Below are 69,139 nucleotides of genomic sequence, written 5' to 3' on the forward strand. Positions count from 1 at the left end.
CAGCAGACAGCAGAGGTGGACGAGTGCACCTGAGAGTGAGCCTTCCTGAGCACAGAGGGGTCTCCGACCCACGCAGGCCCCGTTATGGCTGAAGTCTGAGGGCGCGTTGCTCCTCTGCCAGACCCACCGCAAAACCTCCCTTGTCAGAATAAAATCACGGTCTTTACCCTGGGCCAGCAGGCCCGCTGTGATCTGGCCCCCACCATCTGCCATCACCTCCTACAAGCGCTTTGCCCCACCAGCCACACGGGCCTCCTGGCTGTTCCCGCCGCCCTAGGGCCTGTGCACGGCGTTCCCTTGGCCGGGAACACACCGTCCCATACACCAGCCGGCTGTTTCACCTCCCTCAGCCTTGCTCTGGTGTCACCTTCCCAGGAGGCCTTCCCCAACCACTCCAGCTGGAAAGGCAGGCCCACCCAGCGCTCCCCACCCCCTTTCTGTGCTCCTACCATCACCTAATTCTGGGATACTGTGGTTTTTATCATTTACCTGTCCACTAGGATGCACATTCCCAGCAGGCAGAGATTTCTTTTTTCCCTCTCTACCACGGTACTCACAAACGGTGCCTGGCAGACAACAGGTGCTCAGTAAATATTTGGCAAACGAGTGACCTGTGCCCCATGAGTGTAAATGTGGATAGCTGTGGCCCCTGGCCACGGGGCATAATAAAGAGCTCCTTTTGGATCTAGCTCCTGGGTGTCTCCCCCTAGAAAGGGGCAGACGCAATGACTCAGCCTGAAGGTGTGCTGTTTGATGATTACAGGAAACAAAACAAAAGGTGATTTGGAACACCAAGAAACAACTTGCAGAGGTAAACCTGGGGCAAGTATGAATTGGCAACATTGTAGAGAACAGCTAGTCCCTGATCCTCCGCGGGGGCTCCAGGGGTGCAGCCCGTCTGTGGGGTAAGCTGTCTGGACGATGAAGGCCAGTTTCCCAGGCCATCCCAGAGCCCTGTCACAGCGTGCACACCTCTGGCATCTGGCAGCCTTAAATACTCTCGCTTTCCCCGACCCACTTTCGAAATTTAGAAATTGCGTCTGGTTTCATCGTAAGCCAGTGAAGATCCGTGAAGTCAGAAAGCCAAGGACTCACCTTGACACACACGTTTCCCAGTGCATGTTAAAATTAATATAAGACTTGCAAAACATGTTTGTATCCATCTGTAATATCTGACCATGGGACACTTTTGGGATCTGCTACGGAAAAGGCTGGGGAAATTGGTTCTATTTTCAATGAGGATTGTAATTGTTTTTCATTTTAACAACGCCAACATCAAGGAATGCCTGCCAGGAAGATTCCAGTGGGTGAGTGGGAGTGGGGTGCTTGGGACCCCCATGTTACACTGGGGACTTTCGGGTTCCGTGCATGTGGCTGGACTGCAAGGTGGAGGCATAATCGTGTTTTTAAAGGTGCGGAAGCAGATGATCGAGCCAAAACTCAGAACACAGTGACCGAGAATTGCCAGGAGGCTGGAGGGAGCTAAGTGTTATGAGCTAAGTCACCGTGTGTAGTTTACTGCTGAAAAACCAAGACCTCGAGAGATAAACCTGTGGAACTTTATCAAGAAAGAGGTGTTGCGAACAGAAATGGTTAAAAATGGATAAATGAAACCCACGCAGGCCTCCAGGGCCCCGTCAGCATCCGCTCCCCTGGGCTACTTTTCTGTTGCCAGGCATGTGTATTACTAGGGCATGGTTTTTGTTTTCTGTTTTTAATTTCCAAATGCTGATCCCTGGGTGGAAGGCTCTGGGCCCAAGTCCAAGCAAAGCCTCAGCAAGTCAGGAGAACTAGAGCCGCGGGCCCAGCGGCTCCCACCGCCCATTTTCCAAGAACACGTCCACCCCGGCAGGATGTTCCGTCAGCCGCCCTGCTGTGCCCTAGACATTGGGTCCGGAAGCCCAGCGTCAGGGCCCTGTGCACCTGAGGGCTCTGTGGCCAGGGCTGCGTCAGTGTCCCAGGGGTCCCTCTCCGCACTGGACAGGTGGGGTCCCGGGCTCAGAGCGGGCTTTCCTCCAGCTCTGGACAGAACCCAGGGCTCCCGAGGTTCCGACTCCTCTCCCAGGGCCTCAGGCTCTCAGGACTCACCCCCAGGGCAGAGCTTTCCTGAAGCAGGGAGGCAAGAGCGAGGTGTGTTGGGCTTCCGACCAGGGGCACAGGGCTGCCAAGAGCAAGCCCTTTGAGGAAGGAAGTTGGGACGGATGGGAAGGAAGTGGGTGAAGCCAGAGGCCCGCACGGCCTCTGTGCAGGAGGAGACACCTCCTTCCCTCACCGGCAAGGCCCAGACGGAGGGCCGCACAGCCTGTGTCCTCCGGGGCCGGGCGGCCCAGGGCAGAGGCCGGACACCGGTGTGGGATTAGCTACGCGACCCGGGACGAGCCAGCCCCACCCGAGTCTGTTTCTTCATCTATAAAAGGGGGACTCTTGGTTGCAAGGGGCAGAAGCCCCAACTGAAGCCAGCCTGCGATAAAAGGACAACAAAATGTTGCACTCCAGGGCAGGGCTGACAGGGCATGAGGCAGGCTGAGGGGGGCAGCCTGGGCCTCACGCCTCCCCAGCCAGTTCCCTGTCTGTCCCTGACGCCTCGTCTCTGGCTCTGCACCGGCTCCCTAGTGTGGACACATAGGACCCTGGAAGGAGCCGGCGGTGTGTTCCCGCCCGGTGCCTCTCAGCAGAAAGGTTCCAAGTGCAGAGCACAGGGCCTGTCTGGATGTCACACGGGATGTGACAAAGAGCTGTTTCCTTGTGCAACGGTGGGCAGCTCACTACCTTGTATTTGCTTTCGTGCCTCATTCCCCACCCCCCACCCCCCACCCCCCGCCCCAACAGCTGTGCCCTAGGAATACAGAACTAACAGAGTCTTACAGCAGAAGCTTTGCTTTGGGGTCTGTTTCCTAGAGAACCTGGGATGAGATAGCTGCTCATAAGCTGTGTGACCTTGGATACTTGCTTAATCTCTCTGTGCTTCAATTCTCTCATCTGAAAAATGGAGTCATGGGTTACACTGAGTTAAACATACAGAAGGCACTGGGAGCTGGGGAAGCTTTCTTTTTTTATTTTTATTTTTTAAGTTTGTTTTTATTTATTTTGAGAGAGAACAAGAGTGAGCAGGGGCGGGGCAGAGAGAGAGAGAATCCCAAGTAGGCTCTTACACTGACAGCACAGAGCCCAACGTGGGGCTTGAACTCACAATCCTTCAGATCATGACCTGAGCGGAAATCAAGAGTCTGACGCTTAACCGACTGAGCCATCCAAGTGCCCGTGCCTCTAATTTTACAATTGAGGAAACTGAGGCCCAGAGAGAGGAAGTAACCTGGCCAACTCGAGGGAATGGGCAGAGACAAGGAGTATATTGGGGGAGGAGGCACACAGGTCCCATCCCCAGCCTAGCACAGAGCCCTCTGGAACAGAGCCCCTCAACATCAGGGAGCCAGGGGACAGGGCCTGGGGACCCTGTGGCTTCTGCCTGGGTCGGTTGTGTCTGTGGCCTCTCCAGGGGATGGCCGGGAACGGGGAGCATGGGCGCCCCCACCAAGGCCTCAAAGTCCTGGTGAGTGGCCCAGACAGCCAGGAGCCAGGGCTGAGGCAGCGGTAGGCCAGCACCGGTCACCATGGGGGCTGAACATCCAGGTGTGGAGTTTGCTCTCTGCCTAAACCCTGTGTCCTACTTAATGACAAACCTCTAAGACCAGGCAGTGGGGTGAAACAGAGGAGTGTCTTTAGCAGAGTCAGGCTGGGGTCCTCTCAGGTTCTAGCTGACCCTTTCCTATTCCAGGCCTGCTCCTTGATGTCCGGGTGGCACTAGCTGGGACCAAATGACACGCCCAGGTAAGCTCACACTCAGATGTGAGTGCCAGCAGCCTGGCCTCCCAAAACAGGAGAGGGGAGCAGGGTTACACTGGGGCCCCTCGTGCCCAGAGCATCCATATCCAAGGCTGGTGTGTGTCAGGACGGCCCCATCATCGTACGGATGGGGACACTTTGGGAGGATGAGACATGCCAGCGTCACAGCCGGCCGAACAGACCCAGGTGTCCAACCCAGGCCGGGGTGTGCAGAGCGGATGTGACCGAACTCAAGGGCTTTATCCCCCAGGGTGTGTCAAACTGAACACAACCCGAGGGTGTGTTGCAAGCAAAGAACTTTGTATTACTTGTTCCAAGTGAAGAGACAGGGAGATCGCTCTCAAAGCACCGGCTCCCCGTGGGGTCAGTGCAGGAAGCTCTCACCGGGGGGGCTGGGGGCAGGGGCAGGGAGCTTGAGTAAGCAGGTCGACTGTGGACACACGTCGGTGTGCATGCACACAGTGTGTACCCTGTAGGTCCGAAAGATGGTAGAAAACTCCACCCACAGCAGGGACACTGCCGGTTGTAATGAGCTAAAGGTAACGTCCAGCCGGGGGCTGTTGTGCCGGCCCTTAGCTCGTGCTCACACTGGGGGCCTGGCCCCGGCCTGGAGCTGTTGTTCTGCAAAACCAAACCCACTCCTCCCTTGCCTTTGTCACTTCCCTTCCCCGCTTCGCCTGCTGGTTTTCAGCCCTCTGATTCCAGTGACTTCCAGACGCAGCTTAGCGGGCACCCAGGGCTCCGCAAACGGTGGGTGGGGGCTCAGAGGAGGCCCACGGACCCAGGGGACGGGTCTTCCCTTCTCGAGCTCCAGGCGCCTGTGGAGCTCAGCACAGGGCACAGTCACAGTGGAATGAATGCCGCCCAGGCGTCTAAAACCCTTTTTTTTTTCTTTTTCCAACTGAGAATCTGATTGCCTCGATAGACTGGTTGGACTTCAAGAACTTCACTCTTTACGGAGGCTGTCCTGGGGCGGGACTGAGACAGACCTTGAACCCCCAGCCCTCAACACGGCGGAGTGGAGCCCCAGGGGGAGAGAGCCCTCATCGGAGCCTACTGGGGCCTCTGGAGCCACCTTCAGTCAGCCCTTTCTGAGGACCTGCGTTACCGAGGAGCCCCATCACCCCGGGACCGTCTCAGCATTCGGAATTGAGTCCTCTCGGGTTTTGCCACGGTTTGGAAAGAGCATTCGCTCCACAGGGCCGTGGGGGCCTGAAGAGTTGAGGTGAAGTTGCAGAAAGTGGGGAGAGCCCAGGTAGAGAGGCTGTCTCCCTCACCCCAGGCTTCCCACACTCACCTCCTCTGGGAAGCCTTCCCGGATGCCCCTGTGTTCTCCGAACTTTCCTGGCATCTTCCATGGAGACTTCCTCCCTGCCCCCTCTGCTCGTCTGGGGCCTGCTCTTCCTGGTGGCCCTGAGGCCTGGCCACACGCAGTGCAGGGATGAGGAGCACGGGTCTGCTTCTATGGGGTTCCGGCCCCGCTGGGAAGGGAGCCTTGGACGTCAGGAACAGTGGAGAAAGGACCAATGTGTAAATCAAGCTGCTGTTTTCCAGGCTCTATGCTAAAGCATGTTACGCACATTCTCCAATTTAACCCTCGTGTAACCTTCTAAAACTGCCATGATTACCATTATGTTATAGATGAGGACGCTAAGACACACAGACATTAAGCTGCTGAGGTCACACGGGCAGCACATGCCAGAGCCCTACTTTGAGCCCCAAAGGGCCACCTGTCAGAGCCATCCTCCACGTGTGCGGCTCAGGGGTGGAGGCAGGCGAGGGGTGGCTTCCTGGAGAAGGGGGGGGCATGCGGGCGGGGACAGGAGGGTGGGTGTGGACTGACCCCTAGTTCCCGCGTTTGAGGGTGTGATTGCAGGCTAAGGGTTTGGGGCAGAATTATGGCCCCCCAAATGTCCATGTCCTGACCCAACCTGTGACTACGTTAACTCCCACGTCAAAAGGGACTTGGCCAATTTGGTCAAGTTAAGGATCTCAAGATCATCCCGGATTATCCGGGTGGTCCCATGTGGTCCCAAGGGTCCTTATAGGAGGGAGACAGGAGGGTCCGAGTGAGGGGAGATGTGACAAGGGACAAAAGTCAGAGAGAGAGCGGAAGCCGTCACACCACCGATGGAGGAGAGGCCACGCGCCGAGGAACCCAAGTGGCTTCCGGGGAAGCTGGGAAAGGCAAGGAAAGGGGTTCCCTCTGGAGCCTCCAGGCGGAACGCAGCCCGGCCAACGCCTTGACTTTCGCCCCGCGGGGCCCGCTCTGGACTGCTGGCCTCCAGCGCTGGGAGAGAACACGTGTGTGTTCCAACGGCAGCGGCGGGAGCAGACACGGGGCTCGGGACAGCACCGCCTTCAGAAAGCCAGATTCAGTCCTACCTTCCGTCTTCTGGGCCCTGTGATGGGTCTCGGGGACACAGTGGCCAGGGGGACACCGCCCCGGGCCCGCTGAGCTAGGGGCCCCTCGAGCCGAGCAGGTTATCAGTAAGTGGCAGCCGACAGAGCCCGCTCCCTGGCTGCACGCAGGGCCTCTGTTTATCGGAAAGGGGCTTATCTGGACAGTGGGGCCGGGCTCTGCAGGGGCGAGGCGGTGCCCACTGCTGCCCACACGCACCGCAGGGGGTCCTCACCAGGCCGAGTGGGGGTCTCCACGGGCCTGCGGGGAGGCACGAGGGGTCAGCACCGGCGCCGACACACAAGTGCCCGAACACCGCCCGGCACGTCCGCGGCTACACTGGCCCCGAACTGGAAACGACCCTCAGGCCATCCACAGGGCGGCTCGGGGGCCGCCTTCTCGCTCCGTGGGGCAGTAGAACGGCCCCGAAAACATCTGCTAATTCTCATCAGGCTCACACCGAGCCAGAGAGAACCTCTTGCAGGACCCCGCTCATGCAGTGTTCACAAGGAGGAAACACCAATCTGCGTGTTGGACGTCAGGTGGGGCTGCCCGGCCGGGCGTGACTGGGGGCGCTGGGCTTCAGGAGAACTGGTGACAGTCTGCTGAGCGGTGTACTCACGGACAGTGTCTTTTCTGAGTGCGCCTTATATTGCGGTAAGAAGTTCATTTTTATTTTATTTTATTTTTTGTTTAATTTTATTTTTTAAATATGGTCATTTTTAAAAAACATTTATTTATTTTTGAGAGAGAGAGAGAGAGAGAGGGAGACAGAGGATCTGAAGCAGGCTCTGTGCTGTGAGCACAGAGCCTGATGTGGGGCTCGAACTCACAAACTGTGAGATCATGACCTGAGTTGACATCAAGGGTTGGCCGCTTAACTGACTGAGCCACCCAGGTACCCCAGAAGTTCACTTTTATTTTTATTTTTTATTTTTTGAATTTTAATTTTATTATTATTTTTTTTTTAATTTACATCCAAATTAGCATATAGTGCCACAATGATTTCAGGAGTAGATTCCTTAATGCCCCTTCCCCATTTAGCCCATCCCCCCTCCCACACCCTCTCCAGGAACCCTCAGTTTGTTCTCCATATTTAATGAGTCTCTTATGTTTTGCCCCCTTCCCTGTTTTTATATTATTTTTGTTTCCCTTCCCTTACGTTCACCTGTTTTGTGTCTCGTGAAGTCCTCATATGAGTGAAGTCATATGATTTTTGTCTTTCTCTAATTTCACTTAGCATAATACCCTCCAGCTCCATCCGCGTAGTTGCAAATGGCAAGATTTCATTCTTTTTGATTGCCGAGTAATACTCCATTGTATATACATACCACCTCTTCTTTATCCATTCATCCCTAGATGGACATCTGGGCTCTTTCCATACTTTGGCTATTGTCGATAGTGCTGCTATAAACACGGGGGTGCGTGTGTCCCTTCGAAACAGCACACCTGTATCCCGTGGATAAATGCCTAGTAGTGCGACTGCTGGGTCATAGGGTAGTTCTATTTTTAGTTTTTTGAGGAACCTCCATACTGTTTTCCAGAGTGGCTGCACCAGCTTGCACTCCCACCAACAATGCAAAAGGAATCCTCTTTCTCCGCATCCTCGCCAACATCTGTTGTTGCCTGAGTTGTTAATGTGAGCCATTCTGACAGGTGTGAGGTGGTATCTCACTGTGGTTTTGATTTGTATTTCCCTGACGATGAGTGATGTGGAGCATTTTCTCATGAGTCAGTTGGCCATCTGGATGTCTTCTTTGGCGAAGTGTCTGTTCATGTATTTTGCCCATTTCTTCACTGGATTATTTGTTTTTTGGGTGTTGACTTTGATAAGTTCTTTATACATTTTGGATACTAACCCTTTATCTGATATGTCATTTACAAATATCTTCTCCCATTCTGTCAGTTGCCTTTTAGTTTTGCTGATTGTTTCCTTCGCTGTGCAGAAGCTTTTTATTTTGATGAGGTCCCAGTAGCTCCTTTTTGCTTTTGTTTCCCTTGCCTCTGGAGACGTGTTGAGTAAGAAGTTGCTGTGGGCAAGATCAAAGAGGTTTTTGCCTGTTTTCTCCTGGAGGATTTTGATCGTTTCCAGTCTTACATTTAGGTCTTTCATCCTTTTTGAGTTTATTTTTGTGTATGGTGTAAGAAAGTGGTCCAGGTTCATTTTTCTGCCTGTCGCTGTCCAGTTTTCCCAGCACCATTTGCTGAGGAGACTATCTTTATTCCATTGGATATTCTTTCCTGTTTTGTCAAAGATTAGGTGGCCATACATTTGTGGGTCCATTTCTGGGTTCTCTATTCTGTTCCATTGATCTGAGTGTCTGTTCTTGTGCCAGTACCAAACTGTCTTGATGATTACAGCTTTGTAATACAGCTTGAAGTCTGGGATTGTGATGCCTCCTGCTTTGGTTTTCTTTTTCAAGATCGCTTTGGCTATTTGGGGTCTTTTCTGTTTCCATACACATTTTAGGATTATTTGTTCTAGCTCTGTGAAGAATGCTGGTGTTATTAAGTTCCTTTTTATTTTTATTTAAATATTTATTTATTTTTGAGAGAGCGAGCAAGCCCAAGGCGGGGAGGGGCAGAGAGAGGGGGAGAGAGAGAATCCCCAGCAGGTTTCGTACTGTCAGCACAGAGCCTGACACGGGGCTCGAACTCACAAACCCCAAGATCGTGACCTAAGCCAAGGTCCAACGCTTAACTAAGACACCCAGGCGCCCCAAGAAGTTTATTTTTAAAATCACTGAGCATACACTTTGTGATAAGCACTGGATGAAACTAATATAATGTTGTATGTTAACCACACTAGAATTTACAATAAAATAAAGTAAAATAAAATAAAAAATAACTGAGCATATGCCAGTGATTAGGGTATTTTTCTGGCTCTGCGATACAGAGGTCATTGTCTGGAACTCAGGACGCACAGGCTCTGACACGAACCTGCCTGCACTGAGATGCTACGTGACCCTGGGAAAACTGTGGCCCATTTTTGGGTCTCAACTTCATCCAAAAATTGGAAGGGTGTGCATGTGAGTTCTATGATTTTTGTAGAAACTAAGCAAAATGTTCGAACTGCAGCTAATCCGTATCCTCCCGGCCTTGGTTGGGGCTGGACGTGTTTTCCCGTGTCCTGTTGGTGGTCATGTGAAGATTTGGCTCCACTGCTAACCTTGGCCACAGAGACAGGTGTGTGGGCGTCTGGAGAGAAGGTGGTGGGCATTGGGATCCTTCAGATGGGCTGGAGTTTTGTGTGACCTTGGGTTAGCTACTTAACCTCTGTTTGTTTCCTCACTGGTGAAGTGAGTGTGATGGCATCCATTCCACTGGGCAGGTGCAAAGCTCAGGTAGATGCCATGCTTCCCCTACAGCTGGGGAGGACCCTCGGCCGGGTGGGGAGGATCCTAAGGATGACATCTGATCAGTCTGACAGTTTGTTGATCCAAACTAGACAAAGAGAGTAGAAGTGGCCGGGGCCCCTTGTAGGGCAGAGGCCGTGGCATGAGGGTCTCCCCTTGCCAGCCCACGAGCCCTGGAAGGAGCAGAGGAGACGGAAAGGTAGATGCTGGTGTCCTAGGGGCCTGCCTTCGCTCCCCGTGGGACGCTCCCAAGGCCTCGTGGACGTGCCAGTAACCGCAGGGCTGGAGACGCCTCCCTGAATTCTGCTCGGGTGGGGGCCGACTCTGTGGAGCAAACAGGACTCGGCGGGGGGACGGGGGTCGTGACACACGAGGGACAGCCATGAAGACTGCTGGCTGGGCGCTGCAGCACAGAGAATTTTCTACGGGCCTAGGGTTCCCAGTGCTGCAAGCCAGGGGGCTCTGAACTTGTGGCCTTCTGTGTGGAGGCTGGTGCTTCTCCCAGCCTGTGTCAGAGAATCCGAATCTGCTTATTTTTAATGACGTTTTCCTAATTATATTTTATATAGATGCTCATGCAAGAAAAAGAAAAAGAAAAAGAAACACGTAGAAAAGCAAAGTAAGAAAATAAAAATCACCCATAATTTCATCCTCTGGAGACAGGAGTTGTGCACACCCTTCAGATTTAGGTGCCTCGTGACCAGATATATTTTATTAGTTAGACTCTTTGGTGGCCGGTGGCAGAAGCTGACTCCGGCTATCTGTATTAATTAAAGCACACTTTGCTGGATCGGGAAAATTCCCAGACTGCCACAGCTTCACACAGTGCACATTTATTTTCTGCTGAGAGGCCCCACACAGCTGTTCCAGCAGGTGGAGGGTGTGGGGGCCGCCTGGTTTCACTCAGCCACCCAGACGCCCAGGCCGAAGGTGGTTCTGGGTCTCGGGTCCCCCGTCCACACGCAGCCACGGGCAGAGGAAGACAGCTGGTGCAGGAGGGGTCTCCGGGCGTGGCATCCAGACCATCCCTTTGCTCTCTGTTAGCCGAATTCGGACCCATGGCCACCTGCCAGGAGGCTGAGGCTCCAGCTTTGAGGGCCAGCGTCCCTCCAGGTGCCCTGGGAGCCATGGAGCGGGAGGCATAAAAGGGCATCCGTCTGTAGTCACGGAGACCGGCCACTGTAGCTGCCAAGAACCCTTCCCAGGCTCTGGGCCCCTCCCGCAGGGTTCAGCGTCTCAGACGAGAGCATTGGTGGTCAAGCCCGAATCCTACCACGTCCCTGGCCTTCCAGTAACCCCGGTGCAGGGGGGAAGGCTCTGCCCTCCGCCGGGGTCGCCCCACTCTCTCTCCAGGGAGAGACCACTCTCTGAAGGGCTACTGGGACAGGAGATCAGTGCTGGACACTCAAATAACCGTCTTTCATATTGTGCACTTCCCTGCTCTGTGTTGCTGGGCCTGGACCCTGTCCTTTGGCCGGTCCCACTCCCTGGGCCTCCCCCCACCATCCCAGAGGCCACAGCCGCCCCAGGGTTTCTACAGGATGGAGGGACGTCAAGGCCAATCTGGTCAGCGGAACTGCCCAGAGGCCTCATGGAAAGTAGCCACATGGAGTCCAAGGTGGCTCAGCTTGGGCCACGTGTCACCAAAGTTTCCGTGTTACGCCCCCACGTAAACAAGAGGACGTCCCCAGTCCTCCCGTTGCCACAGTGGTGACCAGCCCACAGAAAGCAGCGGGAGGGGAAGGGAAGGAGGGCCACAAAGGCAGAATTCACCTCTCGTTCCCAGTCTGGAGGTGAGTTGTCTTTGGGGGACCTCCCTCTGTGAGTTCCTGGGTCCCTGACATACCCCAGTTGGCATTTGAAAAAATAAGTATGTAACGAGATGCTCGACACAGTTGGTCCTCAGGGAAATGCCGACTGAAGCCTTGAGCCGTGACTCCCTTCACGAGATGTGACTCCAGTGGACAAGACCGGTGACAGCTGGTGTCGGGGAGGCCGCAGAGCCGCTGCAACTCCCGCACGCTCATGGCGGGGCTGCGCGATGGCCGCTGAACAATTATTCCGTGAGTGGCTGGTGTGAGCTCTTCTGTGACCCTGCGGCGCCCTCGCAGGCATTTGCTGATGAGCAGAGAAGCCCTGTGTTCACACGAAGATTGCACGCGGCTTTGTTCTGACAGGCGGGAGCCGGGAACAATGGCACGTCCCTCATCAGGATCAGGAACGAACAAACTGCCGTCTGCTCGCACGACAGAACACCTCTCGTCAACGCAAAGGAACCACTGCCCCCCACACAGCCACGGACAGACCTCAGAAACACGGTGAGCAAAAGCAGCCGGGCTGAAGGGACGCATTCGCGGGGGTCCACCAGACGTGGGTTCAAGGCAGGCAGACCCTCCCCGTGGGGACGGAGCTCAGGAGGAGCAAACTCGTGGGCGATGGAAATGCTCTCCGTCTTGACGTGGGTGGTGGTCACCTGGGTACATGTGCCAGGGGTCATCGAACCATCCGCTTGTGCTGTGCCTTTGACCGCATGTGATTTATACTCTAATGAAGTACCGTGAGAATCTGTGATCCCTTTCTGGTGAATGCTGGGCTTTTCTGACTGTGGTCCCACCTCGGCTACTGGGCGGGTCGGGGATCCACGGGCCCGGAGGCGGGTGGAGGGGGACCTCGGACCCAAGCTCAGGATGGGGTCACCCGGTCTCACTGGTCCTGCCTCCTCCGCGAGCCCTTGGCAGGTGAGCACGGGGCGGTCTCTGCTGCACGGTGACCTGTGGCCTCCCTGGTGGCCTCGCCACGCCCGCCCCCCCACCCCCCCACCCCCGTCCTCACTGGCAAAGAGTAACACAGCGCTGCTGTTTTAACCTGCATTGCTCTGGTCCGTAGTGACGGGGAACTTCTAAAGCGTGATCACTGACCATTTTCATTTCTCTGTTCAGGGCCTGACGTCTTCTAGGGCCCGTTCTGCAAACCGCTTGTCCGCTACCCAGAAAGGAAAGACAAACGTCTGCCAAGCAAGGGTTTCCGAAGGGATTTTTACTTTTCCCTGCGAGATTGTGCTCCTCTCTTCTGTGCTTCTCCTGGGAGGGGTCCCTTCTGCGGGTGTTTCTTTTGTAACGACGGTGACAACGGAATCAGATGACCGTCAGAGTAGGTAAAATCGGGTCAAATCCCTCAAATCCGACAGCCTCAAATCCAAGCTCCCTCACGGCTTCTATGCCTTTCCAGAGGGGGGGCATCCCGTGGCTTCCTCTGAGTGTTCTCAGGGTCCCCTTCCGGACCCACCCTGCCCTGCACACACCCGCGAGTGCACACACTCACATCCGTGTCCCTGCCCTGCACACACCCGCGAGTGCGCACACTCACCCACACCCGTGTCCCTGTGTTCAGCCGACGCAGGCTGGCAGGTGGAGGTGAGGAGACGGACAGCTGCCAGTCGCCTCGCCCGGCTCTCGTGTGTCCGCTCTCCCCTTCCCTTGGCCTCCACTCTCCTTTGTCCTCTGGGGCCTGCCGGGCCACATAGGTGCCGTCTGCAAAGAACCCTGTCCTTAGAGTCACAAACTCCTCTCTAAACTGCTGATCGATGTGTTTTTCCGACCGTGAGAACAACTCAAAGCTAGCTACCACACATTTTAGACGCTCCTTCGCCAGCACCCTGACGAAGTGCGGTGTCTCTGCTCCTGAACCGACTCCAGACTCGTTCCCTGGCCCTCCCGGGCTGGCCAGCCACACTGCGCTGTTCGGACAGAGCACACAAGGGTCCTGGCTGGACCCGGAGCCAAGCGGGGTGAGCCGGGTCCAGACCGTGGGGCAGCTTCAATGCCAAGGGAGGGTATGGATTTGATTATTCTATTCTGGGGCCCCCCAAAGCTTTCAGAGCAGGGCTGTGATTTGGACAGAACCAGGAATCTTCTGGAAATCTTGTCTGGCTGTTGCACAGGCAGCTGGCAGGAGAGGGACTCTAGGGTCTGGGCGACATTTCTGAGGGACAGCCGTCGGTGATGGGGAGGATTGACAGAGGAGGGGATGACAGCCCGGCTGTCTAGGGGGAAGCCAACTCCTCTCTCCGGGTCCGGAATAGTCTGTCATTTGCTTGGGACCATACTTGACCCAGGCCATTACTGCTGAGATGGGGCCGGCCAAGGCCACGGGAAGGTCCGAGGAAACTTGAAACCAGCATAGCATTAAGCAGACACACAAGCTACCCTCCAGCAGGGCTCCCAGCCGGGCCAGGGTCTCGCTCAGGACCGCTGGAGGAGGGAGGGGCATGGGCTTTTTGTATTTCCGGACGTGGTACTCGCAGCAAACACATTCATGGAGTTTTTTGCATCAAGTGACAACGGTCAGCATTTACTGCATGTTGTGGGCAGTCCAGTCCTGAGGGTTTTCTATCGTATAACTTACATATTCATGTGCATGCACTGGTGTGTGTGCGATCACACATATGCTCTTATGTACTCCTCACAGCCCCGTGAGGTGGGTACTTTCACAGAGAGACTGAGGCAGAGAAGCAAAGTAGCTCGCCCAAGGTCGCACAGCTGGGAAGGGCAGAACCAGCAGCATACCTGGTGGGACTGAGGGGTCTACTTCCCGGAAAGAACGAAACGAGGACACAGTGGGATAGCCCTCTGGCCCCAGCCCCACTGCTGACCCTGACGAGCTTGTCTAGGTCATCTTTTAAATGCACACCCCTCACGGGACACTCTGGGGAGCCATGGGTTTGCGCACTACCTTGCTCGAGGTGATGGTTTCCCATGTTTGTACGTGGATGGCACACTTTCATTTTTTTAATGTCTATTTATTTATTTTGAATTTTTAATGTTTATTTGTTTTTGAGAGAGACAGACAGGGAGACACAGAATCCGAAGCAGGCTCCAGACTCTGAGCTGTCAGCACGGAGCCCGACGTGGCGCTCGAACTCACGGACTGCGAGATTATGACCTGAGCTGAAGTCAGACGTTTAACCTACTGAGCCCCCCAGGTGCCCCCAAAAGACACGCTTTAAACATGGGCACCGCGCCGTATGTCAATGATACGTCAATAAAGCTGTTTAAAAAAACTGATAGTACTTACAGGAGATTTAAATCTTTGTAATATTTCTACAGTGACTCGCATTTACCTTATGTGACCCCATTACAATGTTTGAGCATGCTGCATAAAATTCATGATTCATTTCTGAATCTTAGCACTGCTTCGAGAACTTGGCTGTTGCCTCACAAGAGCAGAGTGCCTCCAGATTAAAGCTAAGAGCTGCAGTGGCTCAAGACACATTTTATAATCTGGCATTCCTGAAAATAGAAAAGTATGCGAAAGCACGGTTTATAACAAGATAGTGGTTCTCCTGAAATAAAGCAGAAAACAAACGTCTATGTGAACGTGTACCAATTTTTTTAAAGCGCGCTGTGTAAAGCCTGTTTGGCCTGCCCGCCCACCCAGAGCTCAACAGGACGCAGGCATGCCCGGGAGACGGCTTGGGTCTAGTTCCACGCCACCGCAGCGACGCGGCTTTCGCAATGATGCGTGTCAGTGTTTCGATTGCACTACACCATAGCCTATGAAGTGTGCGAGGGCATTGCGTATAAAGACCAACGTACACCCCTTGGGGCGCCTGGTGGCTCGGTCGGTTGAGCGTCTCTGACTCTCGATTTCGGCTCAGGTCATGATTTCACGGTTTGTGAGTTCGAGCCCCGCTTCAGGCTCTGCGCTGACAGCAAGGAGCCTGCTTGGGATTCTCCCTCTCTCCCTCTCTCTCTCTCTCTCTCTGCCCCTCCCCAGATCATTCTCTCTCTCTCTCAAAATAAAGAAACGTTAAAAAAAAACCAGAATGGGGGCGCCTGGGTGGCTCAGTCGGTTAAGTGTCCGACTTCAGCTCAGGTCACGATCTCGCGGTCCGCGAGTTCGAGCCCCGCGTCGGGCTCTGGGCTGATGGCTCAGAGCCTGGAGCCTGCTTTCGATTCTGTGTCTCCCTCTCTCTCTGCCCCTCCCCCGTTCATGCTCTGTCTCTCTCTGTCTCAAAAATAAATAAAATGTTAAAAAAAATTTTTTTTAAAAACCCAGAATGTACATACCTTCATCTAAAAATGCTTTGTTGCTAAGAGAAATGCTAATCAGGGGCGCCCAGGTGGCTCAGTCAGTTGAGCGTCCGACTTCGGCTCAGGTCATGATCTCATGGTCCATGAGTCCGAGCCCCGTGTCAGGCTCTGTGCTGACAGCTCGGAGCCTGGAGCCTGTTGGCTTAAAGTACCACCACTGAGGTTTGCTGCGTGAACCGTTTCTCTGTAGCAGGAGATGCTGACAGAATTTTACCCCCCAAACTTCTCTGGAAACAAGTTAGTTCTCTGAGGCCGCTTTCTCAACTCCGTTCCTGTGATATTCTTTCTTCACTGTCATTTCAACAACGGTCCTCAAGGCAACCTCACCGGGACTGGATTCCAGCTCAAGAAACCACGTTCCATGCTCATCTGTAAGAAGCTACGCGCCTGGGGGCACCTGAGTGGCTCAGTCGGTTAAGCATCCGACTTCCGCTCAGGTCATGATCTCGCGGTTGGTGGGTTCAAGCCCCGTGTCGGGCTCTGTGCCGACAGCTCAGAGCCTGGAGCCTGCCTAGGATTCTGTGTCTCCCTCTCTCTCTGCCCCTCCCCTGCTCATGCTCTCTCTCTCTGTCTCTCAATAATAAATAAACGCTAAAAAATTTTAAAAAAAAATAAAAAATAAATAAAAAGCAGCTACGTGCCTGTCCGAGTTTCATCCTGAGGTGCAGCAAGTCAGGCGCGTCCTCGGGCCCCACTTCTGCCCCTGGTTCCCCGGCTGCTTCCAGCACATCTGCACTGACTTCCTCCCCAAAGTGCTGAACCCCTCAGAGCCCTCCGTGAGGGCTGCGATCAGCTTCTGCCAAACTCCTGTTTGTGTTATTTTGTCTTCTTCCCGGGCACCAGCAATGGCATCTAGGAGGTGAACCCTTTCCAGAAGTTTTCCATTTGGTGTGCCCACGTCCTCAGAGGAATCACTGTCCCGGGCGGCTACAGCCTTGCGAAGTGCCTTTCTCGAGTAACAGGACTGGAAAGTCGAAGCGACTGCTTCAGCCACGGGCTGCGGGGTGGATGTCGTGTGAGCAGCACGACAACCACATCGGTCTCATCGCTCGCCTCCGGCAGAGCCCCTGGGCACCCCACGTCAGCAGTGAGCAGCCACATTCGGAAAGGGCTCCTTTTTTTCTGAGCAGGAGGTCTCAGCGGTGGGATTAAGACATTCAGTAGACCATGTTGTAAACGGACGTGCGGTCACCCAGCTTTCGTCGTTCCGTTACAGAGCTCAGGCCGGGCGGGCGAAGCATCGTCTCCCGGGCCCCAGGGGAGCCAGCGGGCGCTGGCCTCCATTTCAAGCCACCAGCTGCGTTAGCCCCTAACAAGAGAGTCAGCCTGTCCTTTGAGGCTTTGGAGCCGGGCACTGGCTTCTCGTCTCCAGCTATGACAGGTAGACGGCATCTTCTTCTGACAGAAGGTTGTTTCATCTACGCTGGAAATGTGACAGAGGAGCCACCTTCGGTCACGATCTTGGCTGGATCCCCCGGATCACTGCTTCACCTGTCGTGGGGACGGTGTCCGTCCTTGCACCTCAGGAACCAGCCTCTGCCGGCTTCAGACTGGTCCTCCTGTAGCTCCCGCCCTGTCTCGGCTTTCGCAGAGTCGAAGAGCCTCAGGCCTTGCTCTGGATGAGGCTTCAGCTGAAGGGAACATCGTGGCCGGCTGGACCTTCTGTCCAGACCACTCGAACTCTCTCTGCATCGGCAATAAGGCCGTTTCCCTTTCTTATCATCCATAGCCACCGGTGGAGCCCTTTCATTTCTGTCGAGAACTCTGCCTTTGCTGTCATGACGTGGTTCGCTGGCACGAAAGGCCCTTCCTCGCTAAACTTCACCTTTTCTAGATTTAAAGTAAGGGACGTGTGATGCTTGCCCTTTACTTGGACACTTAGAGGCCACTGTAGGGTTACTAACTGGCCCGATTTCAACACTGTTGCGTCTCAGGGAAGAGAGAGGTCTGCGGAGGGGGGAGAGGGCTGGGCAGCCGGCGGTGGGCACGGTCAGAGCACAGCCAACATTTATCGCTAAGTTTGCCGTCTCGCACGGCCCCGTTCCGGTGCCCCTAAGACGAGGACAATACTAACATCGAAGATCACCGGTCACACCTCACCGTGACAAATGGAATAGTAATGGAAATGTCTGCAATACTGGGAGAATTACCAGACTGTGGCACAGACACCGAGGGAGGTCCGGTGGGAGCAGTGGAGACGCGCTCAGCGCGGGGTCACCCCAGACCTTTGGTGTGGAAGAAGGCGGTATCTGCAGGGCGCAGCAGGGCGGGTGCAGGGTGTGCCCGCACGTCTCCTTCGTGGCTGTCACCAACCGTGTGGCTAGGGGCTGGTCTCCCTGCTGGCTGCTGTGAGCCCCACGCAGGCTAGAGTTGGGCTGTTCCCCGTGGGCCTCCCTCGGTGCCGGACAGACAGGCAGAGATGGTCGGTGGCCGCCTTCTCTGCAGCCGTGCGGCCTCACGGGACGCCGGTCTGATGGGAGGACCTCAGGACATCATCTGCAAAGCACAACAATACGCCAGGGAGACCGTTCCCTTACTTTCTTAGTTTTTTCTCCTGAAACAGACCCCCACGCCCCCACCCCGTTACTGGGGGCAGCAGCTGTGGGTGAGGCCGGAGTCCCAGGAGTACGTGGGCTCTTGGAAACTGTAACCCACAGAAACATCAGAAGCTTGGGTTTGGTCCGTTAAAGCGAGGCAGCGGTGGTTATTTCGATACGAATCCCCGGGGCTGGCACGCTGGCAAAATGGCCCACGCCGGGGGTTACCCAGAGGGTTAGAGCCGGGTGCTCAGGCGTGGCCGGTCCGTGGGCTCCTCCGGGGCAGGCACTCCCTTCATGCAGCTGGGTGCTGCTGCTGCCCCACACGGCTCTGGCTCACGGAGGTGCACGCCGCCCATCCATTTATTCATGGAAATCAATAAATTCCATCCCATGAGCCCGGCCATCTGCTGGGCACACACTCAGCACTTGACGCGTGCCCCCCCATCAATCTTTACAAGAACCCCACGAGGTTGGCGTTCTTGCCCCCCGTGCAGAAGGGGAAACCGAGGCTTGGAGAGAGGGCATCTGCCCAAAGTCACACAGCCAGAGAGAGGTAGGGAAGCAGATACTGAAACAGGGGCCTGGAGAACACCTGCTATTTTGGGGCCAACAAATTAACATCCTGCCGTTGGAGAGACGCCGTGGCCGCCCCTCGGGGCCCTGGCCCTGCAACCCCTGGGCTCCTGCCGCCTGGCCCCTCTGGCCTTCCGTGGTCTTGGCTCCTGTCCACACTCCTGCTTCTCTTCCCGCTCTCGCTCTCCAACAGTCACTTTTCCTCCCCCCACCTCAAGAGGTTTCTGCACCCTTCCCTCCCTCCGCACCCTTTCTCTGGGCCAGCCCGCCAACCCCCTGGCCTCTCAAATCGGCGCTGTCCAGCTCAGAGCCCTCCCAGCCACTGCTGTGTACCGCTGGTCGTCCCCCCAGAACGCAGCTCCCGCTCTAAGACTTTCAATGGCTCCCGGGGCCATCGGAGGAGGAGAAGACTCTTCCCCACGGGCAGGCTCCGGCACCCCTGTCCCCGCTTCCCGCCCAGTTCAGAGCCTCCCTCCACCGGTGGCACCGTGCTCTCTGCCTCTATTCTGCTGCCCCCCTCGGCGTGGCTCCCCTACCTGTCTGCTCATTTCTGGTGTGTGGTGCTCATCCCTCTCCACAAATTCCCTCCTGACCTCCCTCCCCGGGCACAGGTGGCTGTCCCTCTTCAGTAGACCCCGCGAAGAACCCGTTCCCGGTTGACTTTGGAAGAGCGGTTTCTGTGCCCGCTTGGACTCTTCTCCCACCTGGGCCACGAGGGGAGCCCGGCACTGTGAGTCGGGGGCAAGGCCCGTTCTGTGCCTCTCACTGTCGCCTCTCCATCTAAAAGTCTCCTTGGCTGTAAGAGGAGGTGTGGAATTGGATCCGTGTTTCCCAAATTTCAGTCAATCAAACGCCACCTGTAATCTCATAGATGTACAAGAAGTCCTTACTCTTTTTTTTTTTAATCTAAACGTAAAGGAAACTTTAAGTTGCTTACTGCGACTGGAAAACCAACGTCACTCACAACAGATGCTGTGATAAAAGTAACCGTGAAAATAAAAGCGTAACCGATAAATAAACGTGTAAATAAAAGTCTCAAATCCTCCCATGACTAACTACGGGAAACAACCTGCTATCTCATCAGAGGCTTTGTCAAAGGTAAACAAAGACCCTGTTTAAAGGAGAACGGATTTTAACATTTTAACGGCGTGGCAATAGGCAGAACTGACTGGTGCTCCAGAGGGAGGGAGGGGGCAGGGGCAGGGGCAGGGGCAGGCCCTTACAAAGGGCCAGTGTGGATGCACTCAGGCCGGCCGCATCTGCCAGCTGGCAGTTCCTGAAGTGAGGACCCTACTCGCCTCAGAGACTGGGAGACGCAGGCCCTGCCCTCAGGTGTTGGGGAGGGATAAACAGTAACAAGTTTGGGCAGCCTTGAGCTCTCTCACGCAGGCGCTTTGAGGGTCAGTGTCATCTCAGGGATACGGCCTTAGTGTTTACTCAAGTCTTTATAGGCCAAGGTTGAGGCCCAGCTGCGAAGAGGGCTCGGAGAGCTTGGGTAGAGTCCGTAAAGGAAAGAATCTTTGTCGGCCGATTTTGTGTAGACAAAAGGAAGAAGGAAAACAAAACGCATCAACGTGTTGAAACTACATACCAGGTGTTTTACAAAATTATGAGGCGGATACTTTTAAAACGATCCCCACCAAAAAATCAAGGAATTTAAGGCTCGGAAAGGTTGGCGCCCCTGCCCAAGATCACGCAGCCAGAAGTAACAAAGCTGGGATCTGAACTTAGGCCTCACGATTTCCAGCGGCTCTGGCCTCCCGCATATGGCCATCATGACGTGACCCTGGCTGGTCCAGGGTACGTGTCTGGGAGGCATGTGGCACTGGGCAGTGGCTCTCGGCTCTGCTGGCACACTGGAGTCACCTGGGGAGCCTTAAAAGTTCTGATGGAACTGGTCCGCAGTGCAGCCTGGACGCAGGGATCGTCAGAAGCTCCCACGTGATCCCTGTGAGAGCCGCTGGGAGCGAGACCCACTGTGCTCGAAGCCTTCACGGTTATCATCCCATTTGACCCCTGGAGAGCCCCGCGAGGAAGGCAGGCGAGCAGGTGGCAATGACCGTGGCCTGTGGATAAGCAAACCAGCTCAGAGAGAGGCTAAGCTTCACATCGCAAATAATATCTGCTGGGGGGCCAGGCCCCCTGACCTCCAGCTCTGCATTCTCCGTCCGAAGGTTACTGCTCTAAAGGGGACTAATTGAGAGGAAAAGGCAATGTCTCCCAAACCAGAGACGACAGTTTAATTTTGCTTGGATGTTAAAAGTCATTCCACTCCACCACCGAACACGTGGAGGAGGGCAGAGGGCCTGCCTCAGCCACAGGACCCCACACAAGACCAGGGGACCCCAGAGAGGAGAGCCCTCCCTGCCCCGACAGAGTGTTCCACAGTGGGAGCCAAGGCGGCTGGAGCAGGCCAGCAGTTCTCGGATAGCCCTCCTTCTGGGCCTGTTTCTGCCCGAGGGTGGCCATCTGGCTACCAGGCGCCTTCAGAGAGCTGGGCACAGCCTGGGCAGGTCAGACAGAGACTTGTTACCGTACCCTTCCACACAGGGCCCTGGGCCACCGAGCCCCCTGAGGGGCCGGACACAGGCTCCAGGGCCACCCCCACCCCCAACGTGCACAACTCTGGGTCCCTGAGCAGTCCGGCCTTAGTGGATGCAAGACACTGCCCTCTCTTGGGAGACCTGGAAACGTGGTTACTCACACCTGAGGGGCGTCACTGCCCACATCTGTGGGGTGTCACTGCTCGCCCTTGGAGGATTTCAGGAGTTCCCAGGTGTGCGCAGTGGGGAGGCCACGGTGCACAGCGGGGGCCAGCAAAGCAGCACCACACATACCCGTCAGGCCTCACGCTCGCCCCTGCCTTGCAAATGCCCCACGGGGGGCGGGGGGGGGTGCCGGCAGCCGTAGGGTCTCGGGAACTGCACCCCCCCCCCACGGCGGCGGACCCCAGTCCGCTCCAACCCCCTCAAAGACGCCGTAGCCGCTGCGCGCCCCCCTGCCCTTACCGCACAGAGGGCGGCCACACCCCTGGGCGCGGCAGGGCGCGGAGCCTCAGTCCCACCCCTCGGGGCACGGTTCCCGCCGGCGCGACCCCTCGGGCTGTCTGGTCTTCCGCAGGGCAAGGCGGCGGCCCCGGACGCCCAAGCCCCCTTCCCAGCCCCCAGACATGGCCCGGGGCGGCGATCAGAGCTGGCGTCCCAGGGAGTCGGACGGGCAGCCGGAGGAGCGGACCGCCCAGAACAGCAGGTGGGCCGGCGGGGTCTCGCGGGGTGGGGTGGGGTGGGGCAGGGCGAGCCCGGGGCGGGGGGGGCGTCGGGAGTCAGGTGTCCAGTCCAGCTCCGGGTGAGCGGGGGATCCGCAGCCGGAGGCTGGGTGACACAGACGTCGGGGGTCAGGGGCCGAACGAGCCGGGCGCGGGCGCTGAGCACCGGGTGAGTCGGACGTCGGGGATCCGGCGTCCAGCTCCAGGCGAGCCGAGGGCTTCGGGGGCGGGGCGAGCCGGGCGCGGTGGCAGAGCACCAGTGAGTCGGCCGTCGGGGGTCGGGGTCGGGGTCGGGGTCCCGGCCGCGCGCCCGCTGCCCCGCCCGCCCGGGCGCCGCCGGAACCTCCGCGAAGGTTCTGGGCCTTTGTGGCGTCACCGTCTCCTCGCGGAACCTTCCGCCGGCGCCGAATAAAACCCGCGGCGGAGGCGCCGGAGGCCGAGTGCGGCGGCCCCGGGCGGCGGGCGGCGGGAGCCCAGGGCGGCGGCGGCAGCGGCGGCGGGAGCCGGAGCGGGAGCCGGAGCGGGACGCGCGGGCGGGCGGCGGGTCGTCCGGGGGGCGCTGACCGGCCTCGCCCGCCCCGCCCCGCCCGCAGAGCCAAGATGGTGAAGGAGACCCAGTACTACGACATCCTGGGGGTGAAGCCCAGCGCGTCCCCGGAGGAGATCAAGAAGGCCTACCGGAAGCTGGCGCTCAAGTACCACCCGGACAAGAACCCGGATGAGGGCGAGAAGGTGCGGCGGGCTGGGGCCGGGCACTGGCGGCGGTCGTCGGCGGGGCCGGGTCGGGGTCCGGGGGCTGGGGTTGTGGTCTGGGGCTGGGGTCGGGGGCTGGGGGCCGGGGGCTGGGGGCCGGGGGTCGGGGGCCGGGGGCTGGGGCTGGGGCCGCGGTCGGGGCCCGGGGATAGGCGGCGGGGGTTCGAGCTGCGGCGGGCCTGGGCTTCCGTCGGGGTCGGGTCGGGTCGGGTGCAGGACTAAGGCTGCATCGAGGCTGGGGCCGGGGTCGGGGACAGGCGGTGGGGTCCCGGACTGGGGTTGGGGCCCAGAGGCTGGGGTCGGGGCGGGCATAGGTGGCTGGGGCCCGGGGTACGGCGGGGGTGGGGGCGGGCTCGGCGACAGGCCATGGGGGAGGGGCTGGGGTCCGGGACAGGTTGCTAGGGCCCTGGGCTGGGGTTGGGGACAGGCACCTGGCCACGGGCTGCGGGCTGCTGTGGAGGCTGGAGTCGGGGTTGGGGCTCAGGGGCTGCAGCTGGGGTCCTGCCGCGCATAGGGGGCGGGGGCCCAGGCTGTGGCTGGGCTGAGGTCAGGGTTGGTGGCAGGGAAGCCTGGTGGGCACACCGCTGGAGGGAAGTTCTGCAGAAGGGCAGCCAGCAACCCAGTGAACTGAGGCACACGGCACCAGAAGTTTGCACGCTCGCCAGGAGCAACTGGGTTGAACTGTTCCGTGCTGATCCCTTGACGCACAAACCCCAGGGGTGAGTTTCTCGCTAGGACCTGAGACAAACCCGGTGTCAGTCAGCTGAACCGCTGGCCAGATTTGGTCTGTGTGCCTCTCTCCTGTCAGGCATTGAATAATCACATCTATTAAGCAGGAACGGAGAGATCTCTGCCCAGATACATCATTTTGCGGGAATATTCCAGGTTTTCTGTGACAGATGACCCACAGTTGATTCCAAGTATCGATAATAGGCTGGAGAATTCTGTAATAGGCACCTGAATTCAACTGTTTGCTGTTCCTGGGAACAGAGCCGGCCTCCTTGGGCTCACTATGCACCTGACCAGGGACTGGAAGGACCACGCGTGGATCCTTGGGACAGTCTGTTGGCCTGTCCACTCCTCCCTCCGCTTTCTGCCACTTTCTTAGGAAACTTTGTGTCCGATGACGTTGGGGAGGTGGACTTTTGTAGTCGCTGGCAGCACGGGCTGTCACCCTTGAGGCCGCAGGCACCCATCCAGCACTTGGACCTGTGGCACCGTGGCTAGTGTGAGTGCCCGCCTGTGTTCCCTGCCCCGTGCAGGAGGAGGCTCCTTCAGGAAGGTTGGCCGGTGGCAACAGTGATAGAATATTTATATTTAGCCACATGTGCCGAATGTGGCTGTCACAAGCTTAACATGCTTTCCTGCAAGACCGTTTTGTCTTGTCACTCACTCGAATTCTTTCCTCTATATTTAGATGGCTTACTGTAGCTTTGAAAGTCACCGGCTTTCTGCACGGCGTTGGTGTCTCATAGACGTGCTCCCAAGTTTGCCGTGGCCCGTTTCTGAGACTCTCCCTTAATGAGAGCGTAGCCGGGCTTCTCACTCGATGTTTCAGAGGCTGGCTAGAGGCAGCCTGGGGGAAAGCCTCCTGACCCCAGTTTCAGGTCAGGTCTCCTGGCACTTTCCAGGAGTGAGTTCATGACCGTGTGCGCACAGCTGGACTGACTGTGCCATTGCTGTCCCGAAGCTGTTTTAAACTGGACCCGAGCTGTCCCACGTTCCCGTAGGCGTTGTCCTGTAGAAACCCGTCCCACAGCTTATTTTCAGGCACCACATGGGTGTCCCGTAAATGAGTCTCTTGATGGTGAAGTCTGGTACGTTCCTCTCTGTCTGGAGCAGGGGTTCCGTGATGTCCCCCGTCCCCGCCTTCCATGAGGGGGATACGGGGATACAACCCTTCAGTTTGGTTGTTGGCTGAAGCTCTGGTGGGCTGCCTCTGACCCAAAGTCCGAGTCACCGAGCTGGTCTCCTGCACCTGTGCTCGCCATTGCACAGTCACGGGCCCGGTGTCTGGCTGTGGGTGGATGGGGGGGGGGGGGGTGTGTGTGTGCATGCCCTGTAGGGGGCGGTTCCAGAGGGAAGGTTTTGCAGTGGAGGGGGCATCGGGCACTCCGTGAAAATTGGGTCGGAGATCACAGGGGGCGAGGAGACTGGATACAATTCATAGAAACTCTGTGCCATAGGGTTCCCTAGACTCACTCATTCTTCACCAGATGCTTCCTTCCTGGGCCTCTTGTGTGCTGGGCACACTGTGTAGACCTTGTGTTGTCTGCTCAAGTCTGTGTGCAGTTCTCACCTACTTGATTTGTCACAGGTAGAGTCTTTATTTTCTTCCCAGGTTTGTCGCTGTATTATTAATGTCTCTTGAAAAATAGATGAAGCCGGTCTTTCCGCCCTGCAGGGAGACCGCTAAGATGGCTGTTGGCCTTTGTTTTGGGCCCTGTTGTCCTGTGTTGCTAAGCACCGGGCGGCCGTGTTTGTCGTCAGGTGCCCTGTGGAGTCCGCAGTCCCCTCGTCCCGCCAGCTTTCCATGGGCCCTTCTGGCGGGACCAGTAAGCCAGTCCCTCTCGGGCAGAGCTGGGGGCGTCTGGACTGCTACCCTGATCAGCTTGAGATGCATCCCGTCTTTTGGCCCATTGCACCGTAAATTTTAGTTTGGATCGTAGATTTTCAAGTTGAAAAATCATAAAAGACAGCATAACAGTACAGGAAATACCAGAATGTAGAGAAAAACCACCTAGTACACGTCACCCTAACTGCCGTGACGGTGCCTCTTTGCAGGCAGCTCTTTCCGGGGGGATCAGACGTGGTCATCCTGGTACATTTTTTTCTCGCTACATGGTATTTTATCGAAAGTACTTTTCCAAGTTGAGACATCATTCCAGAGCCATTTTTTCCTCGCTGCACAGTAATCTCGTTAAGGTGGGTGGCGAATGATCGCAGACTGAAAGGTGAGCCGGTCGGAGCCCGAGTGTCCAGCGGTGAGGCGAACCTGAACTGGGGTCTAGAGTGTTGCAGCTCGGGGGGGGGGGGGGTGCGGTGACGGGCTGGTAGAAGTGGGAGCCCCCTCCCACGTGAGACACGGCCTCCCGGACAGGCCGTCGCTTCTGCTTCCTCAGACTAATCATGGGGTCAGTTAAGTCTGGGTGCCTTTCAGGCATCCAGGATATTTGGTGAGTGCTTCCTGTGGAAATTCTCAGGGAGCATACCTAGTCCCTGACACACAGGCCCAGGAACTCGGGTGGGGGGGGCGCCTGGTCTCCCTGCTGTCAGAGCTAACGTCCCGGGCACCCAATCCCCACACTCTGCTGTGCAGAGCGGTGGTCGTGACTGGTGCCTGCCGCTTTGCAGAAATGCGGAGAATTAACTTAGCAGAAGGTCTGGCTGCCTGGAGTAGGATCTGATGTCCCTTGAAGACTTAATTTTTAAAATTACCTAGTTACTAGCTGTCATTTGTTGATTAGGTACGTGTTAGATCTCTACCCGGCATCTGTAACACAAGAGGAAATGTAGTACTTCTATCAAGACTTACAGGCGTGTGTATTTTAAGTTTATTTAGAGAAGGTGCACACACACTCATGTGCAAGCAGGGCGGGGGCAGAGAGAGCGAGAGTCCCAGGCAGGCTGCGCGCTGTCAGCACAGAGCCCGACTCGGGGTCGAACCCACGAACCGTGAGATCGTGACTTGAGCCGAAATCGAGTCCGACACTCGACCGGCCGAGCCCCCCAGGCGCCCCCGTGTTTGTGGCTTCATAGCACGTTTTCTTTTCTGTGTGTTTTACGGAGGCAGCTGCCTTACGGGATTTTCACGTAGAGCCTTGTCTCAGACCGGGGAGTGCCCCTGGAGGGCCGGGACCCCGCGTCCCGTGTGCATTTCTGAAGCCCCACCAGAATCAAGCCGTGCATCTAACGAGTACCAAGTGCCTTCCACACGCCACGCGTCCCTCTGGGTCCCAGCAGGGGACGAAGCTGTCCCAGCTGCAGTGGGGGTTCGGTCGGAGGATACGTGCGGTCTGGCCTTGGCGCCCCGCGGCCCGGGCCGACTCACTGGGGCGCCGGCAGCCGGCATGAGCACGAGAGGCGGGACACGGGCGAGGTCGCGGCGGTCGCCTCTGCGGAGCGGGCCTGGGGTGTGGCGAGCACGGATGCCCTGGAGATACTTTATATTGTCCTAATTTTATGTTGAAAGCTTGCACACACGGACGGAAAGATGGAGGTAGGAGTGTGAACACGCGCGTTTCCTTCACCAGCTTCTCGCACTGTAAACGTGTCACTGTGTCTGCTCTCTTCACGGTTACCCGAAGCTGCAGCCAGCGTGAGCTCTCGGCCCAGAAACTTGGCAGGTCTCGCCGAGGAACACCCACATCCCCGCACGGATCAGCCGTACGCCTCTCCCCCGAGGAACAAATTCACATGTCTCCACTTGTCCCAGTGTCTTCTCTAGCCATCGTTCCCCAGTCCAGGATCACATTGCATTTAGTTTTCTAGAATGTCTTTCAGTTGGGGTTTTGTGACATTTTTTTTTAATAACCGGTTGCCAGTGACACAGTTTCGGCAGGAGGGTGACGTGTCGGGTATTTCGTCCACTTTGGGGCCTTGGACGTAAACATTGGGAGGCAGATGAGATGTGAGGAGAGAGGTTTTGGTGCTGGCGGGAGGCGAGATGGGGAGCCCGAGGGCAAGGTCAGGAGGACAGATGCATGGGGACAGCTGCGCGTGGGGACGGGTGCACGCACAGACGTCTGTAACTGAGTTTCGTGCTAGGGAAACAGGGAAGCTGCTTCTGAGCTGGGAGGCAGCTGCACCCGGGGGCCAGGGGGTCGGGGGCCGGGGTGCTATCTGGTGGTAGGTGGAGCCCCGGGCGGCCGAGGCTGGAGGAGCTCCCCTCGCTCTCCCGAGAGGCCCTGCCACCAGCCCCTCACTCGGTTGGCCCCGTTTCCCGGAGAAGCCAGGTTCCGGAGGGCGCAGGCTGCTGGCGTCGGGGGAGCAGGTGCAGAATGTGTCTGCCGTGAAGTCTGTGATGGTGGGTGTGCCTCACAAAGTCCTCAAACGTCCTCTCTCTCATTGTAATCTCTCTCTCTCTCTCTCTCTCTCTGTCTCTCTCGTTTCATCTTAAAGTTTAAGCTCATATCCCAGGCATATGAAGTGCTTTCGGATCCAAAGAAAAGGGACATTTATGACCAGGGTGGTGAACAGGCGATTAAGGAAGGAGGCTCGGGCAGCCCCAGCTTCTCGTCACCCATGGACATATTTGACATGTTCTTTGGTGGCGGGGGACGGATGGCAAGAGAGAGAAGAGGTAAATACTTGTTGAAGACGTTCGGCAAATTTTATAGTTTTCAGATCACACGTGTTAATGGAATCAAGACGGGTTATGCCTTAACAGGGCACACACGTCATGTTTGGGGGTCGCTAGCTTTAAATGGTTCACCCCTTAGCGGGTATCCAGGCACCTGGAATGTCTCAGCACGCGTACCACTGACCTGACACCCTCCAGACACGACCTGAAAGGGAGCAAGTGCCCTGGCGGCCAGGAAGGAGGTTCATTGTCCTCTGCTTCTCTGTCCTTGGGGGTCAGGCCTCTGAGTGCCCTGAGGGACATAATGGCACCTGCTGTCTCTGCCCCCTGTCCGGCCAGGGGCCCTGCGCTCTGTGTGGCTGGCACTCTGCAGTGTGGCCTTGTTTTCTCAGCCCGCTCCAATTTTTCAGGTGACACGATTCACCCCCTTCTCTCTGGAACGTGTTGTGGGTTAGCGGCTTCATCCCCGGGGGCTGCAGGAGGGACCGGCCTTGGCTGAGTGGCCCCAGGCTGCTGTTTCTGATTCTGGGATTTGCTTTTCCACCTCGTCCCTCCCACCAGGCTGTGTCCTCTGCCGCCTCTGTTAGCCGTGGTCTCGAATTGCCCCTTCCCCCTTCTGGTTCCCTGTCGATCTGCTTTGGACCCTGAAACCAGATAGATAGCCAAGCTTGTTAAAATCTTGGGTAAAATCGGAAGAAGCAAGCTCTGCCTTGGAGTTTAAGAGGGGTGGTTTGGGTCGGCAAGAGGCCCTGGGGGAATAAGGGGGTTTTGTTTTTACATTATGACAGACCCTGAGCTTCAGAAGCTTGGCTGTCAAGTCTTGAACACAGGGAGCCGAAAATCACGCGGAGGTTAGGAAAGTCTCCCCCCGTGGTCTGGGTGTGTAGCCGCTCATGTCAGTGACGTTATGGACACGATTAAAACCGTGGGTGCCCTCACTGCCCCGAGATGAACCACTTCACGCCCTGAATCAAGTTGTGTCTCAGAGTTGACGGCCAGGAAACGGCAGCTTGTCTTGGGGATTGTGAGGGTCCCACGGGCAGCAGGGGAGCGGGGGTCTTGTCTTGGGGAGCGTGAGGGTCCCACGGTGGGGGGGAGGTTCCGACCCTGTGAGTCACCATAGACTCCCACCCCAAAGATGCAGGGGAGAGTTCCCACTTGGCCACAGACGACAGAAGGGCTCAAAGAGTAGAGAGCATTACGCTCAGGGAAGAGTAGAATTCCAGTTAAAGTGCCTAGACTGCTGGTCCTGCCTCCCCTGTGCAGGAGGGGCCCTGTCGTGGGGAACAGCAGCGACCCCAGGCCGGGTCCCCCAGCGATCGCTCCGTCCTCAGGGGGTTGCTGAGAAAACAAAGACGGGAAGTCGTTTTGTCCACATCTATCAATCACTGGCCAGAATTGGTTCCGGCTGGCAGAGGCCCGGAGGGTGGGCCGGTGAGATGGGAGCACCGACAGAATGAGTGATGGGTGTGGCTCTGGGCTCTGGAGGTGCCCGCATCGGGGGTCCCGTGGGCACGTCTAATACCATATTCCCAGGTGTTCTTTCTCCCTCTCCTAAGGCAAGAATGTTGTACATCAGCTGTCTGTAACTCTCGAAGATTTATATAACGGAGTCACAAAGAAGCTGGCCCTCCAGAAAAACGTAATTTGTGAAAAATGTGAAGGTAAAAATTAACGTTTGAATGAGTCACATAGGTCTGATCCCTTAGAGGACGAAACAGTTCTGGTTTACAGTTCAGAGGAAAACACTTGATTTTTTCAAACATAAGGGTCAGATTGCAAACTGGTAGCCTAAGGGCCAAATCTGTGTTACTCTGCCCTGTACATTTTTTATATGGAGTGACTTTTTTTTTTAACATGTTAATTTAAAAAATTTAAAAGTTGGGTGCCTGGGTAGTTCAGTCAGCTAAGCATTCAAAGCTTGACGTCAGCCTGGGTCTTGATCTCGGGGTTGAGTCCAAGCCCTGAGCTGGGCTCCATGCTGAGTGTGGAGGCTAATTAAAAAAAAAAAAAAAAAAAAAAATTAAAGTCAAGATGATTCACCTAACTTAGGGGTCAGCAAACTTTTTCTGTAAAGGGCTAGATAGTAAGTGTTTCAGGCTTGTGGGCCGCATGGTCTCTGGGGACCATTCAACTCTCAGTGCGCCAGCAGCCGTTGGCATAAATGAGCAGACGTGCCCGTGTTCCAGTGAAGCTTTGTAAAACCAGGCAGCTGGGCATAGTTCACCGCATCTTGAGTTGTTTTTTTTATTTTTTAATGTTTATTTTTGAGAGCAAGAGAGCGGGAGCAGGGGAGGGGCAGAGAGAGGAGGAGACAGAGAGTCCGAAGCAGGCTCCAGGCTCCCGGCTGTCAGCACAGAGCCCGATACGGGGCTCGAACTCACGAACCGTGAGACCATGACCTGAGCTGAAGTCGGACGCTCAACCCACTGAGCCACCCAGGCGCCCCACGAACACAAGTTTTAAAAACAGGATTTTTCAAGAAAAATAGTATCTGGTGACCTCGGACGCACGTTGTCCTGAGTCGGCCGAGCTGGGGAGCCACCCCTCCAGTTCTCGCAGCCGGGTCCACTCGGCCACCTGTGGGCAGGGGCAGAAGAAGACACGGCTGAGGAAGCCCGAGGGATGAATTGGCTTGGTGTGGCCGGGACCGCGAACCTTTGCGACCCCACGTTTATGTCTGGATGCTACCCGCTCGGTTAGAATCGCCCAGACTTTCCCGCATTGCTCTCCGTGACTGTAAACAGTCCAGTCCCCCCGTGTCCCCCGTGCCCTGGTGCCCAGCTCTGCTTCCTGCCCCCCCCCCCCCCAGGTGTTGGCGGGAAGAAGGGCTCTGTGGAGAAGTGTCCCCTGTGCAAGGGCCGCGGGATGCAGGTGCACATCCAGCAGGTCGGGCCGGGCGTGGTGCAGCAGATCCAGACCGTGTGCGTCGAGTGCAAGGGCCAGGGCGAGCGCATCAGCCCCAGGGACCGCTGTGAGATCTGCGGTGGCGCCAAGGTGACCCGTGAGAAGAAGATCATCGAGGTACACGTTGAAAAAGGTGAGGCCGCCCAGCGCCGCTCGCCGGCTGGAGGCGCTTCTCGGTGCCGACCGCGGGCGCGTGCTGGCGTCGGGAAGGGAGGTCTGTGATGCTGCAGATACTCGAGGGGCCCCGGGTGTGCCCGGAACCCTCTTGCCCCCGCAACCCTCTTGCCCCCGCTCGTCCCCCCACGTCCCCCCGCCGTCCCCTTCACCTGCCTGTTTGCTTGCTGAGGTCTGCTCCCTCGAGACCAAAACAACCCCCTCTCTAGGGCTTTCCAGCGCTCTGAGAGTCACTGGACCTTGATTTTGGTCGGTTGTCCTCCCGCCGTCCTCTAGCGATTCCTTTAGAGTCACTGGGAGGATCCTGGCGAACGTGGGCCGCAGAGCTCGTGCGCGTGGGGCCGCTTGCTCCTTCTGCACGTGTCCCTCTGCTGCCTCGGATCCTCCTCGCCCCCGCCTTCCCCTGCCGTCTGTTGTGCCTGCGCCATCGTTAGAAGGCCTTTTTCATGGTTAGCGGTTCTCCGTGGATTATTCTGTGGATTCCTAATCCGGTGAATATATGCTACATGAGAGATGGGACCAAAGCGCACAACTCAATACCCAGACTGACAGATGTTCTTAAAGGACTTCTGTTTAAGCATCCTGAACCCTGTGTCCACGTGCACGCGGCCCCGGAGCCGCGCCCCACGCGTGCAGCGAGAAGGCCGCGTGTGCGCGGTGGTGGAGGGCATTCCCGCTGCGCCATGTGGTGGGGTGGGGGGCGTGATCCCAGCCACCGCTCTGGTTCCCTCCAAGTTGGGAGGTTTGATGAGTAAAACCCCGAGAGGGCTCTGTGCCACCTTCACAGCTGTGTAGGAAGCATGGTTTTTAAGAGAAGTGCTAATCAGTAAGGATGATGTCTCACAGGTATGAAAGACGGTCAAAAGATACTGTTTCATGGAGAAGGAGATCAGGAGCCTGAGCTGGAGCCTGGCGATGTCATAATTGTGCTTGATCAGAAGGATCATAGTGTCTTTCAGAGGCGAGGCCACGACTTGATCATGAAAATGAAAATTCAGCTTTCTGAAGCCCTCTGTGGCTTCAAGAAGATGATAAAAACGCTGGACGATCGCGTGCTCGTTATTACGTCCAAGGCAGGTAATGTTTCGGACGTGTGTCCGTCCCTGCTGTGCTGACTGCGTATGACATTGCTGGCCGCTAGCCTGGCTTCACGCTGGGGGTGGGGGACTTCCGTCACGCAAGTTAGCGTGACTTCATTTTCCCGAAGGTCAAAGTTCTCACCAACGACTTGGGAATTTTGTGAATTTTTAAAATACTCCCCTAGAAGGAAACAGTCGGGGGGAGGAGCCTCAAACAGGAATCTTGAGGTCCAGCACTGTAACTGGGACCTGCCAACTTAAGCTTTTAAAAATTAGTTTGGTAAGAAAACAGCTGATAACATGCTGTGGCTGGCTCATCACGTGTCCCCATAGCCGCCGCACTGTTGACTACACGTGGGAGACGTTTTAAAGTAGAAATTTCCCGAGAAAAAGACGTTGCCTGTCAGCTTAGCCACCGATGCTCCCACAGACCTGCCCGTCTGCACACACAGGGGGCCCTCCCAGGACCACGGGACCACGAGGGTCCTGCAGGGCCCGGGCCCCCAGCTCGCATACGGACAGCAGGCTCCTCTGGGCCACATCCGTGTGGGCAGCAGGGCGCCTCGCAGGAAGGGCCATGGGAGGATGGCAGGGGAGGGGCTGGGCCGGGGACCATCCGTGTCAGAGCACGTGTGCACAGGTGTGGCCAACACACCCAGGCTCCCTCCACCCCCTCTCGGGCCGTGAGCAGAGCGGCATCTGGGGTTTAGGGCTGCAGGGCCAGGCTGGGGCTGGGCTGGGACCTGCCTGTCCAAGGGCGGTGGCAGCCGGCACTGAGACCCTAAGGTGCGGCGTAGAGAGTGGACCCCAGAGCTCCCTGCCGGTCTCCCCTCTGCCGGCTCTCGCTCGCTTCCCTCTGTGGCCTTGTTCTGTTTCTGTCGCTTTCCTCCTCCTGCTCTGTCTGCGTCCCCCTTCTGTCATAGAAGCGTATGGAATTAGATAGCCAAGCCTTCATCAGAGTTTCTTCTTTCTGAACTTTGTGTTTGGAAACAATTTCAAACCAACCACAAGTCGTAAAAGTAAAAACAGTACAAGGACCCCCTACGTGATTTGCCCATTGTTAGCATTTGACCGTTTGATCGTTTGTGTTGTGTGTGTCTGCACATAATCAAGCCCCACGGCATAAGGTGACACTTGCGACTCCTCCCCAGGTCGCGTTCCCCCTGGCTTGGCTTGGCGGGGAGGCTGAGGCTCCCAGGGCCCCCGGCTAGCAGCGGTGAGCAGGTGCGGGTTCATGACCTGCTCACAGGGCCCCCAGCTGATGGCGGTGCTGCTGGGCTGGTGGCTGTGTCACCTCCGGGAAAGCTCGTCCTGGGCCACAGGGTCGGGGGTGGGTGACATGGAACCAGGCCCAGGGAAGACTCCCCCCACCCCCGCCACCTTGCTTAGTTACAAGGAAGGGCCGGGGCTCCGGAGAGCCATCTGCTAGAGACTTCTCTTATTTCTTTTTGCATGTTTCTTCTTTTCTGCGTCCTGTCCTTTTTTCTTTTACCGTCTCTCCTTGTTTGGGCTTATTTCTTGTGGCTTCGCTGCTTTCTCCTCCTCCTGTTGCCGGAGTGCAGACGCTAGGATCCGCGAGGAAGGTGCCCCGGGAGCGGCCCACTTGTCCTCTGTCTGCCTCCTCCCGTGTGTGGCTTCCCGGCCCCCAGTTAGAGGCGGAAGCGAGAGGGGAGGAGTGGAGACAGAAGAACTTGCCACCAGACAAGCCCACGGGAGGCCCCGCGCGGGAGGGCCCAGAGGGGTCTGTGACACGCTGCGCGCGGCCTCCTCGGGCTGCTGACAGCGTTTGGCGTCTCCTCCGCCCCCGTTACTCCTTGTTTGTGCATTTGTGTTACTGAGCTGAGGAGCTCGCTTCTGTGGGGACCCAGCTCCTTCCTTCCTTCGCGTCAGGCGGGAGACGCCGCGCGAGGCTCGGGGGGCCTCAACGCCCGCGGTGCCTTCTGGAAAAGTAGCCGTAAGACCCCAGAGGCAGGTGGGCGGGTCGGGCTGCGGACACAGGCGCCCCCTCAGACTTGGGTGTTCTGGCTCCCGCTTCACTTTTAAACTGACCCCTTATGACGGGGTGGGGGGGGTGCCACGAGGCTGTAGTGCCGCCTGGGTGCTAGGGCCCCCCCCCCCCCAAGGCCACCCCCATCTTCCTGCTTCCTAATGGAGCCTTTTGTGCGGCAGGGGAGGTGATAAAGCACGGGGACCTGAAGTGTGTGCACGACGAGGGGATGCCGATCTACAAAGCGCCCCCGGAGAAGGGGACTCTGATCATCCAGTTCTTGGTAAGTTCCCGCCTGTCCTCCGGGCCTGTCCTGGAGGTGTTGGGGGGTGGGGGGGGAGCCGGGCGGGAACCAGCGCCGCTCCCTCCGGCCTCCCCTCTACAGGTCACCTTCCCCGAGAAACACTGGCTGCCTCCCGACAAGCTCCCCCAGCTGGAGGCCCTCCTGCCCCCTCGACACAAGGTGAGGGTCACGGACGACATGGACCAGGTGGAGCTGAAGGAGTTCGACCCCAGCGAGCAGGGCTGGCGCCAGCACCGGGAGGCCTACGAGGACGACGACGACGGGCCGCGGGCCGGGGTGCAGTGCCAGACGGCGTGAGCGGCGCCCTGAGTGTAAAGTTGGCACAATGAAAACGGCATCACCTCCCGGCCCCGTGTGTGGCGTGTCCGTGTGTGTGTCCAGCATCCTCAGCTGCCGAGTGTCGTCTGGTTCTGTTGTTCTTTCGGTTGTAACTTAAGTTATAGCTTAATTTATATTTAAATGTTCTGAGTGTGAATTACCTCTGGTCTGCATATGGGATCTGTTCATTTCCATTTTCAGGAGACTTTTGAGATGCCGGTTGGCCGCACTGACACTTTGTGCTTCTGGGGGCCTTGCCCCGGTGCCGGCGCCCGGCCCCCCTCGCAGGGCAGGCACCAGGGGCCTCGTCTGGGGCTGCCCCTGTGACATCTCCAGATCTAGATTCTTGAGGGCCCTCAAGAACAAAGGCACGTCCGTGGGCTGGACTGGGCTCTCGGGCCAGGCTCACGCCGCGTGGGCTGTGGGGCCAGCGTGGTGGCTACTGTCCCGTGGCTGGAATGGGGTGCGAGTATGGCCGTCTCTCCTGGAAGCTTCCTGGCCTTGTGGGGTCCGTGTTCCAAATGAAACACCACCATAGCTGTTTGCTTGTGACCCCACACCTTGTTCTCTGTGGTTTTAATGATTTTTTGTTGACCGTCTTTGCTATGCTCCCACCAAAGTGCTTTCTGTAAAGAGAAGGAAGCCCTCCCGAGGGCCCCACATCCTCCGGCAGCAGCGGTGGGGGAAGCCTGGTGGGCCGGCCTGGGCACCACGGCCCGGTCGCCTCTTCCCAGACCCGGCTCCCTGCTCTTGTCGGCTGCGTGGCGGAGGGCTTCCTGCTCCCGTGATGCTGCTTTGGCGAGAAGCGCGTGGACGGGCTCTGCCGTGCCTGCGGCATGGGCCACCGCTGTAAATGCTGGCCTGCTCCGAGGGACAACAGCTATTGCTTCACTCCCAGCAGGCCGACCGCAGCTCATGTTTAGGGTTGCCTCAGGTTCTAGCTGTTCCTGGCCCGGTCCTTCCATGGCGGTCAGGAGAAACTGCTCCCTAAGCCGCTGGGCGGGCTAAAGCCGAGGCTGCTAGTATGTTCCACCCTCCTTGGTTCGGCAGAAGCGGAGTTCGCCGCAGACCCGGGGCCGCCCCCAGCAGGGTCGAAGGGCACAGGAGGCCTGCGGCAGTCAGGGCGAGTGGCTGGGGGGACCAGGCATTGCTGGCTGGGGGGCTGGGGGGCGGGGCGGGGGGCGGTGGGGGTGTTGGGCATAACTTGCTCAAAGGAGAGAGCGAGCCCCCCTCACCCCAGGCCTGCTTTGACCACTGGTCAGGACAGACCTAAAGCCTCCTTTTCCAACTCAGCCTGTGTGGAAATCCATTCACAAATGGACCACGGTTCCAGGGTGTTGTTTCTGTGCTGTGACTCCCCCTGCCGTCGAGAACTGCTGTTGATGGGGCACAACTACGTCCAGCCCCTTCCTTGGCGCGTCAGTGGGATCTGGAAGGTGTTGCTTAAAACGTACTCCACCTGTACACTTGTCACTTTACAATTAAAACTGAGCTGGTATGAGAGATGCTTCTGGTTTTTTAAATGATCTCGAGCTCAAACGAGGGGTGTTAAGTGCCTCACATGGAGATCTGATGGGTCGGCCTCCACTGTCCTGGAGCTTGTGATTGGAGTGAGAAGGGCAAGCGTCAGCTATGGGCGACGGCTGTGGAAAGGAGGGGGCAGCCATAAAAGCGCCCCCTGTGGGTGTGGGGGGCGGGGGCGCTACAGGCAGAGGAAACGTCAAGGGCTCTGTGGTTACAGGAGGGCGACCAACGTCGAGAGGCAGGAGAGGGAGGTGATGGGGGTTTGGGAAAAAGCCACGACTGGACTTACAGGCACACGAGGTTCTTAATAAACAGCAGCAAGCTTCAGAGTGCTAGCCATTTCCATGCCAACCAAGTTCAAGTGGCTGCTGAGAGAACCGAAGTGCTGGTCCTCCGGGGAAACCGAGGCAGGGCTGGAGCCCACAGACGCTGTCAAGGCAGCCTCTCTAAAGTTAACACAGTGCACAGTGCAGCAGCAGACGTTTTCAAAACACCAAGTAGATGCCCAGGAAGGTAGGACTCTGAACATTCTCACCCGGCCAAATATCCTAACCCTTCAGGACCCCGTTCTGAAACCGATCAGTTTTATCAAACCGCTTCTGTGTGACTCGGCACCCTGGAGGAGGGAGCCTGTGCCTCTAAACTGCAAGTTCATTAAGTGCCTGGGTCCCTTCATCTCTGGGGCAGTTACCTGCTTTCGCACGATGCCGACTTCCCCCCGCTCTCCTGCCGGCCGCAGGGTGCACAGAAGAAGTATGTTCAAGAACACCGGTGTCTGGGTCACGAACACTGTTAAAGTATGAACAGCATTTCCAATAAAACATGAAAAGATTTATATTGTATCTACAAAATTTAAGTTTCTGCTACAATAAATGCTCTATTTTGTTAAGCTAGGAAGGTAAGGAATGTCACGATCAATGTATACATTCTCTTTGCAGCATTAGTCTGGGAGACTGGTGTTCACACTGGGCAATCGTAGATGTGAATTTCCTGGTCGTCACCGACAGACACAATTTTTGAGCCATTTCCATTGTATTTTACTCCCCAGACCTGTAAATCCAATAAAAAGAAAAAACAAAGTTGTCATGTCTTTATTCTTTATGAACAAACATCCTCCTCTATTCTCATCGTACCAAATCTAGAAAAACACCCAAAGGACGGTGTTCCGTGTTTTCTGAACCAGCAAGAATGGGGCGTTTTCTTTAACGGGATTATCTGGCATTGTTCCTGTCATCATCATTCCCTCACCTCCCATACTCAGTCAGATCTCATTTCTAAACACAAATCTGTGTACCTACAAACCTTTCAAGATTCAGAACCCGAGGAAGGACCTAATGCCGTGAAGATGGAACCCACAGGGGATGGGCATGGGCTTGCGTTTGAAAGAAAAAGGCCCCAGGACCATCCCCAGGGCATGACCTCAGGGGCACCTCACCTAACGCTGTGCCCCCCGCCCCCCAGCCAGCGATTCTCCCCTGTGACTAGAGGCCTCAAGCTGGATAACTAGACGTCACGGGGCACTGATATTACTCGCTGCGTGTTCAAGTGCACAGTCACACCGCCTTCCTGACAAAACACGCGGCCGGAGTTCCCTCAGGTCAGCCTGTCCCTCTGACCCCAAGTGGGGCGGGGGGGGGGGGGGTCCAGCCGCAATCTCAGCGTTGCCACCGGGTGGGCTGATGGCCTCACTGCCACCCAAACACCACCTCCGAGACCACCCCACTCAGCCTCTCGCACGGGGAAACGCAGCCAGCCAGGGGGGTTTACTCCCACGGCAGAATGTTTAAATCCAGAAGTGAAGTATCAAGACTGAATTCCCTCAACTCTGTTAGCACTGATTTAAGATCAAACAGAAAAAAGCATGAACAATTATGTTAACTTTAAGCTGCATTCCAAAGGGGACACGGGGCGCCTGGCTGGCTCAGCTGGTGGAGCCTGTAACTCTTGATATTGGGGTTGTGAGTTCAAGCCTCAATGTTGGGCCTATATACAGATTATTTAAACAAATATAAAATTTAAAAAAAGAAAGCATCATCATAAAAACTACTATGTATTGAAAGTCAACTTTTTTACTGCCTTGGGCATTTTATTTTTTACACTAACCAGTTTCCCAAGACTTGCTAGTCTAAATGGCTGGGGCCGGCAGCACTGGCCTCATGGGGAGCCGGGTAGAATGCAGAGCCCCAGGCCCCACGCCAGACCTACTGAGTGGGCCTCTGCCTTCCACCGGAGCCTCCACTCACCTCCACACTGGCAGAGACAACAAGGCCCCCAGGAAAAGAGAGCCCCCTTTTCCTCATTTAAACACTGATGCAAAAGTTATATCGATAAAGCCAAACAACCCATAAGAAATTGTGGCTTTGAGTATGTTTAAAAAAAAAAAAAAAAAAAAAAAAGAAGGAAAGAACAAGAAAAGAAAAAGATCACATCGCTTCATCACTTCTGTGGGCAGCTCCAAAAACGACAAGTGCCGACTTGTGGGGAAGGCCCTTCCCGAGCTGCACGGCAGGCCACACCTGGAACAGCGCTCCCGGCGGGCCCCCGGACGGCTGTGTGGCTACCGCCACATTCTCACGCCTCTCGGCTCGCTAGGCTGCCAGCACATCGGCAGCACCCGCAGCCCAGACAGCACACAGGATGCTGGCTGGCTAGACACTGAGCAGGGAGCCCCAAGGCCCCGGCAGCAGGTCGGGGAAAGGGGGGGGCAGGTGCAGTGCTCAGGCAACGCCAGCGGACACGAAGGAACTGGGCCATACCTGATCCTGGTGATCAAAGAAGGTGTGAACGCAAGTCCTCGTTCCAACGTCCCAAACTTTCACACTTTTGTCAGATGAACTGTTTTAAAAAAGGGAACATTAGTATCAGAACAGTTTTCATCCCGGTTTTAAAGTCGGGAGCAATGTGACCGGAAATCCCACCCTCCTGTCACCTACACTCTGCCTACCTGTACTCAGTGGCCAGCCTGGGCCCCGGGTGTGGGGGGTGGGGGTCCCGGTGCCGGCATCTCCGCGGCTTCCCCCACGCACGGAGCAGCCATTTCCCTGAAGTTCTCGTCTGCCCCGCCCTCGTGCAAGTGCCCTCAGCAGGAGTCTCAGACACCTGTGTCTGTTTCCGGATTGAGGGGGCCTGTCACGGCCTCCAAATGGAGGCTCGCTCCTGCAGGAAGAGGCTTCCGTAGCCTCTGAGCACTGTTATTAAACTGTCTGTCTCAAATCTTTCACCTGTCCTGGACGTCCCGGGCTGGAATAACACTGGGCTCTCAAAGCACAACATTCTGCAAACAGACCTACGTATTTTAAGTTACGATCGGAATACAGGCATCCACTCCTAAAGTAACTATGTGCGGAAGCCTAGACTGAAAACAGTCCACCTTCGATCCCGCCAAGCACAACTGCCTTCACAGCTTCAAACAAAACCCAAAACCAGTGAGGAAACCCGTCTACAAAAAAGGGTCAGACCATCTTCAAATTTTAAGGTGATTCCTAAAAGACCATCTACATCTTCCCAGCATTTAAGGAAGTGCCAAGAATCGAAAGTACCTGGAAACAAAGTGAGTGTCGTCAGGACAAAAGGCGACATTCAGCACCCACGACGCGTGGCCACTCAGTGTTCCAGCCAAGTTGGCGTGTTGTCTGAAATGGGGAAGTTTCAATCAAAATGGAGAGGGAACAAGTCTGTATGGCGGCATTAGCACAAAATGTGTGAATTTCCCCCGACAGCAAAGAGTACTATTGAAGCTGAGAGCTTAAAAGCTCAAAATAAAGGAACCACATTCTAGCAGCTCAGCAAGATGACTCCGGAGACAGGACCTGAGGGCCGCCAGGGGCAGGCAGGCCACCTCGGACAGCAGCAGGCTCTGACCCCGACCGCACCGTTTCCACCATATCCAAGGGAGGTGTCCACATCCACTCCACAACAGACGTGGCCTGCATACGCCATTCTCTTGTAAAGTTTGTTTTTGACAGAAAAGCCCATGGGCAAGCAGAGGAGGAGCAGAGAGAAAGAGAGAGAGAGAATCCCAAGCAGACGCCACACTGAAAGCACCAGCCCCGAGTCCTAACAAGCCAGCACACTGGATAGAGGCGCCCCCTGAATCTAACAAGCCAGCACACTGGATAGAGGTGCCCCCCGAGTCTAACAAGCCAGCACACTGGACAGAGGCACGCCCCGCGTCCTAACACCCCCAGTCAGCTCGTCAGAAGCCACAGCCCCAAGATCAGCCTTGCTGACCATTTTTTGTCTTCCAAAAGCTGCTAGAAGTACTCCTACTGCCCAGCAGCTCCCGAAAAACCCTCACAGGCCCAGGTGTGGGCTCGCACACAGACGGTCAGGGTTGTGGAACAGACAGATGGCAGCAATCTTAGCACCCATTCATCGCTGGGGCACGGAGAAGTGTGACGTGTGCCTCCAGGGGATCAGGACACCACATTCGGAAGCCGTGAACCAGAGGCACACAGGTCTCAGTACTGAGTCAAAGTGTCAAGCACACAAACACCTCTCAGGGGAGACTTGTGGGGGGAACAGGATGGGGAAAAGCCCAGGAGAAAGGGGCCTTGCACAAGCTGACGGTGACAGACGGCCACGACCTGAAGAGAGCGATCACTCTCTCTTATGCCTCCTCACCCGCACATTACTCACCTGCCAGAAGAAATTTAAAGTCAGAGAGCCCCACAAGAGGCAGGACAGCTGAGAAAAGGCAAGAAAGACCCCACCCTGGCAGGCAGATGGTGCACATCTCCCTCCCGGACATTCCCAGTTCAAGGACCGGGGTGTGATGGGGGAGGAAGGCCTGAGGCTCTGCACACAAGCCCCCAAGGGACCCGGGAGAAGGGCTGCATACTCGACAGAACTCCTCCAAGCAGTGGGAGACAAGACGGACACTGGTACTGGGCGAGAAGCCCGAGTCTCCGTGGCAACTTACACATCATATATCTTGATGTAGCCGTCATCTGAGGCAGTGACGAGCAGCTGAGAATCCGGGGAGAAGGTCAAGGAGCGGATGGGCATAGCATGGCCTGAAATTCACAAAGGCCCCGTTAGTCTCCCCCCACGGGCTCCCCACTGACAGCGTCCCTTTTAACGACCACAAGTATCTGAGCCGCACTGACCAGGTGCTTTTCGTCAGAGAGGGAGGGGAATGACTGGATGCACCCCTCCTCCTAATGTTCTGGAAACATCCATGCAATCCAGGCCCCATCCTCCTGGAGCCACCTCTCCTCAGTTCCCTTCCTCACCAGCTGGACCTCAGCACACATGGCTTGGGAAAAACTCCTCTACTACAAATATGGACAAATAAGGAAACACACATTGCTTCTGATCTGTATGAACAAACAGGACGCGGTTTCCCTACCAAATCCTGTGTTGTAAACAATAAACTGAGGAGGTAACGTATGCATGTGCCTGCCAGGATGGGGTCCTTCTTGCCTTTTCTCAGCCATCCTGCCTCTTTTGGGGCTCTGTGACTTTAAATTTCTTCTGGCAGGTAAGTAGTGTGTGGGTGAGGAGGCATAGGAGAGAATTCAGAATTCAAACTAGTACAAAAGAGCACAGGGCAGAGGCGCGTTCAGCATCCGACTCCTGGTTTCAGCTCAGGTCACGATTTCACAGTTGGTGGGTTTGAGCCCCGTGTCGGGCTCTGTGCCGACAGCATGGAACCGGTTTTGGATTCTCTCTCTCTCAAAATAAATAAAGATGTAAAACAGCACAGGCTAGAAGCCTCTGTCCCATCCACCATGCTTGACAGGGCTCGCACCCACACCCTGAGGCCAGCAGAGCAGAGGGCAGGCAGGGCACTTTCACCCACCGTCAGATTCTTGACAAAACTGGTTTTTAATCACGACTTTCTGTAGAACCAAACAAGACAGAAACGAAATTCTCATACAGCTGAGATATACTAACACAAAAAGTGAGTAAGCCTGTTCACCAAAACAAGCGCTCAACAGGGGTACAACTCCGACCACACACTAAGACTTGGAGGCGTCTCGGACTTCCAACTGAGATAGTATAAAGCTCATTTGTCATTTAGTAGCATTTTAATAAAAGAACAATTCTTCCTCTGTGGTCGGATAACCCCGTTTGCACAAAAGAAAATGAGCCATACCTTCCAGCGTGTGCAGGAGTTTTCCAGTTGCAATATCGAAAATATTGATGATTCCGTCTATGGCTCCACTGGCCAGGTACTTCCCATCAGGACTCTGTGGAGAACACGCGGAGAGCACCTGAGACTCCGTGTTGTTAGGCCATGCCCAGCAAAGTCGGCAAATCCCCTGCTCGCCACACCCCACGCCCGCCAGACAGCTGCCTGCCCCCAGCACGGCCACAGGCCGGAGGCACAGACTGCAAACAGTGGGAGACCGAGAAGAGAGCAAGGTTTCCTTACATATGCAATACTAAGAATGAACTTTCCTCTGGTGTCCAAAGAATATTCCTTTTTCCCACTTTCCACACCAAAAATGTTCACTTTTCCCACATGAGTTCCTGTGGCCAGATACTGGGAATCAGGGGAAAAGGCCAAAGTCCAGGCATCCACTGAACAGAAAGAAAGAAAAAAAAAACACAATGAGGAAAGATGTGACCTTAATTTTAAAAACTTTTTTTAAAATGTTTTTATTTTTGAGACAGAGAGAGACAGAGCATGAGCAGGGGAGGGGCAGAGAGAGGGGGACACACAGAATCTGAAACGGGCTCCAGGCTCTGAGCTGTCAGCACAGAGCCCGACGTGAGGCTCGAACTCACGGACCGTGAGATCATGACCTGAGCTGAAGTCGGACGCTCAAGCGACTGAGCCACCCAGGCGCCCCAATTTTAAAAACTTTTAAAGTTTTACCAAAAGATACATTTTTAAAAGATTAGAAATCATGTCCTGATTCAAAAACCTATGTGTAAAGGTGTTAATTCTTTACCAACTTAGTACAGATCTACTTAAATTTTAATAAAAACAGGACGGACAAGTGTCAACAAGGATATCGAGAAACCCAAATCCTGATACACTGGTGTGACCACTCTGAAAAACATTTCAAGTTTTTGTTTTTAATTTTAATCACTGGGGGCTCATCCTAAGCTCACCCCTTCATCCCATCACCTATTTAACCCACCCTCCACCTCCCTCCCCTCTGGTGACCAGCAGTGTGTTCTCTATAGTTAAGAGTCTGTTTCTTGGCTTGTCTGTTCCCCACCGCCCCCCCCCCATCTGCTCATTTGTTTCTTAAATTCCACATACAAGTGAGATCACATGGTATTTATCCTCCTCTGACTCATTTCACTGAACATGATACTCTTCCTAGATCCATCCATGTCATTGCAAATGGCAAGATCTCATTCTTATGACTAATATTCCACTGTATATGTATCACATCATCTGTATCTATCCACCAGTCAGTGGACACTGGGGCTGCTTCCAGATCTTGGCTCTTGTACATAATACTGCTGTAAACATATGGGTACATCTATGCCTTTGAATCAGTGCTTTGTATCCTTCAGGTAAACACTTAGTAGTGCAATTGCTGGATCACAGGATAGTTCTATTTTTAACTTTCTGAGGAACCGCCACACTCTCCTCCACAGTGGCTGCACCAGCATCCCCACCAATGCAAGAGGTTCCCCTTTCTCCGTATCCTCGCCAACACTCGTTACTTCTTATGTTGATTTTAGCCGTTCTGACAGGTGTGCGGTAGTATCTATCGTGGTTCTGATTTGCATTTGCCCGATGACGAGTGACACTGAGGATCTTTCATGTGTCTGTTGGCATCCGGATGTCTTCTTTGGAAAAGTGTCTGTTCATGTCTTCTGCTCATTTTTATTTTTAAATTTTTTTTAAATCTTTATTTATTTCTGAGAGACAGAGAGAGACACAGTGTGAGCGAGGGAGGGGCAGAGACAGAGAGAAAGACACAGAATCTGAAGACAGGCTCCAGGCTCTGAGCTGTCAGTACAGAGCCCGACACGGGGCTCGAACGAACTCACAAGCCGTGAGATCATGACCTGAGCTGAAGTTGGATGCTCAACCGACTGAGCCACCCAGGCGCCCCCATGTCTTCTGCTCATTTTTAAACTGGATTATTTTTGGGGAGTGTTGGCTTGTATAAGTTCTTTATATATTTTGGATACTAACCCTTTATCTGATATGTCATTTGCAAATTTGTTCTCCCATTCCGGTGGCTGCCTTTTAGTTTTGTTGTTTCCTTCACTGTGCAGAAGCTTTATCTTGAGAAAGTCCCAGTAGTCTATTTTTGCTTTTGTTCCCCTTGCCTCAGGAGACGTATCTAGAAGGAAGCTGCTGCAGCCAATGGCAAAGATGTTACTGCCTGTATTCTCCTCTAGGATTACTATGGTTTCAGGCCTCACATTTAGGTCTTTAGTCCATTTTCAATTTATTCTTGTGTACGGCGTTAAGAGAGTGGCCCAATTTTCCCAACACCGTTTGTGGAAGAGATTGTTTCCCATTGGACATTCTCTCCTGCTTTGTTGAAGATTAGTTGACCATACAGTTGTGTCCATTTCTGGGTTTTCTATTGTGTTCTACTGATCTATGTGCCTATTTTTGTGCCAGAATCATACCGTCTTGGTGATTACAGCTTTGTAGTATAGCTTGAAATCTGGAATCGTGATGCCTCCAGCTTTGTTTTGCTTTTTCAAGATTACTTTGGCTATTTGGGGTCTTCTGTGGTACCACACACATTTTAGGATTGTTTGTTCTAGCTCTGTGAAGAATGCTGGTGGTATTTTGATAGAGAGTGCATTAAATGTGTAGACTGCTTTGGGTAGCATAGACATCTTAACAATGTTTGTTCTCTCAATGAGCATGGAATGAAACCCATTTCTTTGCTTCCTCTTCAATTTCTTTCATCAGTGTTTTATAGTTTTCACAGTACAGGCCTTTCACGTTTTTGGGTGGGTTTACTCACAGGTATCTTATTGTTTTTAGTGCAGTTGTAAATGGGATTGTTCTCTTAACAGTCTGACAATTATTTTTATTTTTAAAAAATGTTTATTTTTGAGAGCGAGAGAGCACAAGCAGGGAAGGGGCAGAGAGAGACGGAGACACAGAATTTGAAGCAGGCTCCAGGCTCTGAGCTGTCAGCACAGAGCCCGACGCGGGGCTCGAACTCACGAGCCGTGAGATTACGACCTGAGCTGAAGTCGGCCGCTTAACCGACTGAGCCACTAAGGTGCCCTCAGTTTGACAATTTCTTAAATGCAAACAAGTACCACAACATCTGGCAGTTGCACTCCTGGATATCCACCCGAGAGAAATGAAAACACGTGTCCACACAGACTTGGGCAGTGGTGTTCACAGCACCGCCCATAACGGTAAAAACCTGGAGAGAATCCAAATGTCCATCAAGTGCTGGGTGGGAGAACAAAATATTCTGCAACGTGGTAAGGGAACACTGTCCAAAAACAAAAAGGAGCTGCCGGCACACGCCACACCACGAATGAGCCCTGAAAACCTTACACCGCAGAAAGATGGTGTAGAAGACAACACCCCCCCCCCCCCCCTACATGGAAGTTCTCCAAAGGCAAAACTGCAGACACAGTGGGTCTGAGGCTGCCTGAGGCTGAGGCACACACGGACTGCACGTGGACCTGAGGGGACGTTCTGAGGCGCGCGAGTGTTTTAAAACTGAACTGCAGAGCCGGCTGCACGGTCCGAGATTTACAAAAACTCGGTGAACCGCACACTCACCGTGGGTTAACCTGATGCTGCAATCACAGCAGTGAAAGCTTGCCTCAAGAAAGCTGCGAATAAAGGAACACGTACTGCCATAAACACTCTTCTGTTGTGCCATGATAGGACAAAGCGTTTGCCAAAATTAACAAGGAATAAGGACTGGAAAGATACACTGCGTTTTTTAAAGATCGCCTGTTTTTTCAGTCACACCATACAACGGAGTTAAATTTCAAGAGCTCCGTTCAAATGTGACGCGTCACGGTGCTCCTCCCGCTGGACCCAAGGGTCTGCAGACTCACGCGCAGTCGGGGTGAACAACTTGCTTCACATCTCTCTCTGGGGACACACCATTGGTGGCATTTCAGCATTTCCTTTCTAGGCTCTCTGGGAACCTCTTCCGAGGCAATCCCAGAGCTCCAGGGGCCTCGGGGTCCGGGCCTGGAGGCCAGGGAGTCATCTAGTTGCCCGGCTCCTGTCTGTCCCCTGGCCCACGTGCACTCTTGTATAGGAACGTGCCCTAAGTCTGGCCACCCTCCCCTGACAGGACACAGCTTGTTAAAAGCACAGACAGACTCCCTCCCAAGTCGCTCTCCTCACGCCTGGGCTGGGCTCGAGAGGGCAGGCCCTTCCCAGCCCACGGGACGGAGGACAGGCTGCTGAGCTGGACTCCTGGCAGACAGGGGTCCCAGCACAGGTGGGTCAACAGTGTCTTCCAAGGGGTTTTAAAACAAAAATCCCTTGCAAATTTTAACACACTCAAAGGAGTGATCAATAATTTAGCTCTATCGCTTTTCTTACGAAATGTTTTAAAAAGGAAACTTCAGGGCACCTGGGTGGCTCAGTCAGTTAAGAGTCCGACTTCGGCTCAGGTCACGGTCTCATGGTCTGTGGCTTTGGCCCCGTGTCAGGCTGTGTGCTGACAGCTCAGAGCCTGGAACCTGCTTCAGATTCTGTGTCTCCCTCTCTCTCTGCCCCACCCACCCACTCACGCTCTCTCTCTCACTCAAAAATAAACATTAAAAAAATGTTTTTAAAAAATGCTCAATCAAGATCTGAAAAAGCTTTTGTAATCAACAGCTACTTTTTAATCTGTAAATGACTAGCATTTACTCTATAATAAGATTATGCTTTCTTGTTCCTATTATAATTAGCTGTTTACTGGAATAACAGTTTTTAGAGAATCTGATTTTTATTCCTTGCAGTTTAATAGAATAACATTTCTGAATTATTTTTACAATTCCCTATTAACTGGTTTACAATATGGAATTTTTAGTACAAAATATCCTTATGCTCACAACTGAAGGAATTCTTATTCCTTATTCCCGCACCCTAAGATTTATATCTGCATAACAGACATTTACTCTCGTAAGCCCCACCTCCCCAATGGGAGGGCAGCCCCCTGCCGTCCAGGCTGTCCTGCCGTGGGGGGGGGGGGGGGGGGGGGGGCGAGGCCCTGGCTGCTCCCACTCGTCTTCCCAAGCGCCAGTGTGCTGGGGGCAGCGTCTGTTGTCTTCAGCCTCACTTCCTTCCTCAGGATCAGTGATTTTCTTTCTTTCTTTTTCCGTGGTGGTCAGTCCACATCCCCCAGGCATATTTCCCAGACAGGTACAGCTTCGGGGCCACGTCCCCGTATTCATTGTCCGGACGACTCAGCTGCTCCTCTGTCACCCAAGGAACTGCCATTTGGTGGCCGGGTCCGGTTCTGTGCAGATTCCTGAACCAAGAGAAATCCAGCCCCTTGACGAGTCTCTGCACCCTGTTTCTTTCCTAACAGTAACCTTCCAACGGGCACGTGCCTCACACACGGACGAGGCGCCCGGCTGTCGACGGCACTGCTGGTCAGGGAAGGCCGGCTGCATGCAGACCCACCCTCTTCCCTGGAACCAATCCAGCACTCGTTTCTTCAACTGCAGCGTGCCCGTGACCACGACAGCCATGCGGTGACCTCAGCGTCCTAGGTCTGGGGAAGGCCTGGGTGCCCAAGGTGAAAAGGCAGCAAGAGATCTGCCTCTTTTTCCTCTCCCTGCTCTGTAACAGTCTTTGTAGATTTGGGGGCCAGTCTGGGACCCCAAGTCCTCCGTGAGTGACGTCGGCAGATAAGGACAGGGGCAAGACAACCACCTGGGGCGATCACAGTGTCCCCCATACGTAGCCTTTTCCAAATGCATATCCAGCCCACACACCCTGATAACTGTGCTTCAGTGGAAACAAAATAGGGTCTGGGCACGCATATCCTTTAAAAAGCTCCAGGGGTGAGCCTCACTGACCGGGGAGCCTTGCTTCTGAGGGAAAATACACGCAGTTTCCAGACAAGCTAGCCTCCTTACAAACCCTGGGACTACTATTCTTTCCAATATAAAGCCGGTCGTGGTTACTGAGCACAGCCAGTAGGGGGCAAACCTCCCCGGGGCTCCAACCAAGGGAGGTGTGCCAGGGAAACGGCTAAGCGTCTTCTCTGGGATCAAGGCAGGTGGCTCCCTGTGCTCTCTAGTGGCCATCACCCATTCTGGTGAACAGCCCCTGGTCACGAATGCCATACAGACATTTATAAGTTGAGGGGACAAGGGATCCTGAGATGTCGCACTGCTTGTGCCACATGACCCGGCCCACCGAAATCATTAATCAAGGCTGATGGACAAGACTATGCTGTCCTACGATGCTTTAGATAAAATGAATGTTATTCCAGAAGTTTCCTGTCCCTCAGATACAGATCATAGGAGAGACTGCCATGATACAGACCTGAGAGGACACACTACTGTGGACGAGAGACTGCTATCAGGCAGGGCACATGTCAAATTAGAGCACGGCAAACAGAACCCCTGGACCATCCGGATACAGGTCCACACCCCCAAATCTAAAGCTTCTAAACAACTGTTTTTGAAACAGGGTTAATACCAAAATTTATTTGGCAGTGAAATCTCACCTGCGCAGACACACACACTCATGTTTCGTTGCTAAGATATTAATGCTCCCTCCAACTCCACAAAAGGTATCACATAACCCATAGCCCACACACCCCCATTATCCTCTCCAAGCCAAAAAATTCTGAACCTGGGTGGCTCAGTCGGTTAATTCTTGATTTCGGCTCAGGTCACGATCTCACGGTCTGTAAGTTCAAGCCCTGCGTCAGGGTCTATGCTGACAGCTCAGACCCTGCTTGTGATCCTCTCTCTCTCTCTCTCTCTCTCTCTCTCTCTGCTCCTCCCACACCCCCTCTCTCAAAATAAATAAATAAACTTAAGAAAAAAAAGACAAATTAAAAAATCCTGAACTGTAAAACATACCTATCCCTAGAGGTTTTGAGAAGGAAGTGTGAATGTCTATTATCTTCCCTAAAAGCACAACTCTTACCAGGTCCTGCATCTATGGACTTTATCTGTTTGCCGTTTTCCAAGTCCCAGAGACGAATGTGAGCATCAAGAGAACTGGATGCAGCAATGGGCAGCGTGTGGCTGATGTCCACGGACACCACACCCAGTTGATGGCCCTCCAGACTCCACTGTAGGTCCAGCCTCTCATCACACCTTCAGCGGGGGACAGAGAAATGGGTTTCTTCACACACAACACGCTGTACCTGGCATCGGAAATTCTGGCCCCCGTGACTGTGCGCTACCAGCGGTCTGTGACAGGCAGAATCAGAGGGGACCTGAAGAGCCACGGGACACCAAATGCGGCCAAGTTTTAACTGTGGGACTTTTTTTTTTTTTTTTTTAAACTATAGGGCCTTAACGTTGAAGAAGAGGAAAACAAGTGAGGAAAAAATCAGCTGCCTTTTTATACCACCAACTGCTACCGCTTTGTAGCTCAGAAAACAATTAATACTTTCCTGATTGCAACTTGGGGGAGTCCAGAAGCAAAACCCTAAACCTCACTTTCCAAGGCTGTCAGGGGAAAGAGCGCTCACCATTTCCAGACCTTCACCAGGTCATCCAGGGATCCCGTGACCACTGTCTCAGAGTTTTCTTTCTTGTTTGTCCCCCAGGCGACTGACCAAATGGCATCATCATGGGCTAGAATGGAAAGCAGTTCGTTTCAAAGTCTTCATGCCACTTCTAAACTGTTCCGAAGCGGAAATACCGCTCCAACGATTCTGAGGTCCATCCACCTGCCCCCACAGGCAAAGTGCCCTCCCACCAGCTCCCATCAGAACCGCAAAGGCACACATGAGCAGCCGAGGTTCTGAAGAAGCCGCTTACCCCTAATCACAGGTTCACCTGGCGGGAGGGAGCACTGGAACGATCCGGGGCAGCCCGCGTGCATCAGCCCGGAGCGGCTATCACTCGGTTAAAACTAGTGAAACCGGTGGGAAACTTTCACCCCCAACCAAAGACCTACACTTGATTAAGCCTTATCTCTTAGAGATCTTTAGAAACCAACAGGCAGTTCAGCTGCAAACAGTACAGGTCCGGAAATAAATACCTCCATACCTGAGTTGCCTCTTGCCATCAAATGTCTATTATGCTTAACGAGTCAGTTACCACATTAATCTTTTTATAAGTATTACCTCAATCACAATAGCCCTATCAAGTAGCTGCTCATTTTACAGACAAGGAATCGGAGGCTGAGAGAAGCCAAGTAAGTCACCCAAAGTCAAAAGCCAAGGAGTGAAACTGGGACTCCAACCCAAACTACTAACAACTCAAGTGCAGCTTGAATCTGAAGTCCGCCAGCTGCATAGCCAGGGGGCCTGCCTGTCAAGTCTGCAGACCGAGCCTTTATTCGTCCCGGGAGCAGTGGTCAAGGAACACCTTCCCAAGACGTGAACGTAAGGGCCCCGAACAGCTGTGACTCACGTACAGCCCCGTGGCTCCAACGACTCGCCCACCCGAAGCCAGCCTGCTGCCCGGACGGCAGGAGCTGCACACCAGGTAGCCGACTGGCATGCCTCATTAGCTGGTTATTCACCCGAGTTAACTTGGAAGAATGCTTTGGGCTTACACTTCAGGCTCCCTAAACGTCCCTACTTAGAGCGGAAGGGCTTTTATTAGGCGTTCCCGCAAACTCCTCCAGGCGCTACCTGACCCGTCCAGGTGTGCTTCACAGGTGCCCAGAGCCCAATATCCCTGGCAAGCTGCACTCCCGGACTGGACTCTGGCCTCCCCCCCCCCCCGCCCCCCCCGCCTTTACTGTGGTTCAACCCTTCCAGACAAGTCCCCGCGCTTGTCTGAAATGGAAGAACCACAGTAAAGACTCCCAAGGCAAGTTCTGAGGCTCAAATGTTTCCTCTTTCACCCTGGGAGCTGGGAGGCTCAGAGCTGCACCTTCCTCAGGCGGGAAAGTTTCCCTCAGTCTATCATGTGACCCCTGCTTTGTCTTTTCTTTTCAGTTAGTTGTCTGGGGGCTTTTGCTGCAGTTTGTTTCTAAGTGTATTTGTTTTCAGCTGCTTCTGCCAGTTCTTCTGCAGAGAGCACGTCTGGGGACTGCGCGTCTGGTCAGCCCAGAGACTCGGGGACGACACAGTTCTCACAGGTGAGTGTGCCTGAACAGGCAGGCCCCTTACCTTGCTCCTGTTTGAAGAGAATACTGTACTGAAAAAGAACAGACGCCACGTTAGACCAACGGTCAGACTTCAGATGTATCCCGTTCCCTCCCCTAAAACGCCCCGGCGCCCAAGTCACCAGCCATCCCCCCCGGTAGATGTGGTTCCCCGTGTGACCTACGTCCCCTGCCCCCACCCTGACCATCCTGCAGGCTCCCTGATTCCTGCTCATGTAAGACTTGCACAGTCGACTACACCAGAAAAAATCAGCTCTTACAGAAGCTGGGGTCTCTCCTCCCCCCACCCCTAGGACACTGATAAATTCCGTGCATTCCCTGCTCTGGTCACCAGGAGGCTCTGGGTCCAGTTTCCAGCCTAACTTCTGCAGTTGTATAAAACCACACAGCCCGCTTAACCTGTTACTGCTGTCCCTTTCCAATACTTTTTCTTTCTGGTTTTTAAGTACCAATTCTTTTAATTTTCATTTTTTTTATTAAGTAAACTCTATGCCCAGCGTGCAGCTTGAACTCACAACCGTGAGATCAAGAGTCACATGCTCTACGCACTGAGCCAGCCGGGCACCCGCTGAGTACAAATTCTTTCAACGTGTCCGTAAACTAAGGTACAGGCTTAGTGCATTTTGGGTCATGCACTTCAGGAGCAGAGCAGGAATCAGAGGCTAGTTTCCTGACCACACACCCAGACAACATTCTGGGCCCCAACCTGCCAGAGACCAGCTGATTCTACTCCCCACCATAGGCCTTACCTGGTTGGTCATCTCCTCGACCAAGGATGAAGGGCTAACGGCCAGACAGTTCTGCGGAAACATCAGGGCTTCAGTAAGGGGGTGTCATCAGGACAGAGGGGGATACACGAGGTTGCCCTTATCAAGAAAAAAAGGCAACCCTCTGCCACAGCGCTGCCCTGACCTTTTCTATGGATTGGCCCCAGGGGCCCCTTCACCAGCCCTGCCGGGTGGTGTGAGCTCCCCTGGAGCCCAGGGACCCCAGTAACACCCACCCCATGCCGGGTGTTCCTCTCCCCAAGTCTGACTATAGACAGGGACCAGCCTCCCTCCCTTGTTGCTCTTCAGGGAGACAAAACCACAGGCTCTTTTATTTTTTAATATTATTTATTCAAAACTCAAAAAGCAAATATGTGGGAACAAAGCTGTTACAGCCTCTGAAGGGGTCACGAGCACATGAATGAGGTCAGCAGCTGCAGACACGCGTCTCCCAAAAGGCAGCAGAGTCTTCAAGGACTTGGCTCAGCTAACACAAACTTACTTTAAGAACAAATTGAATTTCTCAGGCTATAATTGTCCTTGTTATTACGTGTGTGTGCCACAGACCCCTCCGGCAGCCCTGCAAAACCTATAAACCCCTTCTCGGGACTTTTTAAATACACGGGACTAGAAAGGAAACCGAGCACTGTCAATTCTTGGTATTCAAGGCTGTCATGTTGTACATGACACCCAATTAGCGAAGACTGACCCCACTGCTCCCAGGAGAAATGGGCAAGGGCCCTGCAAGCCGCCTGTAACATTTTTGTCAACCGACCAACACATAACTCGTGCTATGTGTGATTCTGGTTGAAGGCCGCTTACGTGATACGTATTGCTAATTCCTCAGTTTTCAACTCACTGCCGACGGCAGCATCACTCAAGCCCAACTGAAACGTATCCAACACACGCGTTTTCTCCGTAAGGCACCTCGCGGCCTTCTTGCGCTGAGAACACGAACATGCCACTTTAGCACAGTGCTCAGGGGCCATTTTAAACAGTGATGTCACCGGCAAAAAGCATAAAAATGCAAAAGCCATGACACTAAACAGCCTGGAAACGAGAACCCTTGTTAACACAGGAGGGCTGAGACAAGAAGGCAGTGTCGCCTCAGTCAGCTGTAGCTGAGAATGTGTCAGGCGACCCAAACTTTTTGCCACCGTGCACTTGTCTGTGACAGACCACGAAAGCACTGCAAGTACTGACTTTGGGGCCACAAATAATTTCAGTGTGTAGGCAAATTTGCAGGTACAGAATCTGGAATAACAAGCATGGATCAACCGAAATAAAATGTTATCAAAATACAAATATTAAATTGTTGATAGCATACCATACGTGACTATTAACACAGAGCATGACTTAGCATCAAGTCTAATAACTAGTACAATTCTGAAGTCGTGACGAACTTACGTCCAGGGGATATGTGATGAACATATCCAGAGGATATGTGACGAACATATCGTAAGATATGGAAACATCTGTGATTTCTATTGGTGACAAAGTCACCCTGTTAATACTGTGGTTTGCTGCCTACATTCATAACTGGAGGAAAGGCTAAATTTCAGTTAGAGATTAGAGAACATAAAAATGTGGCTTTTCTTATCCACTTTCAGGCCCCCCTCAATTCTACCCAGGGACAGCAGAAACCACACAACTAAGGCATTCAGGTTACTCGCTTTAAATCTGCAAATCCCAAAAGGCCACCGTGAAGGTTTTCCAAGGATAAGAGGAAAAACAAACAACTTCTAAATAACCCTTGTCTATGAAGATCTCAATCAGGTTGGTAGTGCTTCACTCATCCGTGGCCCAAGAACGGGGTCCTGCCCAGGGTAGGAATGACGATACGGAGCTCAAGCCGGGGCTGCTGCCCCATGAAGCCCAGGCCTGCCCTCCTCCCTTCCCACCCGGATCTCATGCTTGGCAACAGGGGAACAAGAAGGATTAGGAACACCTGCAGGACGCCAACTTCCAAGGAGCCCCCCTCCTGCCCCAGGACAAAGGGGAGCTTCTGTGGAGGAGTGACATTTGAGGGCTGGCCATGAGTCAGGCCCTGCTTCAGGTTCCACCCGGGGACTGGCCCGCTGAACCCTCGCACCCCAGTGAGTAGGTATTCGTGGTCCCACCTGAGCCTTCCTGGTAACCTTGCAGAGCTTAAGGAAGCCTCGGAAGATTGTTCCGAGGGCAAACGGGGGACACAAGCTACATCACCTCCTCTTTCATGCTCTCCTAACAGGTCATTTGAGAGCGGAGAGGCCCCCAGAACCTCTTTTGCCACCTCCTCTGTTTAGGGAACTTCCCCCCGATTTCCCAGGCGGAATTCGTTGCTGTTTCCAAAGCACACTGCACGTGCAGTTTGTACAGTCTGCCTGCCAATTTGTGCAGCTTGTACAGGCAGGTTCGTAACCCACGAAGCTAGGTGGCACGCGAAGGGACGAGAACCCAGGGACCCAGCCTGTGCTCGCACCTATCCGCTCCCCAAGAGGACAGCGTGGCCCAAGGCCTGGAAAACTTCCGTTTACGGTCACAGAGACTTCTCCCGAGAAACCAGCCCTAACCTCGAGGCTGCACAGAACAGTCTCAGGATGCAAGACGAGGCCACCTACGGCCCTCCTCTCGGGCCCCGCACGCCGAGAGGCAGCCAGGACGCAAACAGTCACAGAAGCCACCTTCGGGCCCCGCGGCCTGGAGTACCCCGGAGCAAACCAGATCGGAGGCTGCCTCCGGCCCCCCCTCGCTCCTCCGGCCCGCGGCCCCCGCCACTGCCATCCCCAACCGGCGAGCACCTCAACTCACCGCCGCCCCACCGGCTGCGCTGCCCGCCGCACTTGTGACGCGAGCTCGGAGCGACGGCGTCGCGCACCGATGAGCTTAGGGGGGCGTGGCAGCACGTCGCCCCGCCCCCTCCCCGGGGCGCAGGCGCGCGACGCGGCACCGCCTACCGACGCGGCTTCACGCTCCCGGCCCCGCCCCTGAAGGTTTCTGCCACCTGTGGGTGGGGGCGGTGGGCTTCCGTTTCTCAGGGTTGGACTCCCGCGGGAGCCCCCCTACCCAGGTGGAGGCTGGAGTCCCTCCCCCCCATTCCGATGGAGAAGAGGCGGGGGTCGCCGGTCCCACAGAAGTGCCCCCTCCGGATGGAGGAAGGTGCGAAAGCGATGTGTGTCTGGGGGCGGCCCCTGAAAGCCCAGCCCTGAGACAGATGCAGTCTCACCAGATTAAAACTGGGGTTGTAACCAAAAAAGATTCTAGTAGGTGATGATAGTGAAGTGCGGTCACAGTGAATGCATGCCCCTGAAGTCTCCCTGGAAGTTAGAGCTTCACAGGATCTAGGTTACCAGGACTGCAATTCTATGATTGATTTCAGAAAACTGTTAGACTGCACAATTGTTTATTCTTACAATGGCATGAAGTTCATCTTTGGGGACTTTTGGAGGAGGCTGTGTTGCCCTGAAATTGCTTAATAGACACACAAGTCTCCCAGGGCCCATTGTCTGATCCTCAGTAATTCCTTCAGTGACACCTCCGCCATGGAAACCATCCAGCCCCAGTGGATCCCCTGCATGTCACTGGTTTGGAAAGCTTGGGTCAAAGCCAGCAGGCTTCCAGACATCCTGGATTGTTAAAATTCTTATTCGGTGCCTCTTAAAAACCAAGCTATTCCTGTAACCATTCTGGATATGTTTGATCACAGGACATTTGCCCCTAAGGCTAAGAGAGAATGTACAAATTACATCTTCAGGCCAAGCGGAGTGTGTCTTTGAATTGGAGGCAATTCCCATGACCTCGACCAAATGCTGAGTGGACCCTGTTCAGACACATCCCACGAAGCCAAATACACAGAAACTGGCCCTGCAATGGCTGGGACCCATTCTCTGAAAGTGCAGAGAGGACTTAACATCAGTCCCCCAAAGCACTGGTGGTTAGCAGTGAAATGAATAATCCTCTGGCCTTCTGGACAACCAGTTGCCTTAGTTTTGGCCAATCTGCGTGTTTGTTTTTGTCGGCAAAATTTGTGGGTTTCTCTGGTTTTTGAAAATAGACTGATTATTATGTGACCACTCCCAAACCAGGATAATGGGATCACCTTTACTTTGACTTTTAGCTTTTAAATATAAAGAAGTATCTTTGAAGACTTCCACTTTAAGAATGGTAAAATTGTGGCTATCAAAAGTGCCTCAAACTATATAAGTAAGTGAACTTTAATCTGTATGATTTGGGCTTAGGTGGATATTTCTTCTTTTTCTGTGCATTGACTATAAATCCCCCACTTCAAGATTATCCTAAAAGTACACTGATCACTTTTGCGCGTCTTAATTTTATCTGTTGTCGGATTCCTAAGGCTTTCACTCATCTATTTGCTTGCTTCCAAATCTGCCAGTCTTCAGTTCCAATGGAAGTAAATTGGGTATCAACTCAAATTTTGTCAGGCATTATAGTTGTTCTAAATAAAAATTCAATTCATCATCTTCTAAAAATGAAATAGAATAGATTAAAAAGAAATAACATAGAAGATATAAGAGTGCATCATGCATAGTAAAGTTACGTCATGTAAAAAAGAACCAAAACGTGTTTCATATATTCAGATAATGGAAAGGAAATATGCAAAGGAAATGCAAAGGAAAATGTTTCTTGCTATGAGTTGTGCTAAGAAGTTTGAAAACGATTGCAGTAAAGGCTTTCTAAAGACCTTCCAGCTCTATAATTCTATAATTGTGTTGGAATTCCAAATCATTCATTTAAAAAAGATATATTGTGTACCAGCTTTCACCCCTGTGACCCCAGAGCACCTCCATGGGTCATTGGCATGGCCTTAGCATTGGAATGGTCAGACAGGGATAACTGGCTTTTATGGCACCAGGGATACCTTTGGCATCTCATGAAGTCCAAGAATCCTGTCTTACTACGATGTATTTAAGTGCATAAGGGACGCCTGAGTGGCTCGGTCGGTTGAGCATCCGACTTCGGCTCAGGTCATGATCTCATGGTTCGTGGGTTCGAGCCCCATGTCAGGCTCTGTGCTGACAGTTCAGAGCCTGGAGCCTGCTTCAGATTTTGTGTCTCCCTCTCTGTCTCTGTCCCTCCCCTACTTGCGCTCTGTCTCTCTCTCAAAAATAAACATTAATAAAAAAAAATTTTAAGTGAAATGCATTGGTTTACAAAAGAAACCAATTATATAAAAAAAAGTTATCAAAAATTTGTAGGGGCGCCTGGGTGGCTCAGTCGGTTGAGCGTCCAACTTTGGCTCAGGTCACGATCTCGCAGTCCATGGGTTCGGGCCCCGCATCGGGTTCTGTGCTGACAGCTCGGAGCCTGGAGCCTGCTTTGGATTCTGTGTCTCCCTCTCTCTCTCTGCCCCTCCCCTACTCGCACTGTCTCTCTCTATCTCCCTCAAAAATAAATAAAAATTTAAAAAATTTAGAAAAATTGTGAAATAGTAATGTAGGTGCTGCTTTATTAATGCAGCAGGTCTGAGAACTTCTGTAATTTCAAAGTAGCAATGAACATAAGTAATATTTCAAATTATCTACAACAGCTACAACGTGATAGGAAAACATCTGTGATTTATATTGGTGACAAAGTCACTGGTACTGCTAATACTGCTGGGGTTTATTGCTTTTACATTCATAATTAAAGGAAGTATTAAATTCTAGTTAGAGGTAAAGGAAAATAAAGATGTAATTATTTTCCACCAATTTTCACAGATCCCCTGATGCCCGTTGCAGAGCAAATCTGGAGAGAATTGCCAGTGTGACTGCATACCATTTAAATACCTATTACAAGTTGTGGTCTTGCAGTCTGGAGGGGATGAAGGGATTTCAGCATAAAATCAAGCGAAAACTCCAAGCTACTTGGGAAATAACTCAGGTGTATGGCCTACCTGGAAAAGCTCTGCAGATCATACGGAGGCCAAGGTTGGGAGGCCAGTCCCGTAGGGCTGCGGCTGGAATACAGCCGTCCCCAGAGAGTGGCTGCCTGCCTCCCTACCCAGCCCTGGACCCAGAGAGAGGCTGAGGCAGGAAGAATGATACAAGGCCACAGTGTCCCAGGACTTAGGCTCTATACCTCTCCTCTCCACTCAGAGCCACACGTCTGAGCATTTCGGAAGGGGAAGGAAGAGACTTATAGATCTATCCCACGTCTATCTCCCTCTGCACAACACCATCACAGGATCATCCAGCTTTTGCTTGCATACCTCCAAAGACAGGAAGCCCACCACCTCATTAGGAGGAAGAGCTGTCTCTGTTCCAGTTCCAAAAAGCCTTAGTTGACTTCCTAGAAAACAAGTCCATCAGTGGGTGTAGAGTGCGGCACAGGTGAAGGTCCTACTTTCTGCTTCGAACAGGCAGAGGGAGGGGGGCTCCATGGGCTGTGTGTCTGCCCTTCCTGGGGCTCTCAGGGACTCCAGATGGGCTCTCTGTGGTCCTCCCCAGAGCCCTATCTGGCAAAGTCTGATGTCAGGAACCCCACCTCCCTTTCTAATGTCCGTCCCAGGCTCCCCCTGGCCCACAGCTGATCTCCTGCCCTCCCCTCCCCGGGCTGCAGGATCTCTCTGGGGCTCCTCCTTCCTCACTCTGCCCAAGGACCCCCACTCTTGGATGGGCCTGTGGTTCCTTCTGTCCTCCTTGCCCCCACGGACAGGCACCAGGCCCTTCTGGTTTTCAGGGTGGGTGCATAGGGGTTAAACAACCTGGGCTCCAGTGCCAGGGCTCCTGGGTTCGGTCCTGGCTGCTGCACTCTGCAGCCTAACCTCTCTGGGCCTCATTTCCTCATCCCTAAAATGGGGATAATGTCACATAGTACCTTCCTTGTAGGGCCGATGTGGGGAAATAAATGTCTGTTCTTGTTTTTCTTACTAAACACACAGCCTACCTTTGGGGAAGGCCCTGAAAGCCCAGGGTTCCCCTCTTTCACTGGCTCCCTGAACACCTACAGGTATTTGCATCGGAAGCTAATAACCAGGGAGACTCCGGGGCATTACCTGGAAATGACCTACTCTGGGCATTTCCTCACAAGGAAACTTCTAGAAAGTTATGGAGACTCTCTCTCCTTTAAAGTACTTAACCCCATGTACCTATCATTAAAAATTCTTTACCATGCGCCCTGATATGTGTATATCATTTATGAATGATGTGTCGGTACTATTCTGTTAATATACTCATGTGTGTTATAAAACAAATACAAAAATAGGATTTTAAAAGGATGAGATAAAAGTAAAAGTTATCTGAAGGTCTAGTATTTTCTTCCCGACCACGGTGGACGGTCTTGCTGACCATTGGGGTATACGAATCCTACTTTGGAGACCCCAGCACCTCCAAAATTTTGTTTTGGTTTTAAACATTCGGAGAGCTATAGTGGCAGTGATATGGGCAGTGAGTGAGCCCAGCGCTGAGAAGCAATACTGTGCAGAGTACTTGTGATGATTAACCCTAAGCCTGAAACCACAGGGATTAATCCCTACAGGGATGGGCAGAGGAGGAGATGGACCTCGGCCCAGGGTCATGCGGCCAGCACAGTGAGGCTGAAACCCAGGCCACTGGGGATGGCTCCTTCCTGGTTCACTCCCAACCCCACAGTGTTTGGAGAGGTGAAAGAGGGGAACAGGAGGTCACAGGAAGGGGGGGGGCATGACCGGGGAGGAGCAGGACTATTATGGCGCCAATGGCAGGAGTCTGGGTTCATATCCAAACTCACAGGGGCCCCGGTCGCTCCTTCTCCAGCTGGTCCCTGGAGGCTGAGCCAGGAGACCCCCTGGGACTGGCTTCCTACCTGCAGCCAAGTTCTTGGGCAGGCCCCAGTCTGGGGGATGCGGGCCCAGGTGGCTGAGCCAGCAGCCCGAGGCTTTCCTGCTGCTGCTGCTGCTGCTGCTGCTGCTGCTGACCAGAGGGTGGCAGTCGCTGTCCATCCACGGCCACTTGGCGTCCCTGCCCTCCTCCGTTCCTCCAGACCCCGGAGGCAGCAGTTGCTCCTCTGAGTCATTATGGGACCCCAAGCAGGGGCCTCTCAGGGCTAACGTTCCTCAGAACACAAACATGGCCTCACGTTTGTACGCCCCCTAACAAACGGGGTGGGGGTGGGGGTCAAAATACCATGACTTCTGGTTCCCAGCATCACCTGGAAACTTGTTCAGACAGAAAACTTCTCGGGCTCCACCCCAGACCTGGGGTGTTTCAACCAGCCCTGCAGGGTGACTGTGATGCAGGCCAGCCGGCGAGAGCCACTGCTCTCCACCGAGTGAGAGGACAGAGAAGGAAAGCCACGGCAGTTCCCACAAAGCCCGGGGTGCGGAGCGTGCGGACCCCACGTCTGTTGGGCCCCCGGAGACCCAGCTGTGGGACTGCCAACTGTGAGCCCTGCAAGTGCGGGCAGGGAGATCCCCCAAGAGTTGGGTCGGGGTGGGGGGCGGCTGAGGCCCTCCCATCCCCTCCGCACACCTGGCCAAAGGTCGGTGGCCTGCGGCACGGCCTGGGCGTCTGGCTTTCCTGCACTTAACTATTCACGGTGGTTCCCCGGTGGTTCCTTGACTTGATTCCTCCGCTGCTGGCCACGGTTTGGCTGTCACCTCCTGCCTCAGCGTCCGCCACTCGTTCCGTGTGGAGCCGGGCTGGGGCTCACAAAGGGTCCCGTGGAATCCCTGCCCCCAAGGAGCCAGGGCTCCAGACCCTCCTCAGCAGGGCTCAGCCTTCTAGTCAGAAGTCTAGAAATTTTGTCCCCATTTTGTGGAAGAGAGACGTTGGCCCCGAGAAAGCGCAGGGTGAATTCAGAGCACCCAATAAAGCCGTGGCCGAGTGGGGACCAGAACCCAGGCCCCTGAGGACACATGCAGCCCGCCTCCCTGACCCGAGGACAAGGACGAGGACAGAGCCCTGCCTCCAGCAGCCTCCAAGAGCAGAGGGAGGAGGAGCAGGGCACTTGCTTCGTGCTGGTAAGTGTTTAATAACAGGGTCTGGGGTGGAGAGGGGGGAGAGTCAAAGCCGGTTTACAGCAGATGTGGATTCCTGTGGTGGGTGGTTTCCAGTTCCTGCCCTGGTGTCACTGAGCACACGTCCACATGTTGGAGTGAGGACACGAGGACTGGCTGCGTGCCGGTCCAGAGCCCCCGGCTCTGAAGCACTCCAGGGCTGTCGCCCTTCCCCGCCCCCCCGCCCCAGTGTTTGGGGTGAATGCGCCCTGTGGTGTCCCCCTTGGAGGCTCTGCCGGGAGGGGTGTCCTCTAGGGACAGCTGGGAGGGTGTCACGGACTGTGAAGGAGCTGGGGGATACAGGCTCTTCATCAGGTTGGGGGAGTCAGGGGGCTGACAGCGGGCTGGACTGTGGGGAAAACCCGGGGCTCCAAGAGGAGCACTCACTGCCTTGCGCTTTCCAGGGGATGCCGCACACCCTTCCCTGCGGGTCTGGGAGGTCCTTGCAGCCCAAGCAGGTGCTAGCTCCAAGCCAGAGGCGCCGGGAGTCCTGTACCGGATGCACTCATGAAGGACCATGGGGACAGCCTGGCTGCCTGAAACCCAGCCCTCCCACACCCCGAAATCAGTGGGGTCGCCGAGGTCCAGGCCACGTGCTGGACGAGAGCCTGAACTGCACGCTGGTGACTGAGCTAGGGTCTGCTTTCCTCCTCACTTGCCCCTGAACCAGGAGAGACAGAGACAGAGACAGAGACAGAGACAAGAGAGGGAAGAGAGCAGAAGAGTTAAAGCACATGGCGAACTTCCTGCGTGGTTACAGGTGACAGGTGACAGGTGACAGGTCGGTCTGTTGGCAGCTTCCCCACTGAGTGGAGCCCCGCCCCAGGGTCCCATTCAGCCAGGGCTTCAACCAGCTTGGCCCAGTGACAGTCCCCCCACCCCAAATCTCTGCCTCTGTCTTCCCTCCTGGGGAGCCACTGCACACTCACCCCCAAGGGTGGCAGATTAGGGCCTGTTGGGGGGGGGGGCTGGACAAGGGAGGATGGGAGCCATGGGAAGTGGCTTTTGTCCCTGAGGGACAGTCCTGAGACACCCATCATCAGGTTCTACAGAAGGTCCCACAGTGCTAGGCCCTGCTCAGCCCTGGGGACCGGGTGCTGGAAGGTCTGGGGCCAGGGTGCCTGCCGGGAGTTGGGGGGTCTATGGGGAGGCAGTGCTCGGTGAGCGGGGGTGCCCGTGAACACTCATCGTGTGGGTGTTAGGGGCTGGTTGCTACTGGGGGTGTCCTGTGCCAGCAGAACTGGGTTCTTCTCCAGACACAGGTGTAGGTGGAAAGAAACTCACCCAGGCCCTCCAACTGGAGAATCAGGGAGGGCAGGTCAAGGGGGAGCTATGTACCCTGAGCACTCAGTCATGAGGTGGGACCTGCCCAACGAAGACCTCCAGAGGACAAGGGTGAGGAGGCTGTGTCCACGGAGCAGCTCAAGGGTGACAGCATCTTTGAGCGAGGGTGTGGGGGGGAGTCAGGGCTGGGGTCGGGGAGGTGCTGAGCAGTGCTGGCCCGAGGGCTGGATGTGGGCTCTGACTTGGGGATGGGTCACAGGTGTCTGGACATATGGGGGGGGTCTGTCTCACAGTCAGGACTGTTCTGCAGGACAGGGGCTGCTTCAGTGGGGTGAGCCCCCTCCCAGGGGACGCACAAGCCAAGGCCGAGCAGCGGGATGCAGGGGCAGAGTGCACCCCCTACCACAGTGCTGCCTCCCAGGCCCTCCCCCACCCTCCCTCCCCCACCCTTCCCTTCCAGTCCCGATGCCCCCGTTGCCGAGCCCCCAGCAAACAGATCCTGGGGACTTTGCTGGCAGAATCCTAAGACCCAGGCAAAGTCACCCCCTTCCCAGCGTGCATTCAGGGCCCGGCATCTGGGTGCGGCCCTGCATCTCTGGCCTGCAGGCAGTCCCTACAACCAGGCGCATCTCCCTTCAGCACTGTCTGCTAATCCCTGTGCAGCACGGGGCCCTCTGGGGCCCAGAAGGTTCCTTTGCACCTTTCCTGCAGGTCCTGGAGTAGAGAGACAAAGCCGTTCCACAGGGAAGGAGGAAGGGGGTGCAGCGCTAGGGTTAGACGTGTCCAGTGATGAGCCAGTGCGGCTCCTGGGCTGTAGGGACCGTGCCCAACAAGGGACCGGAGCTCCATAACCTAGGCCCAGGGCCTGTTGCCAGAAGGGACAGAGTGGGGGCAGGGCCAGTGCTCTGAAATGTCCATGACAGCCAGGCTGACAGTGGGGTGGAGGGTGAGGATTGCAGGAGGGGCAATCGAGGGGAGCCGATTGCTAGGAGGGGTTACAGGCAGAGACGTAGTAGCCACATGCAGGGGCATTCAGTGAGGCCCGCTGGCAGGTGGCCTGGGCAGCTGAGGACAGGAAGCCACACTGTTCCTCTGCACAGTGCCTCTCTCGGGGGCCTGGGGCTGGCGGCCGCTGGGTCTGCCCATTCTGGAGCCCACCCTGACCTGCCCTCCTGCCCCTCCTGGTTCCCTGGCCCCCTCCACCCTCGTGCCTGAGCCAGAGCAGGGCCCAGAGGCAGCGCAGGGTAGGGACACACACTCAGTGTAGGGCTGGGTCCTAACCCGGGCTTGGCCACTTCTCAGAGACTTCCGTGGTCTCATGGGTCCCAGGTTGTTACGAAGGTTAATAAGGTGGCTGTGTCACACCCGGCACCGTCGTGGCCTCCGAGAGTCCCTATAAACAGGAGCTGCTGGCGGCTGACTCTTCAGTTCTTGTCTCAATCTTCCATGTTGCTGAAAGGCAAACCGAGGTCTACAGAGAGGGCGTGGCTGACGGAGGACCCCGCAGGGGCGGCAGAGGCGGGCGTGAGCTGGGCCCCGATGCCCCTTGTGCAGCCCTCTGCCCCCTCCAGTGCAGGTCACGGGGCCAGCTCTGGCCGGGCCCCCCCCCCCCCCCCCTATTTGCTGCCCCAAGAGGGGATTCCAGGCCCTGGCTGGCTGGTGGGGGGGGGGGGGGGGGGGGGGGGGGGGGGGGGGGGGAGGGGGATGGTGGAGGAGGGAGGGCTGCCACCTTGCTGTGTGCGTGTCACAGCTGTCCCTGGGACCCCGTGTCCTTGGCCACACGTCCGCAGACTCTCTGCTCTGACCCAGAGGGCACTGAGCCCTGGCCTGGCCAGAGATCATTCTGCCCTCACGTGGCTCCCTGGGCCTCTGGGGACCGCGTTGCCACTCGGCAGCGGACGCCTCAGTAGACCCCTTGTCAGTTAATTTGGCAGCTCGGTGTCCGGGGCAAGTGGTCTTTGAGAGGCGTAATATGTCCACGTCAGAAATGAGTTATGGGATTCTCCATGGGGCTGCGGCCATGCCTCCCTCTCCAGTCCCTCCCCGAGAGGTTTGCTTTGTCATTAGCCCCTGTGTTTGCGTGTGTCATTGCCCCCCCCCCCCCCCCCCCCCCGGGGGGCCCCCGGGGGGTTTTCGGGGGCCTTGTTGTGGGGGGTCGGCCCCCCCCCCCCCCCCCCAGTCAGCGGGTGCCCACAGGGGACTCATTGGAGGCCCATTATCGGTGTGGGTTGGGAGGGATGATGCGGGGGTGATGGGGGTCGGCCCATCTGCACACACATGAGGCCCTTTGTCTCAGGCGTGGTGGGGAAGATGAATGAGGCCTGTCTAGGCCTCTGCCGCCTGGGGGACATCAGGGGCCGGGGACAGACCTCGGGCTGGGTGTCGAGTAGAAAGTGGCCTGCGCTCACTTCTGTGGACAGAACCAGATCAAACAGGTTTGAGCAGAGATAGCTGAAGGGGGCGGGAATGAAGAGGAAGCCAGCAAAGCCGGACGAGTCAGGAGGGGCTTCTGCCCACCTGTGCTGGGATTCCCCCCGAAGCTGATGGAACCTGTGGAGCCGGGGGTCCCCTCTGTCTTGTGCTCAGTCCAGGCCGACGTAGATGCCTCACGGTGGGGTGGGGAAACCGAGGCCTGAGAAGGCCAGGGGCAGGCCCGAGATCTTTTCAGGAATCAGCAGCAGGGCCAGGACATGCAGACACCTCCCCCACCAGGTGACGGCTCGAAGAGAAGGTTCTGGGAGCAAGAATGGGGCTCCTGCCCATCGCTGAGGTGTTAGGGGCTGAGCCTGAAGGTGGGCTGGCCTGTGGATGCAGGGAGCTGTCTCGTTTCACAGATTTGGGCGGAGCTGGCCGCACGACAGTGAGGGGACGTGGAGGCCCAAAACCGGGGAGCTGCTACAACATGGGTGGAGACCTACTCTGTGGTCACCAACCTTCCATGCCTCCCCATGGTCGCAGGGCACAGTCCCGACCCCTTGGCCTGGCTCCTGAGGCCCACTGTGACCGTCCTCTGCCCCCCTCCCATACCCACCTTGCGAGGGCAGCTGGTCCAGCCGCTGGAGACCATTCCTCTGGACTCACGCACACTGTTCCCAGCGCTGACCCCTGGTGACCTCACTCCCCGGATTCTGAGAGCCCCCCTTCCATGTCTCTCCTCCCACTGGATCACACACCCACGCCTCACCGGCTCCCTGGTCCCCACGCCGGTGGAGGTGCCCAGTGAACAAAGGGAGGGAGGAATCGAACCACCAAGGGCCCAACGCTTTGGGGACGCACTTCTGGCGTGCTTGCAGAGGACCTTCACGGGGTGCTTCCCTCCGTCCTAGCGATCTCCGTCCTGGGACAGTTTCTTAAGGAACAACCCAAATCGCAGAAGGAAAAACCCTCTGAGACACGGATGTGCCACCCTGCGCCCCTCATGCCGTTAGCAGTGGGCGAGCGCTAAGTGTCCAATGGAAGGTCTCGCTGTAAGTAAACAGATATGCGTCCTACTGGCGTTCACGCGGGGGACCCCAAGCCGGCGGGGACAGCGGCGGGGACGTGTTGGCTCTAGAGTGGTCGGTGTTACGGCTGCACTGGGCCTGAAGCGCCAGGTTGCTTGTGCTGTGGTTGCACAGCTGCACGGGCTGCACCTGCTGGCTCCTCCCCCGTCAGGTTCCGTGGTCTCAGGAGGACGCCTTACGCTCACCTTTTGCACCTGGCGGGACAGCCCCTCCTCTCTGCCCTTCCTTTTCGAAGCCGTCTCGCTCATCCTGGTATTTCATTCTTCCATATGAGTTGTAGAGCCAACCTGCCAAAGATCCTGTTAGTATTTGGGTTGGGCTCCAGTTGAATTTACAGCGTATTGTTGCGAGAGAACCAATCTATGGTATTGAGTCATCGTAGTATTTGTTCTGAAAATCAACAACAAAGTGACGAGGACACCATATGGCATAACTGCTTACGCTATAACGAAGGGGAAAATAGAATATTTTAGTGTTTAAAATATGTAGACATATTTGTTAAAAGGGGGACACTGACAAACCTTGGCATATCCCCCAAAGGGAGAGCAGGCTGAGGAAGGATGCTGGCAGCCGGCGCGCCTGGTGGGTCCGGTCCAGCCTGGAACCCTGTGGCTCTGAGGTTCCAGCACGGAGCTGAGAAGCCCCTCTGTGCCTGTGTGACGCGGAGCCCGTGGGACTTGCCCCCGAGGGCTGCCTTGGGGGATGGGGCCAGGCCGAGTGGACTCAGCGGCCACAGCTCCCTGAGAGCAGAGCCCCGTCCAGGGAGGGGGACGACAGACCACAGGGGATATGAAGTCGCTCGTGGACTCCTGACCTCCTCCCAACCCTTCACAAATCGCACACAAGACCTCGTGGCCTGCGATGTGAACCTCCAGGTCAGGCTGGCCCCTTGCGTAGCTGTTTCCAGGTTAACAGTGCTGGTGACCATCCTGGTCTCACAGACTGCAAACACCTGATCGGGGGAGGGGCTGGTCGCCAAGCTGCACAGAGGGGACCCTGGGGCAGCTCGAGACGGGGTGGTGACCTGCTCAAAGCCACGTGGCAGGAGAGCCACGCAGCCCGCGTCCAACCAGGCCTCCCCCAGGCTTCATCCCCGACCCCACGGCGTTCTGCAGTTTTGAAGTGCTTGGAACAATAAAGACGTTTCCCAGGCGGACACGGTTCTCCCACCACAACCCCCACCCCACACACAAGGTAAAGCCTCCAGGACCGCTGTGTCAGCCCTCAGGGGCGATGGATGTGTCAGGGCAGAGACAAGATGGATGGGTCGTCCTTAATGAGCCGGTCAGAGTCCCCATCATGGGCTGGGGGGCGGGTGGCTCTAATGACCGCTGGGCCCGGCCTCCCTGAAGATGGACAGTCCAACCACACCATCCTTCATCTGTGCCCCCAAAATGACTGTGGCAGGGACACCCACCCCATCTCCTAAGGTCCACTCTCCCCGTCTCTGAGGCATGCATGCTGGGGGAGAACAGAAATATCAGAGCCTCATTAGGAACAAGCCAAAGGCAGAATCAATCACTTCAAGAGGGGAAGGAGGCAGGCAAGGGCCCCTCTTTGGGTGGAGGCAGGAACCCCACCCTGAGTGCCTCCCTCACCTTGCAAAGCCAGGCACTTCCCCGCAGAACTTCCTGGGACTATGAGTTTGCTTCTTTCCACCACGGAAAGGCAGGACGCACAGACTGATCCAAAGCCTCAGACAAAGGCCCCCCGACCATCATTACCACCTGCCCATCCCAGGAAGGGGACAGATGAGGCCTCTGCTAGGCTGTTCAGACCCCAAGGCCTCCCACGGGGCCCGGGCTCCCGAGAAGCTGCGTGGATTGGGACCAGGCTGCAGACGCACAGCATCCAGGCCTCCACCTCCCCTTCTCCCTCCTCTACCCACCCCCCGCCCCCACCCCGGTGAGGAACAGGGCAGACAAAGGCCTGGGGAGGGAGGGAAGTACGCAGCCCCCAGAACAGCTGCTATAGAGGCGAGCGAGCGTGTGCAACCAGCCTGAGAACCGCATCGCTGGCCGTCACTGAGGTCCCTTCTGTAGCAGGCCCGGCTGGGCTCTGGGCCCAGAGACTGCTCGCAGACTGTGGGCAAGGTGGACGTATAAATAAATAGGGCGAGCGCTCGGGTCTGCCAGGGGCTGTGGGGAGGGCCAGAGGCAAGTGTCGGGAAGCTTCCGGAGTTGGGGGCCTGTGAGCCGGGTCTGAACCATGAGGGGTTTGCCAGGCAGACAGAAGGGAGATCAGCACAAAGCATGGAAGGGGCACGTGGTTTCAGGGGGCGGCCGTGGGGGACCTGAGGCCAGGCGGGATGCAGGGTCACGAAGGCCCTTGGGGCCAGGGCCAGGGCAGACTCTGAGGCTGGGGCACTGAGGAGCGGTTTCAGGGTGCGGAGGCTGCTTGCTGAGAATGAGGATGAGGCCACCGGGGCAGCAGCTGAGGGGACACGGGTGCCAGTCCCGTGAGGGCAGGGAAGGCCCGTCCTCTCCCCGGAGCCCGTGTCTGTGTGTCGGGTGGTGCCCCACAAGGTCAGCCTGGGCCCTGGTGAGGGTGCAGGGGCAGCTTCTGACGGTGCTCCAGGTAGACCCCCGGACTGAGGATGTGCTGGAGAGCTGTCCCCGCTCCCCACCACGTGGCCAGCAGCCATGGCTGCAGCATCCCGGCAGCCAGTGGTGGGGGCGGGGCGGGGGGGGGAGGGGGGCTACGGAGAAGTGCCCTCCCTTCGTTCCCACACTAATAATCCCCTCAAGCAAACCAGGGAACGGAGCTGAACGAGTCAAGTGGTTCGTTTCCAAACCCTGCGGCAGAAAAAGGCCGTAGCTCAGGGTCGGCAGGTGCACCGTACCTGCCAGCCTCCACTGCTGCTGGGCAAGTCCCTTTCCCTCGGGGTGTTGGTTCCCCGCCTGCGCAGGGACAGAGTTCCCAGCTCTGACCGCGTCCCACCTCCCCCTGCGCATACAACCACATTCACCCTGTGAGCAATTACCGTGTGCACAAGACGGACGCTAAAACTGACCAATGACCCGGCCAAGGTCAGCGAGCACACGTCAG

The 69,139-nt window shown here is 55.4% G+C and overlaps 2 protein-coding genes across 4 annotated transcripts; one reads left to right on the plus strand and one right to left on the minus strand.

Moving 5' to 3' along the window:
• The first annotated feature begins 21,855 nt into the window (after nucleotides 1-21,855).
• Nucleotides 21,856-36,397, plus strand: DNAJA4 (DnaJ heat shock protein family (Hsp40) member A4). 2 transcript variants are annotated; one of them, XM_049614412.1, is made up of 8 exons: nucleotides 21,856-22,054; nucleotides 22,664-22,802; nucleotides 27,945-28,125; nucleotides 29,685-29,789; nucleotides 30,938-31,165; nucleotides 32,053-32,283; nucleotides 34,455-34,555; nucleotides 34,658-36,397. In XM_049614412.1, the coding sequence occupies exons 1-8, from the start codon at nucleotides 21,975-21,977 to the stop codon at nucleotides 34,871-34,873; spliced, it is 1,281 nt and encodes a 426-aa protein (XP_049470369.1). In that variant the 5' UTR covers nucleotides 21,856-21,974; the 3' UTR covers nucleotides 34,874-36,397. The 2 variants fall into 2 exon arrangements, with proteins under 2 accessions (XP_049470369.1, XP_049470370.1); XM_049614413.1 differs by lacking the exons at nucleotides 21,856-22,054; nucleotides 27,945-28,125 and having other exon boundaries at nucleotides 22,716-22,802.
• An 839-nt stretch (nucleotides 36,398-37,236) lies between these two features.
• On the minus strand, nucleotides 37,237-55,215 carry SKIC8 (SKI8 subunit of superkiller complex). Of its 2 annotated transcripts, XM_049614414.1 has the most exons (11): nucleotides 55,142-55,215; nucleotides 52,334-52,384; nucleotides 51,589-51,616; nucleotides 49,993-50,098; nucleotides 49,440-49,612; nucleotides 42,798-42,946; nucleotides 42,519-42,612; nucleotides 41,340-41,433; nucleotides 39,958-40,050; nucleotides 39,175-39,253; nucleotides 37,237-37,468 (listed from the first exon to the last, which is right to left on the minus strand). In XM_049614414.1, exons 2-11 carry the CDS (start codon nucleotides 52,343-52,345, stop codon nucleotides 37,379-37,381), a joined length of 918 nt encoding a protein of 305 aa, XP_049470371.1. In that variant the 5' UTR covers nucleotides 52,346-52,384; nucleotides 55,142-55,215; the 3' UTR covers nucleotides 37,237-37,378. The 2 variants fall into 2 exon arrangements, with proteins under 2 accessions (XP_049470371.1, XP_049470372.1); XM_049614415.1 differs by lacking the exons at nucleotides 49,440-49,612; nucleotides 49,993-50,098 and having other exon boundaries at nucleotides 55,142-55,208.
• Between the last annotated feature and the right edge of the window lie 13,924 nt (nucleotides 55,216-69,139).

The sequence above is a fragment of the Panthera uncia genome (assembly GCF_023721935.1).
Source record: "Panthera uncia isolate 11264 chromosome B3 unlocalized genomic scaffold, Puncia_PCG_1.0 HiC_scaffold_2, whole genome shotgun sequence".
Lineage (NCBI taxonomy): Eukaryota > Metazoa > Chordata > Mammalia > Carnivora > Felidae > Panthera > Panthera uncia.

Bases quoted from the DNA above. Each gene is read 5' to 3' on its own strand.
- DNAJA4 (XM_049614412.1), top strand. From the start codon at position 21,975: ATGGCCCGGGGCGGCGATCAGAGCTGGCGTCCCAGGGAGTCGGACGGG. The intron at 31,166-32,052 runs GTGAGGCCGCCC...GATGTCTCACAG, and splicing joins CGAGGTACACGTTGAAAAAG to GTATGAAAGACGGTCAAAAG. The intron at 32,284-34,454 runs GTAATGTTTCGG...TTTGTGCGGCAG, and splicing joins CGTTATTACGTCCAAGGCAG to GGGAGGTGATAAAGCACGGG.
- SKIC8 (XM_049614414.1), bottom strand. The intron at 50,099-51,588 runs GTAAGGGGCCTG...TTTCCATTCTAG, and splicing joins TCTCTTCAAACAGGAGCAAG to CCCATGATGATGCCATTTGG. The intron at 42,613-42,797 runs GTAAGGAAACCT...TGTTCTCCACAG, and splicing joins TCATTCTTAGTATTGCATAT to AGTCCTGATGGGAAGTACCT.